The sequence below is a fragment of the Mustela putorius genome, unplaced genomic scaffold (assembly GCF_011764305.1).
Source record: "Mustela putorius furo isolate JIRA1106 unplaced genomic scaffold, ASM1176430v1.1 tig00003896_pilon_pilon_pilon, whole genome shotgun sequence".
In the NCBI taxonomy this organism is placed as follows: domain Eukaryota; kingdom Metazoa; phylum Chordata; class Mammalia; order Carnivora; family Mustelidae; genus Mustela; species Mustela putorius.
The window spans coordinates 13,783,164-13,854,195 of record NW_025422045.1 but is presented as its reverse complement, the minus strand read 5'-3'; the positions used below and the strand labels follow the sequence as shown (position 1 = coordinate 13,854,195).

At 43.0% G+C, this 71,032-nt stretch overlaps 4 protein-coding genes and 8 non-coding genes across 12 annotated transcripts; 3 read left to right on the top strand and 9 right to left on the bottom strand.

Annotated features, from left to right (window-relative positions):
* Positions 1–1,777: 1,777 nt before the first annotated feature.
* On the bottom strand, positions 1,778–6,338 carry RNASE9 (ribonuclease A family member 9 (inactive)). The gene is given in 3 exon segments (XM_045067424.1): positions 1,778–1,851; positions 5,778–6,092; positions 6,095–6,338. Coding segments are annotated over 3 exon segments (633 nt in total).
* Positions 6,339–23,690: 17,352 nt separating this feature from the next.
* On the bottom strand, positions 23,691–24,290 carry RNASE11 (ribonuclease A family member 11 (inactive)). The gene has a single exon (XM_004781450.1). The coding sequence runs from the start codon at positions 24,288–24,290 to the stop codon at positions 23,691–23,693; it is 600 nt and encodes a 199-aa protein (XP_004781507.1).
* A 4,532-nt stretch (positions 24,291–28,822) lies between these two features.
* On the bottom strand, positions 28,823–29,260 carry RNASE12 (ribonuclease A family member 12 (inactive)). Its single transcript, XM_004781449.1, has one exon. The coding sequence runs from the start codon at positions 29,258–29,260 to the stop codon at positions 28,823–28,825; it is 438 nt and encodes a 145-aa protein (XP_004781506.1).
* Positions 29,261–46,555: 17,295 nt separating this feature from the next.
* On the bottom strand, positions 46,556–46,627 carry TRNAP-AGG. Its single transcript has one exon. It is a non-coding gene; the product is annotated as a tRNA-Pro (tRNA).
* A 902-nt stretch (positions 46,628–47,529) lies between these two features.
* On the top strand, positions 47,530–47,611 carry TRNAL-AAG. Its single transcript has one exon. It is a non-coding gene; the product is annotated as a tRNA-Leu (tRNA).
* Positions 47,612–49,807: 2,196 nt separating this feature from the next.
* On the bottom strand, positions 49,808–49,879 carry TRNAP-AGG. Its single transcript has one exon. It is a non-coding gene; the product is annotated as a tRNA-Pro (tRNA).
* Positions 49,880–50,201: 322 nt separating this feature from the next.
* TRNAT-UGU lies at positions 50,202–50,274 on the bottom strand. Its single transcript has one exon. It is a non-coding gene; the product is annotated as a tRNA-Thr (tRNA).
* Positions 50,275–56,447: 6,173 nt separating this feature from the next.
* On the top strand, positions 56,448–56,529 carry TRNAL-UAG. The gene has a single exon. It is a non-coding gene; the product is annotated as a tRNA-Leu (tRNA).
* A 2,908-nt stretch (positions 56,530–59,437) lies between these two features.
* On the bottom strand, positions 59,438–59,528 carry TRNAY-GUA. Its single transcript is given in 2 exon segments — positions 59,438–59,473; positions 59,492–59,528. It is a non-coding gene; the product is annotated as a tRNA-Tyr (tRNA).
* A 647-nt stretch (positions 59,529–60,175) lies between these two features.
* TRNAT-UGU lies at positions 60,176–60,248 on the bottom strand. The gene has a single exon. It is a non-coding gene; the product is annotated as a tRNA-Thr (tRNA).
* A 1,623-nt stretch (positions 60,249–61,871) lies between these two features.
* Positions 61,872–61,943, top strand: TRNAP-UGG. Its single transcript has one exon. It is a non-coding gene; the product is annotated as a tRNA-Pro (tRNA).
* Positions 61,944–69,692: 7,749 nt separating this feature from the next.
* LOC101673010 (olfactory receptor 6S1) lies at positions 69,693–70,688 on the bottom strand. The gene has a single exon (XM_004781474.1). It carries the CDS (start codon positions 70,686–70,688, stop codon positions 69,693–69,695), a length of 996 nt encoding a protein of 331 aa, XP_004781531.1.
* Positions 70,689–71,032: the final 344 nt, after the last annotated feature.

The window sequence follows — 71,032 nt, the reverse complement described above, 5'->3', positions numbered from 1 at the left end:
AGGTTTTACAAAAGACTCTGGTTCATGAAAGACAATTGAAAATCACTGGACCAAACTTTTGCAGTTAGGTTTTAGCTATCACTTCAGGTTGACACTCTGGGTCACGGATTCTGTATTTCTGTTACAGGTTGGCTGAAATAAGATTCTGCATGAGGAGTCAACACTCTATTCCTCAATTATAATCCTACCTAGAGATGCTCATACTTGGAGGCTTCAGTAGGAGTCATTAGTACATTCCCTGGATTCCTATAGAGGTCTGGAGTTGGTCAAGGCAGATGTTTAAAGACTGAATAATAGTAACAGTGATGTTTAATTGCATTGAGAAAAACATTTCCTTAGGTCAGATCAGATGTTTTACAGGCTAATAACTGCTTCCCAATATACATTTTTCTATTCTTCCTTTTAGCACTAAACCACAGTCTCCAGAGTCCTGGCCTTCAGTGTGTCTTTGGCACTAAGTTCTGGCCAGTGTGATGTGAGTTGAAGAAATGGGAGCAAATTCCTTGCCATGTTCCCTGTAGAGAAAGCTGGCTCCCCTCTATCCTTTTTGCATTCCATACCCTGGAGTACAGAGGTGTGGTGAGCTGTCTGCAGCCAGCTGGACAAAGACAGCACTTAGAGCTGGAGAAATGGCAGAGCGATCATGTGGAAAGAACCCTGGTCCTTCAGTGATCACGTAGAACATAGCCATCTTCCCGTCCTGGACAGATTGCCTCCCCTGGGTTGTTACAGAAAGGAGAGGTAAACATTGATCTGTTTGAGGTACTGTGTTTTAGGACTTTTGGTTGTATCAGATTCCTCTGTACCATAATTATGACAGAAGCCTACAGGACCAGTAGTCTCAGATCTTTACTGACTTGCTGAATTCCTGTCACTATACCTTTCTCCAAAATGCTGCAGTCAGAATGTCAACAAATGAGACACTAACAGACTTTCACTGTCCCTTTTTCTAAATGTGCAACCTCACATCTTTTGTTGGTAGTAGGTTATGGCAACTCTATATCTTACGGAGTGTTCAGCACCTCCTAGGATCAATGAGGGAACATGTGCCTTTAGAACTGAGGCCTAGCTGTGTCTCCCTCTGCCTTTCCTATTCCTATTCCTTCCCCCACATCCTCAGCATATAAATATGCAGAAGGTATGAAGACACAGACATTGGATAGCACTGACTGATGACTTCCCATGGGCTAACAATGCTCCTTAAATTGCCCTTTACTGACATTAGTTTTATTCCTGGTATAGAGGCCTCTTCATGTCCAAGCCTCATTTTCATCTTCTCTCTCTATTCCCAATAGGGAAAAAAATAATTCTTTCTCTTACTTCTCTTTTCTCCTTGAAATCTCTCCCTCTTATATTCTTAACGTCTATCCCTTTCTTAGAAGTGATCCCTCTCTCCATGCTGGGCATAGAGCCTGGTTGATGCTCTCTATTTCTATCTTTCTCTCCTTCCCCCTCTGCACCCTCCCACCTAAAAAAAAAAGTGATCCCTCTATTTTGATACTAAACAAATATGATATTTTGATCATATTTGTTTCACAAGCTTCTAGTCCAATAGTCATAACCTATTTTGCTTCATGAAATCCTCAAAACCTGCTTTTCTTCCCTCTGCTCTGGTAATATTATTAGAGCATATACTGAAGTAGTAAATTGCTGTACTTACTTGTAATGAATATATCTTAATAAGAGGAGGAAGGTAATCTTCAATAACTGAATAATGTCAAATATTGACATTTTGTAATATGTCGGGGACCGCCTCCGGCCAGGAAAGTCCCCACCATTACAAGATGGCGCTTGGCTCACTGCCAGCAAAATACACTGCAAGTATACAACGAACTTTCTGGTGAAGCCCACCTAAAGGAGGACATAGTCATTGGCTGTTTCAAATTTAATCAGCATAGTAACAAGACTCTCATTGGTTCTCCCCATTGTTTGGCCCCTTATTGATCACCCTGCTGCATATAAGCTAAGGAAGTTGACGAAATAAAAGGGGGAATGAAGCATTAACACCGAACCAGGCTTCTTGTCGTCCTTGCGGGTTGAGGGCGACAGTAATAAGGGTTAAGTCAGCGCATATGTATATATATGCTCATTAGCACCATGAATGCCCTCGTTCTCTTGGAGTTTATATTCTAGTGGTTGGAAGACATAGTCTCAGAGTCCCATCTCATGGAAAAGGTATTCCTGAATTCAAAATCTCATTTGGATAAAGTATCTTTTATTTCTTGTGTTGATAGACTAGAGTCACTATCCAGCAGCTCTATGTCACTGGAGGTATTTCCTTAGATCTCTTAAGAAGAACTTGATAATATTTACTAGCTTTTGTAATCTTCTAACCATGAAAACTAGGGTAGAATATTTATATATTCTGCTACATATCATATATTCAATGCAAGTCATAGAATGTACCAAATGGAATGAGAAGTATGAATTCAATTTTGCTCAAAAATATGCAGGGGCAAATGAATAGGGTTCAACCTGGCATCATTAGTTTTCTTTAATAAAGAACAGCACAGGGATAGATGCAAGCTTCAGTTCTATACTCCCCTCTCATGTCATTTCATAATGTTGTGCTAGGACAGAAGGGATGGAACAAGGGTGCCTGGGTGGTTCAGTGGGTTAAGCCTCTGCCTTCAGCTCAGGTCATGATCTCAGGGCTCTGGGGTCGAGCCCTACATCGGGCTCTCTACTCAGTGGGGAGCCTGCTTCCCTCTCTCTCTGACTGCCTCTCTGCCTACTTGTGATCTCTCTCTTTCTCTGTCAAATAAACAAATAAAATCTTAAAACAAAACAAAACAAAAAAGGGATGGAGCAACTATGCTCTCTTCTTGCTGTACTATACTCTTCTGTTCTTATTCAATGACATAATGTCCATCACACATTTTTCTCTTTTTAAAAAAAAATTTATTTTTATTTATTTGACAGAGAGAGAAATAGAGAGAGAGAGAGAGTGTGTGTGTGTGTGTGTGTGTGTGTGTGAGCACAAGGACGGGGAGCCACAGAGGGAGAGTGAGAAAGAGGCTCCTACCATGCAGGGAGACCGAGGGACTGTGACATGAGCCAAAGGCAGATGCCCAACCAACTGAGCCACCTGGGTGCCCCACCATCATACATTTTGAAGGAGAATACCAATTGGGTTTATTCTGGTTAGGAGACAACACCATTTCTAGTTTTCCCCCTTACTCTTACGAATGCGGCTGCCCACATTCCTTCGCTGAATAATTAAAATTTTAAATGAAGGTTGTATCACCACTTCACACCAATTAGAATTGTTATTTAAAACAAAAAAAAAAGCTCACAAGTTTTGGTGAGGATTGGATAAACTGAAGCCGCAGCACATGGCCATTAGAATGTAAAACAGTGTAGCTGCTATGGAAAAGAATGACTGTATGACCCAGCAATTTCACTTCTGGGCATAGACCAAAAAGAATAGAAGGTGAAGACTCAGACAGGTCTTTGTACATCCTTGCTTATAACAGCATTGTTCGCAATAGCCCAAAAGTAGGAGCAACCCAAGTGAGTGTCCATCAAACACGATGTAGTATATATACATTCAATGGAATATTATCCAGCCTTAAAAAGGAAGGAAACTTTGACATATGCTATAACATGGATGAACCTTGAAGACATGCTAAGTGGAATAAGCCAGTCACAAAAGGACAGACACTGACTGTATAGTTCTATTCACATGCGGTATCTAGAGTAGTCAAATTCATGAGACAGAAGGTAAAATGGTGGTTACTGGGGAAGAAGGGCGGGGTAAATGGGGGAGTTATTGTTCAATGCACACAGTGTTTCATTTTGCAAGGTGAAAAATTTCTGGAGACAGCCACTGGGATGGTTGCACAAGAGCATGAATGCATTAATTGCTACTGAAGTGTACACTTAAAAATGGCTACAGTAGTAAATTTTATGCCATATCTATATCTATCTATATCTATCTATCTATCTATCTATATCTTAACACAATTAAAAAAATTACTGTTGCATCATCATTACTGGGATTCCAATTCCAACATAAAGAATAAATTGTGTGATGAAAAAAAAACTGTATAAATAATCCTTCTAGTTCCTTGATTCAAGTTTTCAATGTGTATGGATCAGACCACTTATCTGGAGAGAAAGAGATAATCTTATGATTATTTCATGCCTTATGTACTATATCATACTCTTACAAATATATTATGTGTTGTATAATCCCGAGAAAGGTGAGATGAGTGGACCAGATGAGAGGGCCCATAGCACATATCCAGGCTAGCCTTTGTGCAGAACTTCTTTGCTTCATGTATAGAAGGTTGACTCTTAGAGCATGTCATAAGATTTTTAAAGTTTGATGGGATCCTCATTCATGCAGACATTACAATTAAAAGCCCCAGGCTCCCACATGAAGAGTAGTTTCATTTTCTGGTGTTCTTTTCTTAGTCACTGAAATGGGTTCTGGCAGTCCTTGGCCCTAGGCCCTTAATTTACATCAAATGATTGATAAAGTAGGCTCTTAGCTCTGAGTCTGAAGACAAGAATAAGGGCAGGGGAGGAAATGAGCAGATAGGATTTCAGTGCAATGTGCAAAAGTAATAGACACTCTCCCTACCATCTCCCTTCACTACGCCTTATCCCATCTTCTGTAAGTTACTGAGACTCATAATTAAAGGATATTATGGAATTTCACAGACAAAAAGAGAGAAATTATTACTTTTACTAGACAGACAGATTTCTCTTATCATACAGACTCCCCAGCCTTTTTTGGAAGTGGCATATTCTCAGATGCAGCCACATCTACTGGCAAGTGAGGAAAGGAATCATAAAGAAAGGTAACTGTGCCAGAAACTGAGGAATTGTTTGGAGTTTTGTGAACAGTGATGGCTAATCCAAAGCAAAGATGTGGGAATCTACAGACACAGCATTGGGCAATTGAAAAGTACTTTGGGGAGCTTGCTATCCTGAATATTTAGGTATTTATCCTGAGATGTCCCCTATTAGAATCTACATCTTCATGTTCTCATTGTATTTCATTGAATGGAAAGAACAGAACAAGTGAAATGTCTACAAATATAGTACTGGAAAGTTGAATTGCACAACTTCTCGAGGAGCTTTGAGCTCTTTTCTTTTCAAATCATGTTACAGAGAAAGGTCATTCCAAATCCAGAAACCCCTCATAATCATGCTGGAGACACTTCAGTAGGTCAATGCACTTTGTTAGTTCTACTGAACTAGAGAGTCACATGAATACGACTCAGGAGCATACTTCAGACAACCATTTCCTGTTCCTCTTGGAGCTGGCTCTCCTTTCACTGCAGGCATTTGTCCTCATAACACACTCAAAATGTGCTAAATTACTTGACCTGTTTGAAACCACATCTCCAGGAGTCATCGGTGAACTGAGCCCACATTGCCTTTGCATGGTTAAAAGAAGGGAAGAAGACAGATGATGAACATGAATGGACTCAAACGACCGTTCTCAATTTTAACTTGCAAGGATCGGGATGGAGCAGGTGATATCCTCCTATCATGACTTTTTAAAGAATACTATTTTAGAATGGCCACTCGGGGGGCACCTGGGTGGCTCAGTGGATTAAAAGCCTCTGCCTTTGGCTCAGGTCATGATTTCAGGGTCCTGGGATCGAGCCCCACATCAGGCTCTCTGCTCAGCGGGGAGCCTGCTTCCTCCTCTCTCTCTGCCTGCCTCTCTGCCTACTTGTGATCTCTCTCTGTCAAACAAATAAAATGAAAAAAAAAAAAAAAGAATGGACACTCGGCTTCATTGTGGAAGATGCTACTACCCTGCGTATCATCATCTAAAACCATAATATTACTTATATGAGCAGGAACAATTTTTTGAATATCATTTTGTCATTGGCAAGTGATAAGGACATGGCCCTGCCTATAAGAAGAGTCATATTCACAGTCTGTCATTCTAGCTCCTCTTGTTAAATTACAGTACACTCTTACTAGGTGCCTGCTCCTGTGACATTTCTTAACTCCATTCTTACAAGGCACAAATACGTTGCTACGGATCTTTTGCAAGTCCTCATGTGCTATTCAAAGGAAGAAATATTCTCTGACACAACAGAACTTGTCATGGACATTTTCATCTTCATTCCATCAGTACCGTACTTAGAATCAGTTAGTGGTTTTTCAGGATCGATAATCATCTGTCTTTGGAAAGCTTCTTTGGTCAGAGGTCTGGGAGGTCCTGAACTGTGCATTTCCACCAAGTAACCTTCAAACCATTCTATGTCTTCCTCTGACTCCTCGAGTTGGAAACGCCAACTTTTAAATTGCAGGGGCTGCTGCAGCAGGAGCAGCAGAGCCAGGGTACACACAGTGATCAGAATCTGCATGTTCTCTGGTGGGCTAGGAGAGAGAAAGAGATGGGTGCCACCCCCGCACTCTGCCTGCTTCTGTTTTCCAGCAAAATGCCTTCATTTCTCTCTCCACCCTGTGTGCCTATTCTGCAATTATGGTAACCTCACCATCAGAGATCTCAGTCCTCGCTTTCCTGCCTCTCTGTGGGTCCCCTTGTCTGCTTACCCCTGGGACTTTAAATACACATGAGCAAGTGCCTTTGCTACACAAATGTGTAAACTGAGATGAAATACATTTTTAAATTGTGCTATTTTAGGGGCTCCTGGGTGGCTCAGTTGGTTAAGCATTTGATTCTTGATTTCTGCTCGAGTCATGATCTCAGGGTCGCGGGATTGAGCCCTACGTCGGGCTCCCTGCTGAGCATGGAGCCTGCTTAAGATTCTCTCTCTCCCTCTCCCCACTCCTCCTCCCACTCTCACACTCTCTCTTAAAAAAAAAAAAATTGTCCTACTTTAAAAAGAAATGAAAATATCTAATTTGGTACATACTCACAAAGCATGTTGTCACTAAGCTTCATGGTCATGATGTTAAATAATTTAAAACTTTCCTTGCAAGAACCAGAGCAGCAGTAACATGTGTCATAGGAATTATGTCCCATTGATGGACATCAGGGCATATAGTCGTCCCTTTAGTGCAAAATGTCATCTTTCACAGAGAGCTCCTGGGCCCAGCTATCATTTTCCACTTCTATTCCAAATCACTAATTGATTAGTAATTATATAGTAATTAGATCATTATTCAATTATTATATATTATATATGTTATATAATCTAATTATTATATAATTGCTAATTACTAGTAATTATATTCCCACTTCTATTCCAAACCACTAATTAATTAGTGATTAGTGATTATATAGTAATCTATTATTATCACTAATCACTAGTAATTAATTAGTGATTAGATTTCCACTTCTATTCCAAATCACTAATAATAAACTAATAAATTAGTTAATCACGAATTCTCCAAGGAGGCTTTCCTCCCAGAGAAAGACAAGTACCTTAGGTGTGCTGGATAGCAGGCTTCCAGTCCTTCCTCAGCCTGTGGTCTCTTTACCTCGCTCAGTCTTTTTCTTGTCCATGCTTCAGAGAAGGGATGTTTCTGGGTCTGTGCTGGAGAAATCCTAATATGGGGGGCATTGGCTTCCTCTAAGAATACAGGAGTTTGGAGTGGGAAGGGAGAAAAACAGGTCAGAGCAGCTGACATACATACATTCTTGGGTTCACCCCAAAATAAAAGAAAAATAATAAATAATCGTGGCTGGCATAATGAGCAAGCATGTGCCAAGCCCTATGCTAAGTACTAAATACATATGGCCATCTTCATCATCCAAATAACCTTTGATAAACATGTTTTCCTTGAGTATTTTTTGTTTTGCATTGTAATGAGCATCTCTTTGTGAAAGGAGGTTGCTTAAAATCTTAGGCTGGCCCCAGCAGAACCCTGATTCAAGCCCAGGTCACTAATCTTGCTGAATATCCATATCTCTGTTCTTCACTGCTCTTCTGTGGCCTTTATCAGTCTAGTTTCCCTTCCTGAGACCTACATGTACCTCCTTCTCCACACTGTCTTTGTAACTATCGGAAGACACTAACAGAAACAGAGATCACAAAAGTGGCCAGAACCAGAATTGTCTTGGAACCATTAGAGTGCTGTGAGAAATTGGCCGCCATGGCATGAAGCCTAACTGTGTTGTTGCAGAAGTGGTGTCCTGGGTTTCCTCACTCCACTGTGCCCTTGGCCTCTGTAAGGCAACCTGAGGGATTCTCTAATACTTGTAACCTGGAGACCCAGACTGACGTGGAGATGCAGACTGAGAACCTCTGATTCCAGGGTGGGTGCAACCTGTGTGTATATGAATAGAATTAAGTCAGAGAAGAGAGGGGTTGAAGAAAGGCAGATGTTGGGGGCACTCGTGAGCCAGTGGAGAGAACAGGAAGAGTGAAGGCAAGAGAGCAGCGAGTTAGACTGGAAGTTGGTGCTGTGAGAGTGGGCAGTCTGGTGTGTGACCATATTCAGAAACCCTTCCTCCCATCCCTGCTTGCACACTCTCATCAGGCTCCCCCAGGGCCTCTCTTCAGGAGAGTGAGCCCATTGTGACAGTCCAGGAGCTCAGCACACATTCCCACAAAGGAGAACCTAGAGCCTCTGCGATGTTGTGGACTGGAAAGAACAGGACGGCAGGTGCATGGACAGCAGGGCTCAGGGTCCTGCTGAAGACATGCTTCTGAAACTCAGGTGTAAGAAAAATGTGAACTTCTTTAAATCTAACATGTCTGCACCAAAATCCCAGCTCTTAAGGGTAGCAGTGAAACTTACCTCTGTCAGTATTTTCAGTGTCTTCTGCCTTTCTTAATTAAGAAAAGTCAAAGTATCTGAATCTGTCCTGGTAAAACAGAAAGTTCTTTTTTGGGATGTGGATGTTGAGTGGCAATATCACAGTTTCTCTTGCTATTACAAATTGTCTTAATATGGAACCTAGTGTTGTTGTTACCTCACCTTCTAGATAACATTCTTGAAATTTAACACAAAAGCCACTAACATCCCTTGGAACTATCAAGACCCCAAAGTATGACTATTTCTTGTGTTATGAAGAACTTCTCTTTCATCAGAGTACTATTTATCATGTGTATGGGAGAAAACCACCTGAGGCTGAGGAAATAACTAAAAGAATCAGAGGAGATAGTGCCTTAACCCCACTAGCCAGGCTGGAAAAAGTCGAAATTCGCGGGGCAGTAGATAGAGTACTCAGAAAGGTCTTGCCTCAGTAGTGGGGAATAATTATCCCTAGACCATGACTGCTCTACACCCACGTAACAAATCAAATGGATCAATGTGGTTGCAAATAGCTTATGTGTATTCCAGAAAAAAGTTCAACACGATTTATGGGAATACAAAAATATCCTTACGAGGTAAACCAACAACGTAAAATTCACAGCATCTGGCATCCAATCAAAAATTACTAAGCATGAGGGGCACCTGGGTGGCTCAGTCGGTTAAGCGTCTGACTTTGGCTTTGGTCATGATCTCAGGGTCCTGGGTTTGAGCCCTATATTGGGCTCCCCACTCAGCAGGGAGTCTGCTTGTCTCTCTCCCTCTGCCTCTCCCCCTGCTTGTGCTATCTCTCTCTCAAATAATTAATATCTTTTTTAAAAAAATGACTAATCATGAGTGGAAGCAGGCAAGCACAAACCATAATGAGGACAATAATCATTCAATTGAATGTGACCCCCAATGGGCACAGAATAAAGACATTAAAACTATCATTATAACTGTACTTCTTATATGCAAAAAATTAAGTAGGTTCATGGACAATAGAAAAAAAATCAAACTTTAAAGATGAAAACTAGGGGCACCTGGGTGGCTCAGTGGGTTAAGCCTCTGCCTTCAGCTCAGGTCATGATCTCAGGGTCCTGAGATCGAGTCCCACATTGGGCTCTCTGCTCCGCAGGGGGCCTGCTTCCTCCTCTCTCTCTCTCTCTCTGCTTGCCTCTCTGCCCACTTGTGACCTCTCCCTGTCAAATAAATAAAATCTTTTAAAAAAAAGATGAAAACTAAAATGTGTGAGATGAAAAATAATCCAGATGGAATTAATGGCAGGTTAGATATTGCAGAAGAAAGTTTAGTGAATTTGAAGGGTCTAAGAATGATCCAAGTGAACAAGAAAACAAAACAAAACAAAGTGAAAAGAGCATCAGCAAGCTGTGGAATGAGTTCAAGTGACCTTAGCATACCAGTTAAAAGCTCATGATAGACCAGATTTAAAAAAAAAAAACAAGTTTCAACATATACCATCTACAAAAATTACACTTCATATGAAGATTCAAATAGGTTAACCGTAAAGGATGTCGAAACGTGTCCCATAGCACTGCTTGTCCGAACAAAGCTGGAGTGCTAGAGCAACATCAGACAAAGTAGATTTCAAAGCAAAAAATATTACCAAGGCTAAAGGGGGTCACTTCTGAATGATGAGAGGATCAATTAAACAACAAGACATAACGGTTCTCAATTTTTATGGCTCTAAAAATAGGGCTTCAAATTACACAAAGCAAATACAGGAAGAATTATAAGGAGAAGTGAACAAACAAATGTTCATAATTTGTTTGAACAAATATAATTATATTTGAGCTTAATTATAATTAAGCTATAATTATAGTTTGAGCTCAAGCTCGAGCTTAATTATAATTATAATTATAGTTTGAGCTTTAATTATAGTTATAGTTATAACTGTAACTATATATAGTTATATATATAGTTATATAATAACTATTATAGTTATTATAATATAGTTTGAGCTATATTATAGCTTGAGCTTTCAATATATAATTGAAATTATATAAATTTATATATAAATTAATTTATATAATTTAATTATATAAGTAGATTATATAATTTAATCATATAAATTAATTATATAGTTATTATATATAGTATATAAAATAATTTTTGGGATCCTATAATATATATTATATATATAATAATGTATGGGATCCTATTATATATATAATATATATAATAACTATAGTTTATTATAATAATTATAATAAATTGTTATAATAATTTAATATAACCATTAAATTATTATATTAAACTATTATATAATTTAATAATAATTACATTATATTATATAATAATATAATTATAATAATTATAATATATAATAATATAATTATTATATTATAGTTTGAGCTTTCAAATTATAATATAATTTGAAATTATATTATAATTATAGTTTGAGCTTTCAATATCCACTTCTCAGTAACTACTAGATTAAGTAGGCAGGAAATCAGCAAGAATATTGAAGACTTGAATGACATTAACAACCAATTTGCTCCAATTGACATTTATAGAATACTCTGTACAACAAAAGCAGAATACACACTTGTTCAAGTGCCTGCAGAACATTGACTAGGATACACCAAATTTTCTGCCACAAAACAAGTCTTAATAAACTCAAAAGGATTTAAGTTAAACAAGATACAGTCTCTGACACTGAAACGAAAATAGAAATGAGTAAGAGAAAGACCTCTCAAAAATCTCAAAACATTTGGGAACTAAATAAACTAATTCTAAATAACCCATGGAACAAACATGAAATCAGAATGGAAAGTAGAAAATATTTGATCTGAATACTGTTGTGAACAATAACACAGCATAGCAAAATTTATGGGATCCTATTAAAGCAGTATTGAAGAGAAAACTGATCAACACTACATATCCATAATAAATGCAATACATCTATCTATCTATCTACTATACACACAACATAGATGAATCTCAAAATAATTAAATTGAGTTAAAGAAGCCAAACAAAACATCCTACATAGGGTATGATTTCATTTCTATAAAACTCTAGAAAACAGAAATGAATCTGTAATGAAAAGAAAACAGATCAATGGTTACTGGGAGATGGAGGGTGGGGACAGGTGAGAGGAAGGAATAACTGAAGGACATGAAATTTGGTAAATGTTGGATATGATTTAAAGGGCATAGACATATGTCAAAGCTTAGGAAATTAGACAATTTAAATAAATTCTGTTTATCATATGTTAATTACATCTCAATAAAGCTGCTTTGAAAATTAAAATATAAAGTCATATAACAAGTCTTAGTGATGATTGACTGATTATCTGCCACACCTTTAGAATTTTGTTATCAGGGAGGAAAAAAACAAAGACTTGGGCAGAGGTTGGGGCCTTGGAACAGGGATCGCCATATAAACACAAGAATTGTAGGGAGTTTGGGGAATTTGGGGGCTGGTCAAAGAAAAAGATTTGGCCACAGTGTAGCAGGAGCACACAACAAATTTTATTTGGGTGCTTCTTGGTGGGTTTGCATGTGGGTGAAAGTCCCTCCCAGCAGGAGAACTCCCAGAGACTACAATGTGGAGGTGAGGCATCATCCTGAAGTGAGTGGGGAGCGAGAAAACTCCCAGCATAGAGGGAATTAAGAAGGAGGCTTACATGTCTAAAAGATGGCACTCAGCAGAACTCAGGGGAATCTCTATGTCAAGCAGCTCCAAAGGGCAACAGCAGCTTGTGAGTTTTTTGTTTGTTTTATAGCTAAAATGTTTATTTACCATGCGCCTTACAGATGTTGGACATAGTTTTCTTTTTTTTTTTTTTAAGATTTTTATTTATTTATTTGAGAGAGAGACAGATCACAAGTAGGCATAGAGGCAGGCAGAGAGCGAGAGATGGAAGCAGGCTCCCTGCCGAGCAGAGAGCCCAATACCGACCTTGATCCCAGGACCCTGAGATCATTACCTGAGCCAAAGGCAGAGGCTTTAACCCACTGAGCCACCCAGGTGTCCCATGTTAGACATAGTTTTATGGGGTATGCAAAGCATACATGTTCTAACAGGCAAAAAATATACTCACTAAGGATAGATTTAAAACAGTTGGATGGGTAAAAATCTGAGCTTGACACTGGTGATCTTTTGAGCCTATGTGTCCCACTTGCTATAAAGAAGTAAACATAGGGCTGATATACAGGGACTATCTTTGGTTCATTTATATAACATGAACCCTCCTCAGAGTGCACTAGAAAAAAAATCCACAGGCCACCCCTGAACTTAGAATCCAGCCCTTACATCTCTCCATTTGAGGGTCATGAATCCTGGGTCAAGAATTGCTTGGGGTATCTGGGTGGCTCAGTGGGTTAAAGCCTCTGCCTTCAGCTGAGGCCATGATCCCAGTGTTCTGGGATCAAGCCCTGCATCGGTCTTCCTGCATTGGGCTCTCTGCTCAGCAGGGAGCTTGCTTCCTTCCCTCTCTCTGCCTGCCTCTCTGCCTACTTGTGATCTCTCTGTCGAATAAATAAAATCTTAAAAAAAAAAAAAAAGAATTACACTACCCTCAAAGAACATTCTCCTTTCTTTCCACTTTCAAGGAAATGGACTTTCTTCTTTTAGTCCTGGCTATGACTTTCTTCATTGGACCTAACACACGAATCTCTGGGAAACTAGCACATTTTCCACTACTGTTCATTACTGATCACTTTCGTTACCTGGTCTGTAATATAAAAGGTGTTAACAACCCATGAGCCATATGTACAAAAACCTTCTTTAGTGATGGAAAAGAGAAAAATGCATGATATTGTTTTTGCCTCTTGGAAAATGACAGAAAAAAAAACCCAACCTCATTGTATCTTAATAAATTATCCCGCCATGCACATAATAGGAAAGATGGTTATATCTGTAATATGTATAGAAAATTTGGACACCTGGGTGGCTCAGTTGGTTAAGTGTCTAATTCAGGCTTGGGTCATGATCCCAGAGTCTTGGGATCAAGTCCCTCATTGGGCTCCCTACTTGTGAGGGAGCCTGCTTCTCCTTCTGCCTGCCGATCCCCCTGTTTGTGCTCTCTCTCTTTGACAAATAAAATGAATAAAATCTTTTAAAAAATATGTGTAGAAAATTACTTCTTATTGATTAAAAAAAAAAGCAGCCACCCAATAGAAAATAGTGTTTGTAAATGACCAAATATCATCTGAAAAGAATCTTGACTTGAGTAGACATGAACAGATTTATATTTTGATCATAAAATTGTGCTTGCACACCAGAGAATGGCTGGGCAGGCATGAGGTTGTGTCAGAAAAAATCGATGGGAAGTGACTGGGAATATCTTAGACAAAAATTGGGCAGAACAGAACGAAGATAAATGATAGGCTTTAAAATTACTTAGGACATTAAAAAAATCACAGGACTTGCTATTAGGATGAATAAACTGTAAGGGCCTATTTAGCCAGAGTGACTCCATCTTGGTTAAAAGCCATTTTGTTGCTTATGCAGTAAAACTTAAACTGACCCTGCTGCCTGCCCACAGAGAAACTTACTTAGAAGCAAGTCTGGGAAACCAGTAAAATATGGTCAGCTAGTTCCTGATAACAGAGCCCAGAATACAAGGACGAATCAGGCCGGGTCGAGATATCCAATCAGTAAAAAGCACACATATTGTCTCCCTAACCACCAAAGAATGTAAACCCCGCCTTTTGGGCGCCAAACTTGAGCGCCATTCTGACCAGAGTAATAGGTTAGTTCAAACAGCTATTAAAGGGTAAATTGGGGGCACCTGGGTGGCTCAGTGGGTTAAAGCCTCTGCCTTCAGCTCAGGTCATGATCCCGGGGTCCTGGGATTGAGCCCTGCATCAGGATCTCTGCTCAGCATGGAGCCTGCTTCCCTTCCTCTCTCTCTGCCTGCCTCTCTGCCTACTTGTGGTCTCTGTCTGTCAAATAAATAAATTAAAAAAAATTTTTTAAAGGGTAAATTGTAATTCAATTGGCCACCTGCGTGTGGCCTACATGACTATGCAATGTTCCAATCTCATTGGCCACCTATGTGTGGCCAGGCTTTTGCTCCATAAAAGTTAGTCTATGAGGCTGGAAGGGGTCACTCTCTTGGAAGACGGCCCTGGCCGATCAGTCTGACTTCTAACACTTGGCATAAAATAAAGCTTTAAATAACTTTCACTTTGTCTAAGTCTCGGGTTTTTTTTGTTTTTTTTTAATATTTTATTTGTTTATTTGACAGAGAGCTAGAGAGAGAGCACAAGTAAGTAGAGCGGCAGGGAGAGGGGGAGAGAGAGAAGCAGGCTCTCTGCTGATCAGGGAGCCCGATGCGGAGCTCCATGCCAGGATCCTGGAATCATGACCCAAGCCGAAAGCAGCCGCTTAACCAACTGAGCCACCTGGGCACCCCAAGTCTCATTTCGTTTAATAACGGACCTAACATAAATCAGGAAAGTGCGTCAAGGATAAATTCTTTGGGTTTTTCCTTAGTAGTTTTATTGAAGTACAGTTTACATAACATAAAATTCATTCATTTAAAATGCACAATTCCCCCTCAACTCTATGGTCAATTAATCTTTGACAAAACTGGAAAAAATATACAGTGGAAAAAAGACAGTCTCTTCAATAAATGGTGCTGGGAAAACTGGACAGCTATAAGTAGAAGAATGAAACTCAACCATTCTCTTACACCGTACACAAAGATCAACTCAAAATGGATAAAAGACCTCAACGTGAGACAGGAATCCATCAGAATCCTAGAGGAGAACATAGGCAGTAATCTCTTCGATATCAACCACAGCAACTTCTTTCAAGATATGTCTCCAAAGGCAAAGGAAACAAAAGCGAAAATAAACTTTTGGGACTTCATCAAAATCAAAAGCTTCTGCACAGCAAAGGAAACAGTCAAAAAAACAAAGAGGCAACCCACAGAATGGGAGAAGATATTTGCAAATGACAGTACAGACAAAAGGTTGATATCCAGGATCTATAATGAACTCCTCAAACTCAATACACACGAAACAGGCAAACATATCAAAAAATGGGCAGAAGATATTTACAGACTTCTCCAATGAAGACATACAAATGGCTATCAGACACATCAAAAAATGTTCATCATCACTAGCCCTCAGGGAGATTCAAATTAAAACCACATTGAGATATCACCTTACACCAGTTAGAATGGCCAAAATTAACAAAACAGGAAACAACATGTGTTGGAGAGGATGTGGAGAAAGGGGAACCCTCCTACACTGTTGGTGGGAATGCAAGTTGGTGCAGCCTCTTTGGAGAACAGTGTGGAGATTCCTCAAGAAATTAGAAATAGAACTTCCTTATGACCCTGCAATTGCACTCCTAGGTATTTACCCCAAAGATACAGATGTCGTGAAAAGAAGGGCCATCTGTACCCCAATGTTTATAGCAGCAATGGCCATGGTCGCCAAACTATGGAAAGAACCAAGATGCCCTTCGACGGACGAATGGATAAGGAAGATGTGGTCCATATACACTATGGAGTATTATGCCTCCATCAGAAAGGATGAATACCCAACTTCTGTAGCAACATGGACGGGACTGGAAGAGATAATGCTGAGTGAAATCAGTCAAGGAGAGAGAGTCAACTATCATATGGTTTCACTTATTTGTGGAGCATAACAAATAGCATGGAGGACAAGGGGTGTTAGAGAGAAGAAGGGAGTTGGGGTAAATTGGAAGGGGAGGTGAATCATGAGAGACAATGGACTCTGAAAAACAATCTGAGGGGTTTGAAGTGGCAGGGGGGTGGTTGGGGTACCAGGTGGTGGGTATTATAGAGGGCACGGATTGCATGGAGCACTGGGTGTGGTGAAAAAATAATGAATACTGTTTTTCTGAAAATAAATAAATTAATTTAATTTTTTTAAAAAAAGCACAATTCCGCAATTTTTAGTAAATTTAGGGTTGTGTGATTGTTGCATAATCCAGTTTTAGGACAGTTCCATGACCCTTAAAAGATCCCTCAAATGTCCTTGCCATCACTCCCCATTCTCCCACCACCCCTTGGCAAGGTCTCATCTATTTTGTGTCTGTACTTGTGGTGGTTTAAATACTTAACAATTTTTTAACTGTATGATGATGCAAAAGTGATACACATTCAGCAGAAACTGTGCTTTGACTTTTGAATTTGGTCCTTCTCTTGGGCTCGCTAGGGACGCATGGTACCACACTCTCATGCTGGGCAGCCACAGATCATGAGGGTAAACATCTGATACACTTACAACCATTCTGTACCCATACAAGCATTCTGTTTTCCCTTTCAGTACATTATTCAAAAATTTCATAAGATATTCAACACTTTGTTATAAAATAGGCTTTGTGTCAGATGATTTTGCCCAACTGTAAGCTAAAGTCAATGCTCTGCAATTATCCTGTTCCAGTCACATTGTCTTCTTCTGTCGTAATCAAATGGCCACACTCCCCCTCTTATGGGAGCATGTACAGTTGCACACAGGACCAACACAGATAATCCACATGTCAAGCTCCTTAACTTAGTTGTATCTGCAAAGCCTCATCTGCCGAATAACATCTGCCAGTTCTAGGGATTAGGACCTGGACATCTCTGGGAACCGTTATTCAGGCAACCACAATTCTGTAGGGAAAACAGCATCTGCATTATTTATTCTATTACTCAAAGGATCCAGTGCCCATCTGTTTACAGTGATCTTCCCACCTTCTCCTTATGTGTTTGTTTCCATTCCTAGTACCTTTTTCTTCTTCTGTTCAAATCTTAGCTATTTGAACAGATCATCCATCAAGTTCAAGATTTTATTCTTTTATAGGTACCTACACTAATCACTCCAGATGAAAGAGATATATGTATGTCTCTCTCTCTCTCTCTCTCTTAAGCTATTCTTCAATTGTCCTGCATCCAATATCTTGGGGAGTGAGGATACATTTATTTATTTTTTTCCCTCACAGTAGCTGGTACAATGCCTTACATATGGAAGTTTCTCAATTGCTTCCTTGTAAACATCTTCTGCTCATTAACTGCTCTAACTACTCTGCGCCCTTAACAGGCCATGTCACTGTAATATCATTACAGTTCTCTCCACACAAGGTCCAAATGCTTATCCAACCATTCTGAGCCTAAACAAAGATGCCTTTCAACCTTTTTTTTTTTTTTTTTTTTAGATTTTATTCATTTATTTAGAGAGAGAGTGAGCTCAAGCAGGGGAGAGGGAGAGAGAGAATTCCAAGCAGACTCCACACTGAGCATGGAGCCCGATTTGGGACTCAATCTCACGACCCTGGGATTATGACCTGAGCCGAAAATTGAGTCAGACACTTAACTGCTGAGCCAGCCAGGTTCTCCACCTTTCAACTTTTATAATTTACGGACAGGTGACTGCCTGATGTGAGAAATAAAATTACAAAGTGATTAAAAAAAAGATGAACATAATTTTTGAACTGTGATAAAAACAAATTTACATCAGTACAATTTGCTACCCATTGAGCGACGTTCATAGCCACAATCATATTGTCTGGTCATGAAGCACAGAAGGAAGCAGTTCATTAAAATTGTTACAACAATGAGCATGACATTCATAGAGACAGCCGAGCAATTCCAGAGTTTTCTAAAGGAAAACAAGGGGGAGGTCAGCAGACTAGGGAGCAGACTAGCAGAGGCACCCACAAAAGGGCTTGATGTGTACCCAGGGGGAGTCCAGGAATTCATGCTGTTCTTGTCCTTTTCCACCTGGGCAACTCAGAGCCATGTGTTCCAGGAGCCTGCATTGACAGGTGCTAAAACCATGGCAGATTGAATAGTGGCCCCTAAGTAAGGCCTGATCAGTGAGTCTGAGTGCAAGACCAGAGAAGAACACTAAAGTCAAGTCATGCAAAGCCTGAAAGGAAAAGAGAAAGCAGAGACCACTATAGGGTGCCGAAGGGAGACGTGTGTTGGGGGCACAATCTGGGCAAGAGAAGAGAACACAGACTTTGGATGAGGAAGGCATAGAAGGGGAAAGGTGTCAGAAGGGGAACAGGAAGAGTGGTCACTCTTCCTGTGGGCATGTCTCAAGGGTCCATCCTTCCAGCCTTGTTCCCATGTCCCTAGTCTCCCTGATTTTTTCTCTGAGGGGCCCTGTGACCTGTGGCCAGGAGGGATGTTTAATGGGTTGGGTCTGAGAGCTCAGCTCATGTTCCCAGAAAGGAGAACATGGAATTCTTAGAACAGCCTGAGCTCGGGAGAGCGAGGGGAGCAAACCAAGCGGCATAGCCCGGAGCTTTCATGCCTCGGGCTCTGCCAGGGGAGGTCCTATTCTTTGACCATATACAGGACAGGCCCCAGGGCCTACTCAGGCTCCCAGTGAGATCCCAAACTCAAAGTCATAAGGGCCAGAATTGACTGAGTTGAGTCTCTTACCTAGAGGATGTATGAGAGGAGGAGGGAGTATCATCAGTTAAGTAATCAAATGTGCAGAGAACCTGAAAACTAGAATGGGTCTTAGTTCAAGTTGTTCTTCAGACAGAGAGCAAGTGTACTAATGTGTTCTCCCAGGAGGAGTGCACAAGAATGTCCCCTTTCCTGTACCTATACCACCTATGTTATTATTTTAAATCTTATTCCTGCTAATTGGGCAGGTAAAAAATATCACATTGTTTTTATTTATATTGCCATTAGTAGAAAGAGGGGAAATCTCCAAATGTTTAATGACTACTTATTTCTCCTTTTGTTAATTGTTAATTTTCTGTCTGTGTTCCTGGCTTATTTTTCTGTAGGCGTATTTATCTTTATCTTATTAAACAGACAGCTCTCTTTATATATGAAAGACATCACCCCTTTGTCAGCCATATATATATTGCAAATGCTTTTCTTCAGTTGTGTTTAACACAGTGCACCAATCTAATCATAATAAAAATAGAAATGATAATTCTCAAACCATTCCTATGAGGTGGGTTTTTTACTCAGGAGCATTTCACCATTATCTTTCTGTATAGTTACGGGCAAGTTTGCTTTCTCCTAGGATTAAAAAAGCGTGGCCTATGGAATCAGACCATCCTTCTTTGTTCTGGGCGGGGGGCCACTTACTGTGTGTGTGAGACTTTGTACATTATCTAAAGTCTTCGTGCTTCAGTTTCTTTTTCACTGAAGTGGGATGATAGTAACCTATCTTGTGGAGGTTTCCTGAGAATACAAAAGCACCTGACCCTTTAGAAGCACTCAATTGTTATTAATTACTATTATTACCTATGAATCATCCCTGGGGTAATTTTCATATGTGATCTTGAAAAATTTTAACATATTAATAAACAGGAAGGTGTAGGGCTTTAAAACAGCCATCTTCTCCACAATCTGCCAGTTCTCTGTTTGCTGGAGTGAAAAGAATGTGTTTCATGTGTGTGATCCTTCTTCTAACATGTGGGCAACTCTTGCATTTTGGGAAACAGGAGTCGCCATTAAAGTGCAGATGTGTTTGCTCCCAGGTGTATCCCATGGCCAGGGAGCTTCAGGACAGCAAAATACTGTCTTGGTAGTTCTGGGACACTGTATATGAAGTAGATGATCTTTTGAGTTAAATTGACTTGTTTTGCCCTGGTGCTGTCCTCAAAAGCTCTGAATGCCTAAGCAACCTTAAGCAACCTTTTTTTTTTTCCTCTCATTGGGACTAGAATTAGAATGTTTTGTACCTGGAAACATAGTTCATCTAATCTGTTGGTGTCCAAACTTCGAACCACATCAGCAAACCTAACACTTGTAAAAATCCCACATGTTCTAGTCCTATCTCTGAGCTTTTGAACCCAAATCTCCTGGACTGGGGCCCAGGGATTTAATAAAAACAGCTATTTAATAATAGCTCCAAAAGCTAGTAAATTTTTAGGGTAGGGCTTGGCTAACAGAACAAAATCTCAACATACAGTGCACTTAAAAATATACATATTTATTTTTCTCTCATATAGTAGTCCCAAATTAAGCAGTCCAAATTGGCAAGATAACTCTGCCTCACACAGGTGTTCAGGCACACGCTTTCCTTCCCTTTTGCTGTTCAGCCCAAGCCTAGAATGCTATTATCATCTGAGTGATTGCAGTTGAGTCACACACATTTCATTCTGGGATCTAGCTGTTGGGAAGAGAAAAAAATCACAGAGGAGACCAGTCCAGTGTCACAAGACCGGGATGTCGAAGTGGCATGCATCATGGCAGCTCAGAGAGCCCAGGAAGAGAAGTCTCACTAGGAAGCTCCGTGTCTCACCGGACCCCTTCCACTTGAGAGCAAAGAGGATGGTTGGGGGTGGGCAACCTGAAATGATTCAGATGCATACCCAAGTCTAAGAACCCAGATCCAATCCTGCCTCTGCATTGTGTAGATAAGGAAACTGAATCCTAGTCATGTGGAATGACTCGGGGTTGGGGGAGCACGATGGGTCAGTAAAGCATATGAGGACTTACCTGTGATGTCAGGAAGGCTCTTCTTACTTCAGTACCATCCTGGGCCCTTGGAGCCAGGGACTTGTTTTGCATTAGAATTGTTCGTTAAAGAGAATTTAGTGCACTTTATGTCAGAAAAGCAGAGGGAATGGTTAGAAGCCAGAAGGGCACTTCTCTTATGCTAAGTAACCTCCTTAGTATCCCTTTCTCAAACCTCTCTATCACTACATCCCCAGGGTCCTCTCTCTATCTGACTCTCCCTTCCATGGGTCTTGTGATTAGATCTGTCTCCTTTATTCCCTCATTTCATCCTTTCTAATGTTTCTTTACCACTACAGGGAGATGACACGTATCCACTCTCAGGTAACTTTCTAGCGAGTGTAAGAGATATTTGTTGGGCCCTCCCTAGCCAGGTGGGCTTGTGTGATTGAGCAGAGTGAGGGGATAGAATAAGAAAGGACCCTCTGCTGCTGGGCTGGTGTATTAGGACCAGCCCAGCAGCAGAGCGAAGACAAGGATACAAGTTGTGTGGGCTGTGAAGACAACAGCCTTAAAGCAACAGAGCCAGGCAGTGCTGGGTTAGGCTAGGTGAGATGAGAATGGGGCATTAACAGCTTTGAAAGCCAGCCTGAGAAATTTAGGTATAAAGCTACAAGAAAAAAAAAGCCCTCTAGCCCTCTATGGTTTGGAAGGAGAGACGGGACATTATGAAGACTTAATGCTTTAAAATCTGAACTCCGTTGCCTATTGTCATCATGAATGATCTTAGGATACCCACTATGCCAAAGAGGTGACAGTCTTCAAGGGTAGGAAATGATAATACTCAGGAGCCTTGATTCCCAATGGCGCCCCCATATTTGATATCTTTCAGACTTCATAATATGATGATTAGCAAGATCCTGGGAGCTCCTGATTCCTTTGCAGAAGTGGAGAGGTTTGGTCTTAATTAAGACTCTTTAGAGGATGTTCCTGGTCTAGAAAGAGGTATCTTCTCTGGGTCTTTGCTCTTCTCTCCTGGTGAAGGAAGAAATCTGTACTAAATTCTGAATGAGGCTGTATTTACTTTTTTCTTACCCATTACCCAAAAACTCTGCCAGAGATTGAATTGTTGTTGTCTCTGGGGCTGACATGTTCATCACCTAGAGCTAGACTCTATAGTAAGACTCTACTGTAGGAAAGAAGTTATTCAGATTTGAACCAAGTTTGAAACAAAAGGAGACCCATTGGACTTCTCTGCTAACCATAGCACCTACATTCCATGTCTGGTTTAGGAGTGGTAACACCAGCCTTGCTACATAATCTTATTCCTGGAATGGAACCCAGTGACCACATCTACCTTCCAGGGCCCTGGGTTCTCCCCCTGCAGAGAAGAAAACTTTGAGCCCCAAGCATTTCCTTCTATCACCTTCTCCTCTGGCTGCCAAGAGAAAAGGGAGTGCCAACTACCCACCTATTTAGCCAAGCCCATAGTGACTGTTAACTTAAGCACCAACACACTGACAAGGAAAACCCAGCTAAAAGATACACAAATATCTGCCCTTAATGCCTCATCCTGGTTGATTGCCAGAGTTCTGCAGTTTTAATGCAATGAGGATTCTGCACAAAATTTGAACAACATTAGGAAAACTGACATCTAAAGAGTGATGTACAGTAAGAAAAGTGTTTCAATGATGTAACATTTATTTACAAGCCTTTATTTGAAATCAGGACATAAAAAAGAGTTGTCTTGGGGTGGAGGGAGGATGTAAGATGAGGGAGCCAGAACATGTAGGCACACCATTAATGAACGAGATCATTGCCCATACTTTATGTAGAGTGTTGAACCATAAAAACTTATAAATACATAATTGGTAATAAAAAAAAATCCAATATGGCATCATAAACAAGATTGAAGACTAAGCCTGCCCAGCACTTGGCTCAGATATCTCATTTGCCATCTTTCTACCTGCTCTATTCCTCCGGGGCTTGCCATCCCTCAGGAAATTATGGCTATGCTGAGTAAAAATGGCAGTACGATCTTTATTACTCCATCTCTAGCAACCTGGGGTATGGATAATGGAGGAACAGAGATTGCACAGGGCCAGACCTGTTGACTGAGGGCAAGAGCTAATCAAAAAAGCAGCTTTTTCCTCTGGCATCTTCTGGAGGATCGGGAGACACCTGGTGACATGGCCGGGTGCTCAAGTTTGTGTGTATCAATGTACACATTTATTTGAAAAGAAACAGTGATAATAATATCCCTGATGCTCATTCACTATTTCTCTGAATAGTCTCAGTGGCAGTACCATTAACTTTCAATTACCAATATTGGTTTGGGGCCTTTTCTCCTCAGTTTTGTCAAGCTGGGTGGACCCTACTTCTTGGCTTTATAGCTATGCTAGGATGGAATTCAGTTTAGTTCAGAGAAACTGTAAGAGATAAAAGAAAGAGAGTATCTGTACTCCAGGATCAGTTATAAATTTTAATCAAATTCTCCACAATTTGGGATTTTTTCACTTTCCAGTTAGTATAGATAACCAAGAGTTTACTACAGAGATGAAAGGGTAGATACAGATAATAGAAGTAAATAAACACAATGAAAATAAGTATGTCCTTCTTTAGATGGACTCTGGTCTCAAAGCTCCATAGGATTTACAACTTAGAGCCACTAACTAACCAGCTCATCAGAGAATGACCTGTCAGCACTGCCAAGATTTTCTTTAATGAGGTATCACTCTGGTATTGGCATCTGGGGAATTGTTTGCCCATGGTGAGTTGGCACATAGTGGTGTCCAGGTCTGGGTTCCTAGAGCAGCTTGTGCCAAGATTCTGTCCATACTTGCAGCTGGAGGCTTTGGGGGCTCCATGAATCACTTCCATGGAACCATGGATGAAGTTGTAGCTTAACCTGCATGACTCATTAGCTTCTGAAACTTTTCTCCAGGCCACCAAGTCATTGCAGTACTCTTTGTCATTACCTGGACTGTCTCCTTTGGCGAAGGTATAATGTAATCTTCCGAAGGTCAACAAAGAGGAAGACAAGATACCCCTGGACAAACTGAGGCTGGTATTTTTATAGAACAGAGTCAAGTTCATTAATACCTCAAGAGTCTGTTTTTCTTGGTCCCTGTTTGCCAAGTCATACTTCATCTCTCCCCTTGAAGATTCCTCTTTAATTATCTCCATTATGCTTTCTGAAGCTCCTGTGAGAACCAAACCTAGGCTGAGTAGCAGCAGAGAGAAGGTCTCCATCTCAGATCTAGGATAATCTCTTCTGTAATAGAAATTTTAAAAAAGTAAAAGATGAAAATAAGCAGAATATTAATGAGATCATTCTCTTTTCCTTATGGCAGTTAGTTCAGGGTTGACTCCGACATACAAGCTTGGGCTCCTTCAAAGGAAGGATGATGGCATGAAAAGGTAATCAGTTGTGGAATTTGCAGACCCAGCTTCAAATCTCTGCCTAACCACTCATAAACAATTTACTCTGCCTCTTTTAACCTCAGTTTCCCCCATGTGATAAAAGGAAAGGTGAGACTTATATAAGGGAATGTGTTTAAAGTGCCCCAAACCAAGTAGTTAGCTCTCTCCCTTTTTCCGGTGTCTATAATCTCACTGGAAGGGTTTGTAACCCATATTGTGGCTCAATAATCTCACCCAACACATTCCTTACTACTGCCAGGTCTCCTACAGCCTCACACGGTACCTGACGCATGCCAGCCATTTAAAAACATCGCTCATTTCTTTTCCCACCCAACCTCATCATGGAATTCCTCTTTACCAGTTCCTTTGGTAAGTGGGTCCTACAGAGAAAGAATCCAGCTTGCTACAGGACCATGAAGTGAAACTGTATTTGTTTCCTGAAAGTTTCTGCTATTGGTCTAGCTGAGGGAAGGAGGGGCAAGAAAGGGTAGCTAGAATGGCATGAGACAGAAGGAGGAGACAAGAATGCTCTGAGAACTTCATAAATAAGCCTTTGGCCACCAGAATCCCTGTGAAATGGGCAGCATCACTGTTCCTTCTTCTGTGGAAACTTCCCTGTTTATCGTTTAACCCAGTGATTTGTTTTTAGTTTTTTTGAAACCCTATAGCATAGATTATATCACACTTCATTTTATATGTTCTTATTTTTTTTAGAGGTTTTTTTTTTTTTTTAATTTGATGGAGATCACAAGTTGGCAGAGAGGCAGGCAGAGACAGAGGGAAGCAGGCTCCTCGCTGAGGAGAGAGCCCGATGCTGGATTCGATCCCAGGACCCTGGGATCATGACCTGAGCTGAAGGCAGAGGCTTTAACCCACTGAGCCACCCCAGCGCCCCACATTTTATATGTTCTTATGTTCTTTTAAATTTATTTACTTCATTTTATATGTTCTTTTTAAAATTTTCACGTTAGTTGATATATGTAATTCTTTTTTCCTTTTTAAGTATGAAAATTCCTTGAGCCTGGAACTTAGTTTCTGCATCTTTTTATTCTGTACAGAATCAAACACCAAACTGCAAAAATGCTTGTTTCTCAACATTTGTTAACAACATAACATGGCTTGACAAATGCAGAAAATCCTTTACTTAAGATCAGTTTTGGGAAATTCATAATGAAAATCTCAGAAAGAATGGTTATTCAGGGTGAGAATTCTTTCTCTTGCTCTAGAAAGCATTTCTTTCATTACCACGTCTAAGAGCCTCTATTTCCTTGTATCCCTGCATTATCACTCTTAACCTCCTAACCACTTCTCCTTGCCCCTCCAATTCCCTGGATATACTACTTTTCTAAAAAGAGCACTTGAAATTACTATTTCAAAAACCTTAAAATATTCACATTGCCTGCTGGAGGTATTCTAACCCCCTGAGGCCACCTAGTCAAGGCTCTTCTTGATCTAATCTCAACCTGCTTCTCAGGGCTCTCTCCCATTATTTTGGTACACAAAGCTGTCCTAGTCAAATCAGCGTGACCCACCCTTCTCTGAATACGCCCTATTCTGTCTCTCCATTTTTGGTCCTTTCTTGGAAGCCTACTCTTTTCTGCCTCTTGAAATCCTTCAAAGCCCAATTAAGTCATATTCTTTCTTTAACACATTTTTCACTAATTAAGTCTACCAAATCCGTTGTTCACTTCCCTGGTCTTCTTATCACTCATTTCTTTCTTTTATTATTATTGAAGTATAGTTGACAGGCAATATTGTTAGTTTCAGATGTGCAACATATTGATTCTATAATTCTATATAATCATTCACTTCTTATGCCACTCATTTGACATGAACACAAATGGACTTGTATTTTTTTATATTTAATTTTAAAATGTTCTGGGTGTGAAATTAGAGCAAAGACCCAGTACTAAGAATATATGAGCCTTAATAATTGGGGTTGATTAGATTATTGAGAGATGATCAGGAATTAATGGATGTATTCATGTGTGTGGCTTGAGCATAGACTTGCTGCAAGTTGAAGGGAGTAGAGAAGAAGCATTTAGATTTTTTTCCTAAATATCTTCTACTGTCAACATCAGTAGTGAGATGATAATAGAAAAACAGAAAGACAATGAGGAGAAAAATGAAAAGGAAGAACAGTGCAGAGATTCTGCACTGAACTATTTTTCTGAAACATTTTTTCAAGTGCATAGAATTCATAGCTACCTGGGTTTGATTTGGACTACTACGTGTCCATTAAAAACAAAAACAAAAACAAAAACATTCTTGAACTACAAATGTCTAAGACATTGCAATTCATTTGAATTGGGTCTTGATCCCTATTGAATGAAAATATTCTGAGAATAAATTCCACTGGAGAGTCTCATTTACTCACACCTTGGTGGGAATGCATTTATCTGCAAGTTATTGTTTCTACTTAGAAGGAGGGAGGTTGAGGGAGGAAGGAAAGAAAAAGAGACAATAAAAAAGAGACAATAAAGCCTAGTGAGAGGTCCAGGAAAAGGAATCAGAATTCAGAACATAGAAATAGAGACTTTAAAGACTCATTTCAGCTACTTCAAAATTTTGCCCAAGAAATGATGGGGCTATAGGTCATATGCTAGGGACCACTTGATCCTGTTCAGCTTCTTTGGTGACATCCAAACGTCCATGAAGACAGCAATGACAGTGGGACTTCCCTGGAGAAATGGGTCTTGAGCAAGCCTTGCCTACTTACAAGGATGCAAAGTGTCCTTTACTTGCAACTGTAAATGTCCTCTCTCTGTGAACTGAATCAATCAGTTAGAACTTGATGCTTGCAAAAGACAGAGTTAACAACTAGCATAGGTGTACCTCCTTTTCTGATCTGACCTTGAACTAAGTCCATATAAATAATGCAATAGTTGAAGTCTCTCGACTGAAAAGATAAGAACAGAAAGGGCCCTCTAAATCTTGTGCATTGCCTGTGTCCGCTCTAGGTCACTGTGTTTCTGACTCTCACAGGATGGAAATATCATAGCTCAGAATCAATGACCCCATAATCTGGCGCTTAGCTGCCAGTTACCCCTTGTTTCTCGCTACTCCTCTGTACTAACCCTCCCCTCCAACAAGGAGAGATGGAATTGTGGAGTAACAGGCCTGGAAACCTCAAAGACTAGCTAGTCCAAGCCCCTCACTTCCCAGGTGTGGGGACTCATGCTCAGAGAAGAACAGGACTTAATCAAATCCCCGGAATAAGGAGCCTCTCCTTCTTTTCATTCTCTCCCCTCGCCTTCTAATTCTAAAGATGCCCTGCCCACAGCTGGATGTGATAGAGCTAAACAACCAACTCAGCTGTAAGATCTAAAAAGGGAAACAAGTTAGGAGTCTGGATGCAAGTTCTCTGTTTCTTCCAGGGATGCAAGAGGAGGGGCACAGAGCTCTGAGAGTCTCAATCCCGTCCTAGAAATTCTGATTTGCTACTCTCCAGTCTTTAAGGGATATGGTTTCTGACCAGTCAGGCAATCCTTCCGATCGATCTCCCTTTCCCTTTCTTTCAAGGCACAGAGGCAGCTGCTGAATGGAAACAGGTGCAGTTTGAATTATATGTGCCATCTTTAGAGAAGTCCCTAACTGACTACTCCAAGTGCCTCAACACCTAGGATCAAGTGTGGGAGTACAACGTGATGAGAGGAGACACTCAACTCCAGGTACAAAACTTAAGGAGGCTACCAAAAAGCCCCGTAATCAAGATACATAACATTTTAATGCAATAGTTAAAAATCTTAATTTAATGCAAAATAACATGTGATCAAGAATCTGACCCTGTACTGGCACATTTCACTAACACCCTAACTCCAACCCCGTCAGACTGGATCTTGACTTAAAACTTAGATATTTTATTCACCAGAGATTTCTGCATGATTTCTTAAATGTGTGTATCTAGATTATTGGGATTTTGGGTGCCCCTTAAATTTTGAACCTAGCTAGTCCAAGCCCCTCACTTCCCAGGTGTGGGGACTCATGCTCAGAGAAGAACAGGACTTAATCAAATCCCCAGAATAATTCTCTCCCCTTGCCTTCTAATTCTAAAGATGCCTTGCTCTAATCTCAGTTCTGCCTCAGATTCACTTTTGGCTCTCAACAAATGACCCAAAGAAACGGGACAAGAAATTAAAACACATGCAGAGTTTATGATTTAATTCAGTAGAGTTTTTTTTTTTTATTATTATTAAAGCAGAATAAAAAGATTCCAGCTCAGCAATAAGGGAAGGATAAATGAATTACTAACAGCTACCCAGTTCACTCAAGGCATTACCCCAAGTCCACAGTTCAGGTGTGCCTTGAGGACAGCAAGTACCCCTGAGAGAGAAGAGAGGATCCCAGGTGCTGCTCTCAACTTACTCAACATACCTCTGGAGACTAACTGGCCCCATGTCATCACAAGTGACCATGATGAACCCCTTTATGGAGGATACACTGTACCTGCAGGCAGGATATCTAGTGCCTCCAATGAGCCCACACACAGTCATTTTGAACTTGGTCATGCTCTGGTAACATAAAATGGAAGAATGGTTCTGACAAATCCTCTTCTTGGAAGAGGTGCAGACCTTATTGATATTTCTAGGCCTCTCGTGGATGAAAACGTGCTCCTTCTTGCAGGTGTTGTCAGGTCCCCTGATGACTCTTTGCAAGACCATGTGGTTGCAGTACCGTATGGGAATGTCACTCTGAGGGTAGTCTACATGCAGCTGCTCCATGGTTGGCCCCTCTCCTTTCTCATTCAGCTCATTCTCCCAGAACAGAAGCAGCAGAAAAATGACCACCATTAGGATCATCAGAGGTAAGAGTCCCTTCACATCTTCTGCTCTAACTCCTATAGAGTAAGAAGAGATAGGACATAACCAAGGGTAATCAGATTCCTCAAGCCCCAGCCCATGATTTTCTCCCCCACACTTGAGATATTTTACTTCCTTCTCTCTGCTAATTGAAAACTCATGTGAGGAACACCTGGTTGGCTCTGTCAGTTAAGCATCTGCCTTCAGCTCAGGTCATAATCCCAGGGCCTGGGGATCAAGCCCTGCACTGCAGTGGGGTCCCTGCTCTGTGGGAAGCCTGCTTCTCCCTTTCCTGTTCCCCCTGCTTGTGCGCTCTCTCTCTCTGTCAAATAACTAGCCAAATAAACAAATAAAATCTTTAAAAATGATAAATAAATTCTCAAGTGACCCTGCAAACTCAAAAGCCCTTCTGGACTATTTCAGCTCTCCAAGTCTGGCACTGAACTGTTCTCTGATCAGTCTGTTGTGTTGTATTTGTTTTGCTTCTGCAAGCTCCTTGAGAGCTGCTGTTTCTCTTGAATCCATCAGAGTGCTTACCACAGAGCCAAACATATAGAAGGATGCTCAGAAGTACCCATGCCTGATTGTTTTTTTCCTATTGCCAAGTGACTTCCTCTCCCATAATTGTATCAACACTAATTCTATCCAATTCCACATGTTTTTCAGCACTGCCTACCAATCTGTTCTTCCCAGTTCTTCCCGATCTCTCCTACTAGGCTAGTTCCTCTCACCTGTTGTTTTTGCTGTAGCTCTCACTGGTAACATATTCTTGTGATCATGGATCTGAGAAAGTCCTAGCTGTTCCTTGACAATAATGGGTAGGCAGCCAGTTGGGTGTGGGGAGGGCCAGACTATAAAGAGGGAGGAGCCTGGGGGGAGTGTGCTTGGGTGCCACTGGAAAGGACAACAAGTTACCTTCAGAGGGAGAGTTGACTAAGGAAGGTCCTAAATGTGTCCTCATTAAATAAGCGTGAACTTTCCCAAATGTTTATTAAGATCCTGATGTGTGTCAGACAGAGAATCCTCTGTTTTCCAGATTTTCAGTCAGTCCTTACTACAAACCCCTATTACCCTCATTCATTACCCCGATTTCATTAAAGAAGAGATGAATTGCAGAGAGCTTGAGGCAGAGAGGGAGATGGCGAGAGTAGCAAGAGTCTCACCCTCTCAACACTTCACACTTGAACACCAAGTTCTAGCAAGTGTCATTCCCATGAGGTGTCCAGGATAGGACAGAAACAACTCCCTGATGTTAACATTAGTCCTGATAAAGCCCTGGGCTGCTGGGGGTGGGGGTGGCAATGGTTCCTAAACCCTGCTGAACATTGGAATCCCCTGTGCAATTCTCAATGCCACCTTGAGGCATTCTACTTTAATTGATGTTGGGTGTGACCTGAGTTTGAGATTAGTAAAAGCTCCCCGAGTGATTCTAATATGGAGCAAAATTTGGGAATCACTCGCCTATGGTATTCTTGGCAAACTGACATGGGGAACGAGCAGACGAGGGTTTGGTGAAAGACAGAGTCATAAGGCATTGAGAAAATAGAAGACTTTTTATTGCTATCATCTCCTGGTCATTTGATATAGAAATGGGAAAATGGACTTGTTTTTACTACTTCTTGCCCTGAAATGATTTCTCTCTAGGAGAGACAACAACATAGTCTCTCCTGTGCACATTGGTGTCTTTCTAACTGGTAAAAAGAAAAGGATTTGGGGGTGGAAAATACTGGAAAAGGCTTCAAAGAATGGGATCTCTTTCTGTATGACAAAAGCATAATTCCAGAGCATGAAAATGAACAACGAGGAGGTTATTATTTACTTTCCCCAAATGTACATAATGAGCATCATTTCAGAATTCAAACTGTCCTGTTCGGGGTGTGGGTTGCCCAGTGCCACCAAGACATAAATGCATTAATTAATTGTTTCTAGTGATCAAATTTTGATTCACACACTATTCGCAGAAACATTTCCACTGTATAAAGAGAAATATATATACATATTGTAACATGTTCAATATATCCTGCTGAGACTTCCAAGTAGTTGAATTACAGATGGTATGTTAAATTTACAAACCCGAAGGCAACATTTATCACAAAATTTATCCTCATCTGAGGCAGCTGAATCTGTCTGTACATTTCAGAAAATTACCCTGTAGAAATTGAACTGAGACTGGGTTCAATTGTTCAATAGTGTTGGCACCCTGAGAGAAAATACTTGTAATGTCTAAAACCAATTAAGAGTTAAAATCTAGGGGGCACCTGGGTGACTCAGTGGGTTTAGCCTCTGCCTTTGGCTCAGGTCATGATCTCAGGGTCCTGGGATCCAGCCCCGCATCAGGCTTTCTGCTCGGCAAGGAGCCTGCTTCCCCCACCCACCTCCCCGTCTGCCTCTCCGCTTACTTGTGACTACTCTCTCTGTCAAATAAATAAATAAAGTCGTTAAAAAAAAAAAAAAAAGAGTTAACATCTAGATATAATGGACTCACTCGTGTCATCAGTAAAAAGGAAACTTCAAGGGCATCTGCATAGCTCACGGAGTTAAGCCTAAGGTCGTGATCTCAGGGGCCTGAGATCAAGCCCCACAACAGGCTCCCTACTCAGCAGGGAGTCTGTTTCTCCCTCTCCCTCTGCCTGCTACTCCCCCTACTTGTATTTGCTTTCTCTCTATCAAATAAATAAATAAGATCTTAAAAAAAAATTAACAGAGAAGGAAAAAAAACTCAAAAACAACGAAAAGCCAATTTGAGAAGAGAAAGCCAAAATTGAACGATGCTCAACTTCATTAGTAATCAAATTAATGGAAATTAAGCTAACCAATAGATATCAGTTCATAAACATCAGATCGCCAAAAATGAGAAATCTTACATCAAGTGCTGGTAAAAATGTTAGTGGCCATGAAAATCGGTGTGGTGATGCTGGAAAATAATTTGGAAGTATTTGGTGAAATGAAGAATGGGTATACCCTGAGCCCTTGTGAGTTCTTCCAGATGGAGCACATGGAAGGATATTCATTCCAGGTGGCCAAACAGGACTGGAAGCAACTTAAGTGTCCCCCAGTAAAGAAGCACTGGATACATAAAATAAAATAGTATGAAGCAGTTTCAAATAATGCACTAGATTTACAAATAGCAACATGGATAGAACTCAAAAACATGGTGCTGTGTAAAAAATAGTAAGAAACAGAATGAAAATTCTTTCCAGTTTATTTAAATTTAAAACATACATGTTCCAAAATATGACAACGAATTTCCCAAGGTTTCACAATATCTAAGTAGGATGGAAGAACATGGATTAAATACTCTAGCATAGGTGCCTAGGAGGGTGCGAGGAATCGAAGCAGGCACAAGGAATAAGAGAGGAAATAATAAAATTGAATAAAACAAAAGAGAAGCCTAGCATGGGCTGTAAATGGACTAGGACATACCCAATTCCGTGTGTCTGAAAAGGAGGAGGGAGAGAGGAAAGAAGGAAAGATGGAGGGCAGGGGGCAAGAGGAGGAGGAGAGGAGGAGCAGGAGGAGGAAGAAAAAGAAAGGAAGGAGTTGTGGGGGGGGCGGTGAGATGAGGAGGGGGAGGAGGAGTGGGGGAAGAGAGGGAGGAAGATGAAAAAGATTAAGAAGAAAGGAAGGAGGGGCGCCTGGGGGGCTCAGGGCAGGATCCCAGGGTCCTGGGAACAAGGCCCACATTGGGCTCCCTGCTCAGTGGGAAGCCTGCTTCTTCTCCTTTTCCCACTCCCTCTGCTTGTGTTCCCTCTCTCTCTGTGTCTCTGTGTCTTAGTTATAAATAAATAAAATCTTAAAAAAAAAAAAAAGAGGAAAGGAAAAGAGAAATGGGCTCTGTTTTTAGATGCCTGCCCTTGTCCTAAAACTCTTCTCCATACCCTGACCACCCCCCACTTTGTTGAACCTTAGGACAATGCACAGGGCACTAGAGGAGCCACATAGCTGTTGGAAACTAAAATTCATGTCAGGCTGTAAAACATCATTATTACTCGTTTCATCACATGAATAAGCTGCCTTGCAGAGTGGCCAGGGAACTCCCCTGCTCCAGCCTCCTGTGACAGCAGGCAGCCATCTCCATCTCCGAGCGACAGCAGAGGAAGGGAACACATACGCTGGGTGCCTCCAGCTGTCCTGTGTTGAGGCCCCCACACGGAGAGGACGCGTGGCTAGGGAGAAATGCTCCGAGAGCTCCCAGGTTTGGCTCTGCTACAGGAAGCTGCAGAGGTTGTTCATGTCCTGCGGATGCGCTTGGACACCCTTGCAAGGCCTCTGCAGTCACCTGATGCTGTGCTCAACTTAAGGCAATGTAGCAGATGATATTTTCCAAACATGGCCACAAAATTAAGAGGTAGCATCTGGGTGCTTTTCTGAGAACCTGGGTGGGCCTCTGTGCCTGCTCCCACTAAGGTAGTATAGTGCAAAGGGTCCTGTGTGACTTTTGAGACTAGGTCATCTAGCTTCTGTCTGGCTGTGGCTCTCTTGGGACATTTGCTCCAGGTGCCTTCAGCGCCCGTGTATGAAGTCTAGCAATGTTGAGGCTACCACCTGGAGATGCCACTTGGGTAGAAAGAGATGCCCAGGTTGCCACACCCGTTCCAGTTCCCTGATGCTTGAGTCTTCTCAGCCCAGATGCCAGACTGTGGAATGGAAAAACCTATGCAATCAACCAACTCTGGCCGTCACGTGAATAAAAAACAGGCAAGACCTCAAAGAAGAACTGTCCAGCTGAGCTCAGTCAGCCTCCAGATTCAGGATCCACCTAATTGTTCCTATTTTCCGTCACTGTTTTAAGGTGATTGTGAAGCAGCAGTAGATCAGCAGAGCACAGGACTCACCACTTTGCTAAATCTCCCAAAGCAAATCCAATCCCACAAAGGTTAAGGAAGTAATAGATACCACTGAAGTATTCCTGGATATGGAGTATAGGTTCTCACACAAACAGTAAAGCAAAATTAGTTTTATTTATTTTTTAAAAATTTTGTTTATTTATTTCAGAGAGAGAGGGGGAGAGCACAAGCAGGGGTGGGGGGGGGGACAGGCAGAGGGAGAGGGAGATGCAGACTCTCCGCTGAGCCAGGAGCCTGATGCAGGGCTCAATCCCAGGACCCTGAGATGCTTGCCGGACTGAGTCACCCAGGCACCCTGCAGAGATAGTTTTAAAATCTCCATCTGATGTGAAACTCCTTAAAGTTTCTTTCCAACTCTCCAACTCTCTCCATCCCTGCTCAGAGAGCCTCCCCTGCTTTATGGACTAGCTCACAAGGTCTCCCGGATTCCACCAGCCCCCCATGCCCTCTACCTTCCCATCAATCACCTTGTGACCAAATAAAGACCCTTCCTGATCATTCAGTCACTTAAAAAAAAAATCAGTGAAGTCCTATAAGTAAATATTTTGCTACCTAGTGGCTATGAATCTTACTCTACAAACATGGGCAAGAAATTTACATTTCTTAACTGCTTCTGTGTCAAATTGAAATCAATTCTAAGTCTTCTAGCCTACTAAACTAGGGAGAAATTCAACTTACGCCATCATTAAGTTTCCTCTTCCTCCCTAGCTAGGGGTCCCTGAGAATCTGGAAGGCTTGCCATTCTTACTGCTTCCCACTATGGGACCTGTATTGGCCAACAGCACCAACCAAAGGAAAATCATTCTTACTGGTTTCCCTTCTATGTACTCTCCCTATGTGCAGAAACTTTAGAAGAATACTTTCAAATGACCTAATTTATTATAATTAGCATATTTATTGGTAGAATATACATTTTGATCTTAAATGCTCTTAATAGGAAGAGCCCTCACCATATTCCAAGTATCTTTCTTGATATCCTTTAATATTTTTGTTGGCTTCTGTATAAATTCCCAGGCTATCCATATATTCTAATACACAACTGGTTTTGAAAAACAACAAAAAAAGCAAATCTAAAGGAGTTATCCTGACATCTTTCCCCGATGGCAGCTAATGACAGGAAACATGAAGTGACAGTAGTCTGAATGAGATGGAAGTTTATTTCCCATATAAAAGAGAGCCCGGGGTAGTTAGTCCAGGATTGCAATGTGCTCCAAGGTCCTCGACTTCAATCCCAGCACCTGGCTTCTCTGTCCTGGTGCAGATGGCTGCTCTAGCTCTAGTCGGCATGTCTGCATTCCACCACCAGGGGGAAGCAAGGCACAAAAGGGCCATGGCACTGCCTTCTAGGGGCACAGTTTCCCACAATATAGCCCCTTAACGTCTCACTGGCAACAACCTGGTCACGTGGTCACATCCAACTGCAAGGGACAGTGGCAAACGCTGGGTGTATTCTGGGTGAGCACGTGCCTGGCTCAAATTCTGGTGTCCTATGACCAAGGAAGAAGGGGGGAGTAAACACTGGGGGACAACCAGCGGCACTTCTGCTTGCCTTCAGGCAAACACTGTTCTGGAAAATGTTAATGAGTGCGCTTCAAGGAAAGAAGTGTCCTTGATCAAAAGTTTCAAAAATACTGTTTAGTAAGAGTCAAAAGATTCACAAAGCATGAGATTCTGAGATTCTGAGAAGCTAATCTTATTTTATTCAGAATTTTACAAACTGATTTGAGCATGGAGCTTCATCTGACTATTACTGGTTAACACTATTAACATCCAAAGGATCATCAGTTTGGGAAATGATGCAAGGGAGTAGGAGCCATAGATGGCATCTGAGTCTGAACCCAGGAAGCAATAAACAAAGGGAAACTAACTTAAATAATCCCAGTTTGTTAGATTTGGGGGATTGTCCTTTCTTTAATATTCACATAAAAATAATCCAAGGTACTGTTACGCTGAAAAGAAATAATAAAAAAAAAAGTTAATAAAAAAATAATAATCCAAGGGCACCCAGATGGTTCATTCGGTTGAACGTCCAACTCTTGATTTTTGCTCAGGTCATGATCTTAGGGTTGTAAGATTGAGCCCCATGTGGGGCTCTGCCCTGGATGTGGAGCCTGCTTGAGATTCTCTCTCGCCCTCTCCCTCTGCCCCTCCCCAACTCTTAAAAAAAAAAAAAAAATCCAAACGCATCCCTCACTGCTACTAGAATTTTAGTCCCCTTCCCAAAATGTTTTAGAAGCTCTCCAGAGGAGTGCTTTTTAAATTTCTTGTCCAAAACTGATCTTCCAGACTTGCTTGCTCTTAATCCCTGGACTCTCATAAGTGCTTCTCCCCATGGGGCTACAGCCTCTGACCTGCTTCACCATCCTCCCAAAGCCTGGATACGGCCCCCGTCCTGTACTCTCTAAAGCCCATGAAACACAAAGATATGGTGTTGAGAGGGAAAAAAACGTTATGTTTTGTTTTGTTTTTTAAGATTTTATTTATTTATTTGACAGAGAACACAAGTAAGCAGAGTGGCCTTTACTGAGCAGGAAGTCTGATGTGGGGCTTGATTCCAGGACTCTGGAATCATGACCTGAGCCAAAGGCAGCTGCTTAACCAACTGAGCCACCCAGGTTCCCCAAGAGAAAAATCTTAACAATAACTCACATGGACAGCTTCTAGCAGCCATCAGCAGGCCTTCACTAGAACTCCTTTTGAACGTCCCTTTCCTTGGTCATTCTGATATGAGGTTTGCTTATTCCCCTTATTATCCCCCGCTTTATATCTCCTCTTCCTCCAGTCCTGGGGCTCCGGCCCTCTACAGTGGTGACCACAGTGTAACAGCCCCCGCCCCCCCCCCCCACCGGGAGGATGCAGGGCACAGTGATCATGCCACAAGGGGGAGCTAAGGGCACTCTTCTTGGAGATGGAATGTTCTAAGTGCTTCACCTAAAGCTGAGGAAGCATGAATTGCCCCTATCAAAGAAGGGGAAAGGACTGAGTTTGCAGAGTGTATTGGGGAAGGGTTAATAACCTCACCATCTGGCACCTGTGTGGCTCAGTCATTAAGCATCTGCCTTCAGTTCAGGTCATGATCCTAGGGGCCTGGGATCAAGCCCTGCATCAGGCTCTCTGCTCAGCAGGGAGCCTGCTTCTCCCTCTCCCATTCCCTTTGTTTGTGTTCCCTCTCTTGCTGTATCACTGTCAAATAAATAAACAAAATCTATACTAAAAAAAAAAAAAAAATGGGGGCCTCACACTGACCCTTAACCACCACCCTTGGTCTGCCTGGCTCTCACAGATTAAAAAAATAGATATGCATATATGTGGTAGAGGGAGATGGCTTCTAACTGAAATGCTTCAGAGTTTCTTGGCTACTAATTAAAAATACCTGGGCCTTACCCCAGACCTACTGAATCAGTCTCGGGAGGTGAGGCCCTGGAATCTGCTTTTGTAATCAGGAGGCCATCTCGGGTGATTCTAATGCACACAGGTGTTTAGGGTCACCACAATAGATGAGCTCCGAACTGTAAACAGCATAATTTCTAAAGAGTTGGACCCATCTCACAATTTTTATTTATCATATTGTAATATGATACCCAGACCAGACAAAGGGTATGAGCTTGCCTCATGTCACATGACTAAGAAGTTCCTTGGACTGTCTCTCTCCCTGGACAGGGGGAGGACCTGCCCCCCAACCGCACCCCCTTTGGAGGAGGGAGGACTGGTCTGTATTCCTTAGTTGTGGTGCTCAGTTACCTGTGTTCTTTCAGCAAGTCTGGGAGCCATTTCATAGGGGATCATGGAGATGAACTGGGTGGTGTGAGTTCCACGGAAAGGAGGTTCCAAAGCCAGGCAGGAGGGCGGGAGAAGTGCCAGCGTGCCCATGGGCTGGCAGCAGGGCCCCGCAGGGGCAGGGAGTCACAGTGGGCAGCTGGAAAGCTGGGGATGGGTTGCATTTAGGAAGGTCAGTTAGGACAGAAGGGGCTCTCCTACCCCACCATTTTCTAACCCTCTTTGTGCCCACTTCTCTATCACCCAGATGCCCCTTCCTGAAGACTAAAAGTTTGGAAGTACTTCTAAATTGGGAACTGATTTCTTTCCTTTCTGTTAATTTCCACTAAGGAACCCTCCTAAACCATTTTCACTTCCTACCCTGGTGTGGAGAACAGCCAGATGATAGCTAGCTTGCTGATTGGCTTTTTTTCTTTCTTTCTTTTTCTTTTTTCTTTTTTTTTTTTTTTAGAGATTTATCCACTTATTTGAGAGAGAGAGAATGACCACTGGCAAGGGGCAGAGGGAGAGAGAGAGAGAGAAAAACAGACTCCCTGCTTAGTAGGAAGCCTGATGCAAGGCTCAGTCCTAGGACCCAGAGATCATGACCTGAGCCAAAGAAGGCAGATGCCTAAACGAATGAGCCACGCAGGTGGCCCAGTTTGTTTGTTTGGTTTTTAAAGATTTTATGTATTTTATTAGGGGGGTGGGGAGGGGGAGAGGGAGATAATCTTTGTACCAATCCCAGAGCTGGACAGGGGCTCAGTCTCATGACCCTGAGATCATGACCTGAGCAGAAACCAACAGTCAGTGAGTGAGTGAGTTAACCAATGCTTTACCGGCTGAGCTACCCAGGCACCCCGATAGGTTTCTTTCTAACCTTGGAATTGAGCCTCGCTTGTGAGGAAATCTATGCTGGCTCCCATAAACCCTCAGGCAGCCAAAGTAAGCCCTGTATCAGGAAATATCTCTAAGTGCAGTGCAAAGGGCATGGGGCCTTACCATCTCCTCCAGGAATCTTTTTTTATGTTAACCACCTCCATCTCCTCCACACTTCCTGTATGTAATTTAGGCTGAGTGATTGCTCTGTGGGGCTGTGAAGGGTTTATTTGGCCTTCTTTCCCACATGCTGTGGGCTTCTGGAGATTCAGAACAATGAACCTGTTTGTTCTAGCACAGTACTGCCCAGCATGTCACAAGCAGTCAAAAAGTGTCTCCTGGGGCACCTGGGTGGCTCAGTTGTTGGGTGTCTGCCTTCAGTTCAGGTCATGACCCCAGGGTCCTGGGATCAAGCCCTGCATCAGGCTCCCTGCTCAGCGGGAAGCCTGCTTTTCTCCCTCTCCCACTCCCCCTGCTTGTGTTTCCTCTCCTGCTGTCTCTCTTCTACCAAATAAATAAATAAAAAGTCTTTGGGGAAAAAAGGTGTGGTGTGTAAAAGAAAATTCCTAAGATGGAGTCAGGCATGTGAAGGGGCCAGAAAATGGAGCCCAAAGCCCTTGGGGAAGGAAGCTGGAAGCATGTCCTCACCCAGATGGAATCAAACCTCAGTGCAAACAACATCCTGGAAAATGGCCACACAACCTGGCCACAAGGCTGCAAACACTCATTTTGCAGCCATTGCTTGTGATTGTCCAATCTCATTCTAACAGCTCAGCATTAATGCAGCTATCGCCAATCACATTTTAGGCAAAACAACTCTTGTAAATTCTCTTTCCTCTTTAAGTACCCTAACCTCCTTTGTCTCTGCAGAGCACACTTTTTGTCCTCTTGGTGCCTTCCAGATGGCCATCCCTAAGACCCCGAATACACGCACATTTATTCCACAGCTTGCCATTCTGTCTGGTGTTGGTCAACAGACGAAAAAGGGAAAGACTTCGGATCCTCTTCTCCCTCTGCCACGAACTAGCTGTGTAATCTTGGGAAAGTCGTGTCACCTCTGAGTCTGAGTTCCATCATTCTCAAATGGAAGTAGGAGAAACGAATAAAGGAAGACTTCGACTCCATAAGGTTCCCTTCCTGCTGTCACAAAGTGAGTTTCTGAGCTAAACTTAAATGACCCCGAGAGCTGTTCTCTTCAGATGACAGTTTTCTGGCTACTACTTTTGTTTCCACCCTCCCCCTGCCCCCACACACAGAGGGAGTAGAGATGTGGTCTCTGCCTCCCAGCCTGGAGTCAGGGTGAGCAGTGGGCAAACGGGGGGGCTGGCTCTTGGCCACCAGGTTCAGAAGTGAGGAGATAGAGCTCTGATTAAGAAATGTGGTAAACGTGGAGTAACCCTATGAAATGGTTTAGGAAATTGACATTTTGGTCAAAGGTACACACACCTCCCCAAATCAAAACACTTACTATTATATTACCCAATGGGGGTCATGAAACATGAAGCACCCCTACTCTTAAGGGTTCACTGGCTACCTTTGGCAACCGCTGAGCAGTTCCCTAGACAAGCTGTTACCTGCAGGATTCAGGTGATACCTTTCTTCCTTTTTTTTTTTTTTTGATTTTATTTATTTATTTGACAGAGAGAGATAACAAGTAGGCAGAGAGGCAGGCAGAGAGAGAGGAGGAAGCAGGCTCCCTGCTGAGCAGAGAGCCCGATGCGGGACTCGATCCCAGGACCCTGAGACCATGACCCGAGCAGAAGGCAGCGGCCTAAAACACTGAGCCACCCAGGCACCCCCAGGTGATACCTTTCTAAGCCTCTGGGCCAGCTGCCAACTGCCCTCCCAGTAGGTTTCTCCAGGTGAAAGAATCAGACTAAGAGCTTGTGTGTGTGCAAGAACAAGCTGCTCCTGACTTGGGCAGGCTGTGTTCACAATCACATCACAGGCTGTCAATCTCAGCCTCACAGTGAAAAGTCCCAAGTTGTGGACAGGGGAGATCCTGTTCTCCCTTGGGGTCAAAGGAAGACTTTTTTGTTTTGTTTTGTTATGTGTATCCCTGAAATGACTGCAACCAGGCCATGGCCCAGGGGAGGTCATGTTGAGTGGAGGTTGCCTAAGCCTGCCTTTTTTTTTTTCTTTTCACCGTAACAGTACTCATTGTTTTTGCACCACACCCAGTACTCCATGCAATCCGTGCCCTCTCTAATATCCACCACCTGGTTCCCCCAACCTCCCACCCCCTGCCCCTTCAAAACCCTCAGATTGTTTTCCAGAGTCCATAGTCTCTCATGGTTCACCTCCCCTTCCAATTTCCCTCAACTCCCTTCTCCTCTCCATCTCCCCTTGCCCTCCATGCTATTTGTTATGCTCCATAAATAAGCCTGCCTTTCTAACAGCTGCTCGGTAGCTGCCTGCCCCCCCCCATTCAGATTTCCACTTCTGAGAAGGCTTTGATCTTAGCATATCTGGCTTCTCATGTGTGTCCTCAGGTCAAGCCCCCAGCAGTTTCCTTTGAATGCTCATTGGGGGAGGATCATTAACCGAGCCTTCCCCATGCACCTCCAAGGACATCCAGATCTTTCATATACTCCCAAGCTCTGCTCTCCTCTCCCCGCCAGTTCCAGCTCCCCTGAAATTCAGATAAGATTCCCTGAAAGAACAATTGTCCCCTGGCCCCACATAATCACTGAGGCCCTCAAGAATCAGATTCATTCAAAAAAACAAATGAATAAACTAGCTCCTTTCTCAGAAGCACCCAACTAGGACTGAAGGAGGCTCCGGAGTCCTGTAAGCTAGATTCCTGTCTTGACACTGGCTCTGCCATTACCTAGCTCTGTGGCCTGGAGCTTAATTTCGTGGTTCTCACCAACCTCTTTTAGTGGTGGTGGCTGGGAAGTGGAACGCATGAGGCCAAAACAACTGATAATTTTTAGAGTTGGTGAAAGCCATCCAGCTGTAACATTTCCTGATGCAGGGCTCTGTGCTTATTAGAAGCTGAGTCAGGGCTCCCCATGGTTTTTTGTCAACGTTATTATACCATGGTAATCTTTTTAAACCATTTTTTAAAAGATTTTATTTATTTATTTGACAGACAGAGATCACAAGTAGGGAGAGAGGCAGGCAGAGAGAGAGAGGAGGAAGCAGGCTCCAGGGAGCCTGATGTGGGGTTCGATCCCAGAACCCTGGGATCATGACCTAAGTGGAAGGCAGAGGCTTTAACCCACTGAGCCACCCAGCCACCCTGACCATGGTAATCTTTTTAAAACACACATTTAGTTCTGGGCCTGTGCTATCTACCCCCATCCCCACCAAAAATGTGTCAATGGCTTTTTGTAAGTCTTAAAATAATGACCTCTGCCTACCAACCTTGTATAGAGAACCTCACCTCAAACCATTCTCTCTGTGTCTCTCTGTCTCTCTCTATCCCTCCATACAGTCCTCCTTTCAGTTCTCTAAACTCACCAAGCTTTCTTCCAGCTCAAGATTCTTAACATCTAGTTCTCTCATTTTGGAATGTTCCTGACTCCACTCCCCATCCCCATTCTGCCTGGTGGAATCCCACGGGTTAAATCGTGTGGGTCCCTCCTTTCTTCACCCCAGAGTAAGTGAACAGCTTCTGTTTCGTTTGCCTACCACTCTGTATTTTTTTTCTTCGTGGGCTTTATCACTAGTACAATAAGTTAATTGTATTTCCTGATTTTTAAAATTATCTGCTTATTTCATTAGGGTAGAAGCCTCATCTGTCTGGTTCCATGCACAGTGCCTGGAATACTATAGATGTTTGACAAATGTTTGCTCAATAAATGTTTAGTAAATGTTGATTGACTGGAAGAAGGCATGAGTGAATGACCTGAAGATTTTGGTGTTTTTGTTTGTTTGTTTTAGATTTTATTTATTTATTTGACAGGCAGAGATCACAAGTAGGCAGAGAGGGAGGGAGGAAGCAGGCTCCCTGCTGAGCAGAGAGCCTGATGTGGGGCTTGATTCCAGGACCTGGGATCATGACACAAGCCAAAGGCAGAGGCTTTAACCCACTGAGCTACTCAGGTGCCCCAAGATTTTGTGTGTGTGTGTTTTTTTTTTTTTTTTTAATGATAGTATCAGAGAGCTATTCTTTATTCTTTGTAAGACTTGGTCATCTTTTGTGATACATTGGGTAGAACCCTGTACCGCCATACGGACATAAGATCAGAAAGATCAATTGTCGGGGACTGCCTCCACCCGGGAAAGTCCCCGCCATTACAAGATGGCGCTTGGCTCACTGCTAGCAAAATACGCTGCAAGTATACAGTGAACTTTCTGGTGAAGCCCGCCTAAAGGAGGACATAGTTATTGGCTGTATCAAATTTAATCAGCATAGTAACAGGACTCTCATTGGCTCTCCCCATTGCTTGGCCCCTTATTGGTCACCCTGCTGTATATAAGCTAAGGAAGTTGATTAAATAAACGGAAATGAAGCATTAACGCCATACCAGGCTCATTGTCGTCCTTGCTGGCTGAGGGCGACAATCAATGAAAGGAAAGAAAAATGTTGGTTCATCTCTGCTACTCAAGGCTCAAATCTAAGGTTCCCTCTCAGAACAACTCACTTCAGCTGTTAAAGACCAACTCCGGAGTTTTGCTAGCGGCGCTGGCTCAATTTTTTCCTCTCCCTCCAGATCCAAGGGATCCTATCCACCTTAATAAGTAATTCAGCTTAGGGACACATGGGTGGCTCAGTTGGTTAGGTCTCCAACTCTTGGTCTCAGCTCAGGTCCCTATCTCAGGGTTGTGAATTCAAGCCCCTCTTTGGCTGCACCCAGTGTGGAGCCTACTTAAAAAATATGCTTCAGTTTAACTGCATAAGCACCATCTCCCTGGATGATAGCACAGCTCTCTTCCCTGTAAGTTCCACCTTTATATCATGCACACAGGAGGATCAGCAGAAAGGTCGTGGGGTGCCCAGAAATTAACTTTTTATCTATAGTCTCTCCTTTAAGACCCTAAAGGGACAATCCATGACAGTACTTGTTTTGTCCACAACGGGGCAGATTCCAGCTTGCATTCATAGCTCCAGAGAGCAGACACTGCCTGTTTATGCAAGTTTCCTGACCAGCAGAAGTTCCCACTCTCTCTTCAATAAATCCTCCCAGCATGCCAACAATATTTCCTTAGGACTCATATTCACAGTGATCCCTCATCACAAAGCCTGATCAAATGAGGCTATGAAGTCCTGTTGGTTGTACAATTCTTTCCCTAACCTTAGTCTTCCTCTTCCTCTCTAGTGTCTCTATTGTGGACATCTGTTCTTCATCTTATCAGATCAATTATTTTAAGACCCTGCTCTGTGCAACCTTACAGTATGACCCCCAAACACCATCTGGTTCAGAATCGGCTGAAAGTGATCAAAGCCTAAAGCAGCCCTGTTTTTAAGCAACTCTGCCTGGATGCAACAGCAATCAATGGCACTGATACCCAATTTACAGCTCCCGAGAGCCTACTTTGTGCCTTCCTGTATGTCTGGCTGGAAGAGTCTTTCCAGGCTTCTTTAAAACATACTGTGGCCCAAAAGGAGAGCTGCCACAGAATATTTTCCAAGCATGCCCCCACTCTCAGACTTTCCCAAAGATGGCACATTCCCCACACTGCAGGAGCCCTCTCTCCATTCAAGCCCCCAGTACTCCGGGTGCTATGGGATCAGGCATTCTTTATCAACCTGTATAACTTTGTGATTTAAAGCAATTCATACAATGCATCAACCAAATATTTCTCAAGTATCTACTAGGTGCTAAAAACTGTTCCAGCCTCTGAAATGTCAGCAGTTATAAAAACCCTGTTCTCATGGAGCTTCCATTCTGGTGATGGGAGAGGGAGAATTAAGAAAAGCAACAGCAGCAGCAGCAAAAGTCGGGTGGTGGTATGTGCAAAGAGGAAACTCAGAGTGGAGAAAGGTGGACAGAGAGCAAAGGGGGGTGGCTAGCTCATGTAGGTGGTCAGAAAAGTCCTTCCTGGTACGTAGTAACATCTGTGCAGGGGTCTTAAACACAGTGAGGAACTGAGCCATGGTGGCAGGAGGGAGACAGGATTAAAGACAGAGAAAAGGACACATGCAAAGGCCCTGAGGTGGGAATTTCTGTGGCATACTAGGGGTTAATGTCATTGGAATGCAGCCACCTGGAAGAACTAAGTAGTAGGAGATAAGGTCAGCAAAGTGAGGGGAGTCCAAGAAGCAGCAAAATCACAGAGATTTTTTTAAAGCCATGACAAAGAGCTTTGATTTTATGCTGAATGAAATGGAGACCCACAGAGAGTTTTAAGCAGTGACCAGCTCTGACCTAGGTTTCAATGAGATTGTTCTGTCTGTCCTGTTAGAAAGAGCGTGAAGGGGCACAAGGGCCAGCCAGAGAGACCTGCAAGGGGCCACTGCAGCAGCACAGGTGAGAGATGGTGGCGGCTTGGGCTATAGTGGGGGTGGAATCAGTTAAGTGTTTGGATTCTGGAAAGATTTTTTTTTTAGTATTTTCCACTTTATTATAGGAAGTAACTCACCTCAGAAATGCAGTGAAAAGCCTGCACCTAAAGTAAACTCAGCAAATGTACTGACAGAAATGACAAGATACAAAAAGGAGTTGTTGAAAACTGGAAGAATTCGGATTAGACCAAAATAAAATCATTGTTTTACATATATTTTTACTAAGAAAAACTTGGGGTTTGGTATTAGGATGTCATTTTCTTATATGCTGACTGGATTCTGGAAAGATTGTAACCGTACAGCCAACATCATATGGTAAAGGATTGAATGTGGATTATTGAGAGAAAGGATTAATGGATGATTCCAAGATTGTTTAGCGGGTTTTCCAAATATTGAAGAGGTACCAGAAGTTAAAGACTCAGCAGCATAGCTAAGAGTGAGGTGAAAAATACCTCTGGTTTCTAGCTAATTCATCAGGTGAGTCAGGGCATATGTGACTGAAATAGGAGGATGTGATCCATGACTAATTACCCAGCAGGTAGATAGTGGTGGGAAGGTGTGATGTTAGGATCTAGTCCTTTCTGTAAGGATTGAAAGCCACACATAGTTTGAGGTCCCCCTCAAACCACATACACTGACCCATGGGGTGGCCTCTTCTCTTTTGGAGTTTCCTGCTCTTAGCGATCTGTTTCTATGGCCTGGGTGAGTAAGGAGGGTCACAGAGGAACTAAGTTTGACACATGGTTGCACCCAGAACTAAACTTATCCAGATGCCATGTCAAGGGCCTACCCTCACAAAATCCAGTTTAATTGGAATGATTGAAAAGCTCCACAGGTGAGTCCAATATGCCGGCAGGCCTGAGCGTCATCGTTAGAAGGTCATCCCACAGTGCTATAGCATCCGAGACTCCGCCACCCCCACAGGCACGAGGTCCCCGGAATGTTAGGCCTGAAGGAGGGAGGGATCCTAGGTTTTAGGTGATGAGACACCTTGCTGCATTTGCTGACCTTTGGAGGTCCCAGCACCCAAAGAAGGTCCCCGTGATTGCAGTGAGGAAAAGTGAGGGTTATGCAAAATGATTGATATAAAATAGGCCTGGCCCAGTCCCGAATGAACGATTTTTGGATAACGACAAAAAACTGCAGAAGAGAAATTATGATCGACTTTAGAAACAGTGATTTTCTAAAAGAAATGCTATATAAATTACTTATAATAACATCTGGCTTTTATCCTGATTTAACAACACAAAGATTAAGTGTATAAATCTGAACTAGTGGAGCATACGTCGGTGCCTGTTCAGTAACATTAACCATAGAAGGTGCTCCCTGAAGCCTGATGGTGACAAGAGGAGAAAAACAGGGCTCGTCCGGGATTTGAACCCGGGACCTCTCGCACCCTAAGCGAGAATCATACCCCTAGACCAACGAGCCACCCACGACTACCCCTCAATTTCTAAAGTTTAGTAAAGAAAATTTTAGCCACGTCCACAGATGGCTAGGAAAAAAAGAAAAAAAAAAAATCTTTTGCAACTGTGGGCTTGGGGTGACGCCTAGTGGATGAACCAATCACTGCAGGCTCCCTCGCCCCAATGCCGGAAGGCGGGCTCGTAGAATACTGATTTTTCTCAGGGAAAACCCAGGCATCAACGAGAATAATTTCCACACATTTTCGCTGCGGGAGTAGTGGGAGGCCATCGCCTCAGGGACGGTCAGGGGCTACGGGGTGACCCCGGGGGCATGGGGAAGGGAGGACGCGCCCCGCCCGGAGGGCTGTCCGCGGCCCTCGGGAGAGCGGGGCGATGGGGAGGCTCCTCCCGGCGTCGGCGCACTGCTGACGGCTCCTGGGTTCGACCAGGCTCGGGCGTCTCCGGCCCGGCTATAGGTTCCACGGAACGTCTCCGGAAAGCTTCCGCGGCTCCCCGCGGCGCCTCCCCGCGCGTCCGGGCGCCCAGCCGCCGGCCGGCGCCAGACTCGGCGTGGCTGGCGGAGCTAGAGCTCCCGCCGCGTGACGGCCTCCGTGAGGGGCCCCGCCAGACCGAGGAGGGTCCCGACTCTCCCGGCTGAGCAGCCTGTGCCCGGCCCGGGGCAGGCACCCCGAACACCTAGACCTCACCGGGGTTGTTTTGTCTCAGGACAGGACGTGCGGTAAGGCCCTTTCCATCAGTCTCGAATACTGCGGCTTGGAAAGAGAGAGAAAGTCACACAAAGCAGGAAGGAATGCAAAAAAAGAGATAGAAAACCCCGGACAAACTCCAAATAGATGGACCGCAGAGGGGGAGGGAGCGGGGAAGAGAAGAAGGATAGAGAACGTGCTTCAGCCTGTCGCTACGGCAGGTAGCGTGGCCGAGCGGTCTAAGGCGCTGGATTAAGGCTCCAGTCTCTTCGGGGGCGTGGGTTCGAATCCCACCGCTGCCATCCGTTGTTTTCTTTCTTTCTTTTTTTTTAACCCGTTTGTGACAGCGATGATTGCATTGAGGTAGCCATGTTAGAGCAGTGAATGTCTTCGGGCTCCTTTCGCGCCCGGCCTCCAACCGCTTTCTCTAGTTGGTAGGACTGTAGGTATGCACTGTTTTGCAATTTCTCATATATTTTTTTTAGTCTTTCAAATCTCAGAGTTCTTATTAAAGAGCATAATGCCATCGCATTAACGATGCTTTGAACCCATGGTTTCCCGGAGGTAAAGTGCTAGTCCTTTAATATCATCAACCTATAACCTTTGCTTTGCCTTTCTTCACTCAACCAAAGAGCGAAGTTTGATCTCTTGTCTTGTTATTGACACTGTTGAACCGTTGAGGAGTACCAAAGACATGAACAAAACATAATGCCTGCGCACAAGGGAAGCCCACTGACCAGACTGGAAGAGTAACTCAGTCTTGACACACTGTAAGACATCCTCAAGCAAAAGACAGATGCCCTCTGAGGAAGGCAAGGCAGTCATTGGGGAGAGTCCTAAGGGGCCAGCACTGCTCTTAGAATACCAGAGTTCCACTTCTCACATTACTAGCTGTGTGGCCTTGGGCAGGTGGCTTATGTTCTCTGTGCCTCAACTTCCTGACATGTAAAATGGAGATAATAACACTGCTTACCTCACAGAAGTTTCATGAAAATTATTTCATACACCTAAGGTGCTTAGCACAGAGTCTGGCGGTCAAAAAATGTTAAGTATTTTCAGGCGGTCAAAAAATGTTAAGTATTTTCATAACTTAAATACACATTTTGCCACATTTGAGACTACAGGACCTACCCTTTCTTTTCTCCCATCTGGGTTGAAATTCCACTACAGATTAGATGAGATTGTCTACAGAAAGCCCCAGAGAACAAATAAATCTATATGAAAGTTCTCATTATTTATCAATACAGACATTTGTAATTCTTGTGCAGATAAGCAATTTGGTAGTATCTCTCTGAGAAGAAGCCTGAATTGGGTACAGGGGCCCAAGTGGAGAGACGATCAAGTTAGGTTTTCCATTTTTAATATAAGCCCATAGTCATGGTTCCTATCCTTTGGGAAGATTTTAATATGAATCTACAAAAGCCAGAAATAAATGCTATTTAATTGTGGCAGGTATGTCTAGGAAAATGGCAACGCTCATTCATTCATTCATTCACACATTAATCACCCACTACTTACCATACACAGTGCTAAGTGCTTAGGGAACAGCTGCAAGCATAATAAAATCTTTGGCCTTCTGGAGCTTATATCCTAATAGGGGGGAAAGAGAAGAAAAAAAGAAGCAAATGTGCATAATCACGTCAAATGCTGATAAGTGCTGTAAAGAAAAAAATAATGTAGGGAATAGTGTCAATTGGAGGCTATTCTGGAAAGGGTGATCAAGGAGGTTGTCTCTAAAGAGGTGACATTTGAGTACAGGAGGAATTAGTGAGAAAGTTATACAAATATCTGAGGAAATAATATCCCAAGAAGAGGAAACAGCAAGTGAAAGGTCCAGAACAGGAAATAAGGGCCATGTAATTGAGAAACAGTCAGAAGGCCAGTGTAGCCAGAACAGAATGAGTGAGAAGGAGGGAGGGTGGGAGGAAGGGAGGAAAGAGAAAGGGAAGGAGGGAGGAAGGAAAAGAGGAAGGGAAGAAGGAGAAAGGGAGGGAGGGAGGGATGGAGGGAGGAAGGAAAAGGAAAAAGACACTGCTATGTGACCACACCTAAAAATTCTTTTAAAGGGTAACGCATCAAAATATTCATAAAACCGTGACAATGTCAGTATGCATCAGCCCCAGTTCCTTCGCAGGAAAGAAAACAGCTCCGTATATTTGGCACTATATAAAGTTTCCAAGAAATTTCCTATACAGTATTTTGTGACTGACAGAGATCCCGGGAATCGGGCTGGGGACAGGAAATTGTTACCATTCCCATTTCGCGACGGAGGCAGTGCTGGCAGAGGGATCTGATCTCCGACCTGCCCGCCCGCCAGTCCGCCAGGGAGAGCGAGGAAACAGCTCGTCAGACAGAGATCAAAGGCTAGCTTGCGGCTGTGTCTGTTTCGCTATTTCCCATTGGCCAGGGAGCCTTCGGTTGCAACTTTCTAAAGCAGAATAGGGAGAGCAAAATGCTGTGGCGTAAATACTCTGAACACGGGAATCGAGGCAAAAACAGGGCTCGTCCGGGATTTGAACCCGGGACCTCTCGCACCCTAAGCGAGAATCATACCCCTAGACCAACGAGCCACCCTGTAGGCGTCTTTTAACTCTGCCTCAAGGCTCATTCCCGGCGCTAGGCGTTTCCAGAAAAACTGTCATCGAGTGCCTTCTGTTGGAAGGAATGCGTGCTTGCTTTCTCAGAAAACCTAAGTCTCAAGCTACAGGAGTCCTTATCAGCTGCTATGATGCATCCAGAACCCGAGAGCAAATCAGGGAATGCCTGAACGCCTCCTCAGGCCAAAGGCAGGGCCTGGGAGAATCTGCGGCCTTCGTAACCCACCCTTCGACAGACCTTCCGGCTTAACTCTTGATTGACTCTGGAACAAGATTTGGAGGAAAAAAGGACCACAGGCCCCAGCGAGATTTGAACTCGCGACCCCTGGTTTACAAGACCAGTGCTCTAACCCCTGAGCTATGGAGCCTTCCCCTGGCCTGGGTTTTTCTACCACTCATCTTGTACAAGCACTCAGAAAAGCCAGCATCCTGGAGTATTAAATCGAACTTTTTGACGGGAGTGAAAAGATCTTCTCCCACAAAGTTAGATTTTCTTCATGTTCTGCCAACTCTTCTAAAAGACTCAGTTTTGAGTACAGCCACCACCAGGCCGTCGTAGCGTCTCTCATCTTGATACTTTCCTGAGACATTGCCTCCTGTGCCTCTGGTGTCCAGAAAAGATGCAGATTTAAGAATTGCAGATATTTGGGTGCCTGGGAGACCCACCTGAGAAGTAAGAGGCACATAGAGAGGGTGTCTGATGGGCAGATTAGATAATGCACTCCTTTCACTTAATATTGTGGTAAAATCTGGGGAAGGTGAAAAGAGATTTACCACAGTTTTGTCCTTTCTGATTTCAGAGCCCCAAACCTTAACTTTGTATTTTGGAATTAATGCCTCCTTCACAAAAGTTGAGGTGTAGGAGCAAGTAGGGAAAAGACATATTGGGGAGAAAGAGTTTAATCCTTCCTTAAAGACATATACAGATTTATATACATCTTTGGTATAAAAGAAAACCTTGAAAACCTTGTTTATATAAGCTAGTAAACAGGAACTAAAAATTAAGATCTTGTACTTTTTTTATTATTGCAAATACAATAATAGATGAGAACATTGGAAAAAAGCTCTCGTTCATGCAACCCCAAGGAGTGAACCAATTCTGTTTAGTAAGATTTAGACCCTCTGCCCACACACCTGCTCTTGTACCCACTATTTTTTAATGTTTTCATTTGTCCATGATCATGAAGTTTGTCAGAAATCTGTAAGCCTGTGATTCATTGTATTAGAGTAGGCAGATAGTTAGGTTCTAACAGAATACTTGGGAGGTCCTCGAGGATGAAGTCATGGACAGCTGTCAAAGTCAGAGGCCTGTCCCGGCAGCAATCCATAAGCAGCAGGACCAAACCATCCAGTCCCAAGATGGCAGATGCCAAGACAAGAAACCCCTGACCCAGTTGCAAAGAAGAAGTGGGAAACCCTGCTTTTGGCCCCCAACAAATGAATTTCCCACTCCCTAGTTAGCAACTGCAGGTAAAAGATAGGAACCCAAACCCCAGGGATGCAGTACTCTCTCTTGAGCTCACCTGTTCTCATATCTTAAGAGTGTATTTTTTGCCTTAATAAACTTTCCTGGGTGTGCTTCTTGCTCATCTGCTGTGTTGCATTTCTGTCCTTGATTTATTTCTCATGACAAAACCAAGAACCTCCCACTACTCCTTGGTTCTGGCTGGGTTGAGGCCCCAGGGCCCCGGATGTCCACAGTGTAGATGCCCCTTTCAGGCAGCAGGCTTGAGCAATAGAAACCTGATCAAGACAAAAGGGCCAGTGATAACCCCCTGGTTAAATACAGACAGGCACATCAGGTGACCCATGTCAACATATCCATAAGCCCTAATTGACCAATGGGCTACTTAAAACCAGGCACACTTGCCAAAAAGGGAAAATTCCATACCTTCCCCATATCTTCTCACCTCCTCCCACTCCTTTTAAAAAATTTTATTTATTTACTTGAGAGAGTGAGAGAAAGACAGAGCAGGAGAGGGGGGAGGACCAGAGGGAGAAGCAGACACCCTGCTAAGTGGGGAGCCTGATGTGGGGCTCAATCCCAGAACCCCAGGACCATGACCTGAGCCGAAGGCAGACGCCTAACTTACTGAACCACCCAGGCTCCCCTTTCCCTTTATATACAGTCCTTCCCTGCTGCCTCCTTGCAGACAGTCTCCTTTGCTCTCCTGCCTCCAGCTCCCTTGAGGTGTATTCAATAAATTTTTCTAACTCCTTTGTTCTGCTTCAGGTGAATTCTTTCACCTGAAGCACCATTGGCTTCCATCAGATCATGGCCCCACATGTGGGCCCCCACACACAACATCTAGTAGGGAGAGATACCACACGCAGTTCACCTGGTTACTGTGTTCACAGTGGTTACTGTGTCCTGTAATTCTCACGGTGTCAATGTAAAATGTGATGCCGCTGAACTTACAGATTTTTAAGAAAGAGAAATCTCTAGATAGGCAAAATTGGGCATTTATGGCAGATATTCTTGGTTCAGGGACAAGTCGTGGAGAGGCCTCACAAGGTCCTAAGATAAGACGAACATATCCAGCTGTTTAGGGCCAAGAGGTGATAGGATCTTCTGTGGCTTAACAACAGTTGCTTCTCCCAGTGCTCCCGTGGTGCCCAAACTTCAGTCCTTCTCTCTCTCCTTGTCTGCAAGAGAACTGCAAGTCTTTGATCTGACTGCTCTGCTCTGGAGAATCCAGAACTGGTTTTTGTAAACCGTTTGCCCACACAAAGCATTTTATTGGTGGAAACCTCCAAGGTAATCAGCATGGTCATCCCTTTGGACCTAAAGACAGGTGTCGTAATTCTTAAGAAAATGGCAGGGTGCTTGATTGTTTCTCTGGGGCAGAAAAATCAAACCAAAACAAATGTGGACTCATAGGAGGTGTTGATGTGTGCAGTCACTGAGTATGCAGTGTAGTGGTTAGAAAACACCTGGGTCAGTTACTTAGCCTTGCAGAGAGGAAGTATCCTTGTTTTGGAGATGAGGATTCGTTAATATCCTCATTGTTATTACCATCTTTATTATTGTCCATTTATTCAGAGACACCAGCCTAGGGCAAAATTGCTAACCCTTCAAAACTGTCTCCCCAACAGCCTTCTCCTCCAGCCCCTGCTTGCTGTTTCTCCTCCTCTTACTCTCCTGTTGCATTCTTGGCTCCTCTTACCTTTTTCTAGACTCTGTTTCCTCATCCTCATCCTGCCACAACTCGGCAAGCTCACTTCTATTCCCTGTATAGACTGATTTCTTCCATATAACCCATACACTGCTTGTCACACATCTAAAAGGAATTTAAAATGCTCAAAGGAACATTCCAAGAGGAGAAGCCAGGGTGACAACCACGGGCCTGATGTTGTTTTTTGTCTCTTGTTCACAGAGATCATCTTCAGAGGCAGGCTCCTCACTCTTCTCACAGTATAAATAAACTTTTCCCTAACAGACCCTATCTACATACAGTCTATTTCCTACCCCTGAAGTTTGTCTCAGGATCTCGCATCTACCTCTCTCATTCTTCCAGCCACGCACTGCCCTCAGCTCACTTGGGTTGGTCTGACTTAGGACCCCATTCCACTAGTCCCTTCCTGAAAACAACATCAAAAAGGCATGTTCCAGAGTGCTCTGGACAATTAGAAATTCTTGACTTCTAACTTGACCCCTACTAGCGATCCTAGGGTTGTTCTTAATCATTTGCCTCTTTATTTGTCTCTGTTTCTTCCATTTTCCCTCAACTCTTTGTTTTGCAAAATTTTAACTCTAGTGTGGAAATAAATGAAGTGTGGAACTAAATGACAACAAGAACAGGCTATTTATTCAGACATTCTAATGTGGAGCTAAATGACAACAAGAACAGGCTATTTATTCAGAGCTTGCTATTGCAAGGACGTCAGCTGTCACCACTTGAGTTTCGGCAGACACTCAAAGGCACACAGAGAAGTGGGAAAGTTTTATAGTGGAAAAAAGGAAGGTTTCAGGTGGGCCTTGACTGAAGGCTGTTGGCATGGGGAAGCTGTAGACAATAAATCTAGAAGCAGGGTATCCCTCTCTGATTGGTTAGGGGTCCAACATAGGATCCATTTCTTCAAGGGTATAGACCAAGGCTCCTCTCTCCACTGAAGGATCCAGGGAGTTCAAGGTAGGCACAAACATGCAGCATCCCATGATGTAACGGAGCTCTGCTGTAATGACCAGGTTTTTTCCTGTTGACTGGTTCTTTTTCGGGACTGATCAAGAAGGGCTCAGTTCACTTCCATCTTACGAGAATCTCTGTTGTTGTTGTTGTTTTAGTTTAAACCTTGTTACACAAACTGTGGCTTATTCAAATGTGTATGTGCCCTAACATACACAAACACAAGTATGCCTGTGTAATCACATCTGAAGATCTCATCAGAAGTGTCAATAAGACTTTCCCAAGACCTATCCATAGACCCTGAGTTTCTTGTCTGGCTCAGTAGGAGGCATAATATTTCAACTGACATTTTAATTTTTAAAACTTGTTTTAATAATTATTTTAAGTAGACTCCTTGCCCCACCTGGGGCTTGAATTCACCAGCCTGAGATCAAGGGTGCTCCACCCACAAACCAGCCAGGCTCCCTCAACCGATATTTTAAATATTTGTTCTCTCCCTTCCCATTTCTGCCCCACTTCTTTCAAATCATAAAAAGCCCCAGGTTCTTTTCTCCCTTTTGGACTGATGCTTCCTTATCTTACTGAGGTGGTTACACACAACTTCTGGGTTCTCTCCAAGTTGAGATTAACACCAGTCTTCCCACATCAGTCTTTCAAAAGTGGCAAAGACTTCTGTGTAGTGCTGAAGGCAGACAGCTCACACTGGCTTTCTTCTGAGGATTCTGAAACACAAAGTGAAATTTCTTAGAAGTCTACCCTTCAGCCAAAAGGGCTAGCTACGGGTATTTGAATCCCTCTGCCTCCAGTGTGTAGGACCCAGAAGCCACACCTTCGACCACCCCGGTAGACAGGATGGTGTCCATGACCTTCACTGCTAACAACTTCCAAGCCTGTGCCTGGCTCCTGGCTCTGGGAGCTTCTGGAGAGAAAAAGAACTTGGTTGGAGCCTAAGGGTGGACACCCATGTCTGCCCGGGGAGCTCAGAGTGCTCATGAACTAGAACTAGAGAGGGGGAAAGCAGGAGGCAAAAAGGCAGCACTTACTATATTGTCAGCAAGGAGGGGTCGGGTGCTATAGGGGTGGAGGTGGCAGGGTGGAGGGGGTAAGGCCCAGCAGGCAGCGAGCCTGGCGGGGGGGATGGGATGCTGATGGGACGCCCAGGAAGACTCCGCCTCCAATCCCGGTCAGTCCAGGCCCTTTCCGTCGCGCAACTCAACCTTCTCTTGGCCCCAATTCTCCGCCTAGGTCTACAGCCACCAGACGCTCCCTGCGCCCTATTTCCAAGCAGCTTTTCTGGAACGTCTTTTCTGTTCGTCGCCCCCTCCCATAGCAGGGAGGACAGGAGCTAGCAGGACCTTCGCTCCGTGAAGATCCAGGGAAGAACAACTTTTTCTCTTTCCGCGCACACCCAGCGTACCACACCCTCCCCCCCCCCACTCCTGCCACCAGGCCACGAGGACTTGGGGGAAAGACCTCAGAGAGCCCTCAGGCAAGGAGAAGCAGGAGGTGGGAGAGCTGGGAGACGGGCCCTTGAAGATCGGAAACGTAGACTCCTGGGAGAATTTCTGGCTCCAGAGACCCAGAAGTGGCCAACCAGAAATAGCAAAAATATGAATAGAGTTAAGACAGCATCCAGGGCTTTGGGCAGAGTAGAGTTCATGGACAGGTAGGAGATCACACTTTGGGTCTGGACAATGCAGGTATCACTCATGAAACTTCTTCCTAGCTTTCCCTCCTCTCCTCTCAAAAGAAAGCGCATGGCGCTAGCGGCTTCTGGACCCAAGGGAAGCCCGGAACCCACCCTTTTCTAGGTTGGGGACGCTCCTGGAATGAAACCTCCCTTGCCCGGGAGGGGGGTCATTTTGGTCCCTATCTAAGAGAAACGGTTCGGGTAGGACAGCGCACGGTGGTTACTGACTACGATGGCCCCAACTAGACCCAGTCTCTCCATTCTGACTGAACCTGGAGGAGGAGGCGACCAGGGAGTTCCCCGGGAACGCGGTGGCAGGCTGGCCTCCTGCTGGATCTGAACTCCGACCTCATTCGCGCTGAGACTCAGCCACAGACTAATGACTCAACAGCAAGGAGTTCTTTATTCAATCTTATTTAATTACCTGTAATAAGTCGCCGGCGGGATTTTTATTTTTTCTGCGTCTTATTGCCTGGGTTAAAGAAAAGGTAGAGATCTCTCAAGGACGTTCCCGCTGATAATCGCTGACTACCTTGTGCTCACTTTCCAGGCGGGTGAGGATACGATGATTCCTCCTTTCCTGTATTTAATCAGATCTGTAGGGATGAATGAAAACGCTGCGGAGAACCCTACTAACCATGAAGGAAAAGATTGGAATTTTGAGCCCGCAGGCTGGGATGGGTAAATAACTTAGAGATGGGGCGGGGGGAGCTTCGCGACAGTTGGTAGCGTGGCCGAGCGGTCTAAGGCGCTGGATTTAGGCTCCAGTCTCCTCGGAGGCGTGGGTTCGAATCCCACCGCTGCCATTGCTGCATTTTAATCTAGCCACAAATCCCTAAACTCTGTTCTTTGTTAGAAGGAAGTTCGAAGACTATGTACCAGTATCTGTTTGAAATTCCTCTGTTCTTTGTTAGAAGGAAGTTCGAAGACTATGTACCAGTATCTGTTTGAAATTCCTCTTCCCCTTCGGAAAGTTCCTAGCTGACATTGATTTCTCTATTTGAACGTCAGACTACCTTGGTTTACTGCTTCAGATTCTCCTGCTCTTCTGATACTCCCTCCCAGGCTTAGTATTTGCACTGGGCTTTCCAAAAACACTGCTTTTGTGTTCCCTCAATCGGTAACGTTTTTGGTCTTCCTCTTCTAAAATCCACACTCACACTGATTTGTTCTTATGAGGTGGCTTAGTCATCATCTGGTCAGGAAGACTTCCCAGAAATTGCCCTCCCTGCCCCCCCATCAGTCCACCACTGATATTCATTTAAGAGCTGCAGCTCTATACTCTGAGAAACAACCTGCACAGACTCTATTTTGGTTCTAATTCCATTACTTTTGTAATTGAATATGATGAATTAGAAACCCAATATTTCCCAGCCTTCAAGCTCTCACTCAGGCATCATTGCTCCATGGGGTGGTGTTGGGCAGGTAAATAGCTGTTTTGAATTTGACTTTGCAGGTAGGTTTGTAAACTGATTCTTGACTGACTCCTTACATAGGGCCCAGGGAGTGTGTGCTGTGAATGGTGTTGGCTTAGCCACTCCCCAGTTCCTTCCAAATGAATCTATTTATCTTGGAGACTGTCCAGGTCTCTAAACCACTCAACTGCAATATCTGTGCAGAACCTGACTCCGAGCATGAAAGAGGAGATGATGTACTCAGGGACTGCTTGGTGGTGTCCTCTTAGAAGGGTTACCCCACTGCAATTTTCAGCCATTTACAGCCCCTGTTCCTTACAGTCCTACTCCTGCATTTGAGCAGGCAGCTCCCCTGGAGAAGGTAGAGGAACTTCCTAGGAGTGTCATGAGGAATGAGTAAAATAAAGGGAGGAGGGAACTAAGACTCTGCAAGAAACAAGGTCTTGGGTTTTTTCACATCACTTTTTGATTGTGCCTTCCTTTTTATGACTTTTCCCCTCATCATTCAAAATCCTCTTCCATGTTCTCCCAGGCCCCTTCATTTCCCTTCAATGACTCCTCTTTGATGTTCCCTTCCTTTTCACCCACCTCTCACCAAGAAAATCAGGGGCACCTACGGTTTTCACAAAAGAGACCATATTTTTCTCAGAAATGGAGAGATTTCTCTTAGCCATGTGACGATACAGTGACAAGTCAGCCGTCTTATATAAGCAGGGCTTTGTCAGACGCCAACTCTGTCAGCATCTAGATCTTGGACTTCCCAGTCTCCAGAACTGTGAGCAATACATTTTTGGTGTAAGCTGCAATGATATTTTTGTTAGAGCATCCTGAACTGACCAAGACTAGAAGTTTTAGGTTCACAGCAAAATTGGGTAAGAAAATACAGAGTTCCTACCTACCTTCTCTCCTCCCTACCCACCGCATAGCCTCCTTACCATCAAGACCTGCTGCACTAGTGAGATACATTTGTTACGATGAATGAACCAACAAGTATATATCATTATCAACTCAAGTCCACAGTTTACATGAGGATTTACTCTTTGTACTATGTACTTTATGGATTTTGACAACTGTATAATTACATATATCCACCATTACACTCTAGCATCATACAGAATAGTTTCACGGCCCTAAAAATTGTGCTTTGCCAATGCATCCCTCCCTGCCTTTAACCATTTGCAACCACTGATCTATTTACTGTCTCCATAATTTTGCATCTTTCAGATATGTAGACTTTTCAGATTGGCTTCTTGCACTTAGTAATATGCATTTAAAGTTTCTCCCTGTTATTTCATGGCTTGATGTCTCATTTTTTCTTAGTGCTGAATAAATATTCCATTTGTATCAATGTGCCACAGTTTATTGTGGTTTTTGTGGACATACCTTTCAACTCATTGAGGTAGTTATCTAGGAACATGATTCCTGGGTTACATGATAGGAGTGTGTTTAGTTTTGTAAGAAACTGCTAAAATGTCTTCCACAGTGGCACAGAGTATGTTTCACCTTCATTTTGTAAAGGTAAAACACTTTTTAAAAATTAATTTAATGTATACACGTGGTATATTTTGAAAGAAAAAATAAAAATATAAAGAATACAGATCACCTACAAATAAGTATATTTTACCGTATTTCCTTTTTTCATGTATAAATGATAAATGTATAGAAGTAGGATAGAATACTTGGCCAAACACTATCTTTTTTAAGGTTCCTGATTTATAATGCTCAGTGCCCTCCAGAAACAACATTCTACAAAGAATGTCCTTCTCACTACACCCCAGTCAGTATTAAATATTAATCAACATTTTCTAATCCGGTGATGAAACAATATCCTCTCGTTTAAATCAGTATTTCTCCCTTATTAATGAATGAACAGCTCCATATGTATATTTAGACTTTTGCATTGCTTATTCTCTATTGTGTATTTATCCTTTCCAAGGGCGGATTTTCCTTAACCTCTGATTTCTCTAGCATACATTATTCACGCTTATGAAAAAGTGTAGGTGTCTGGTGAGGCCGAGGGATGTTACCCCGCTATTTAATCAACTTAAACTGGCCCTAAAGTTTAGGAGGTAACATTCAAATCTAATACGAAAGCCATTAGTTTACATTTGCCAGTAAACCGAGTAAACTGAAGCAACATCTACCGCATGATCGCAAAGAAGGTGTGTGAAGTTTCTTGGCAGGCGGAAAGCTGCTCTCTTGTTGCCTGAAATTAGAATCTAAATGTTCAGGTCATCCGATTGGGAGGATAAAACGTTCAGGAAATTGAGTAGGAGACGTCGTTAAAATGTAATGCGCCTCCTTCGAGCCGGAATCGAACCAGCGACCTAAGGATGACCGCAACTGATTCCCTCTACAGTCCTCCGCTCTACCAACTGAGCTACCGAAGGGCGCGGCACCGCTTTCTTAGCACAGATTTTTGTGGCTATAGTAAACAGCTGGTGAGACGTCTGGCTCCTTTGTATTTGCGATTCAGACTAAAATTGAAGCCCACCAAGTCCCCAGAGAGTCTTATCGATAACCAGTCGAATCCGGGGAGTAACCTGGGGCGTCAGACGCGGACTCTGAGTCTGAGAAAGTGATCATGGAAGCAGGGTAGAAGCCCGATGGGGGCGTATCCGCCCAGCTTCTGGACTACGCCGCGGAATTAACTCGAGAACCGGTGGCTGCAGAGGCACGGGAGAAATCCGGCGCCCGCCGGCACTTGGGAAGTGCGCAAGACTTCGCGCGAACGGTGTCATGGCTGTCAATAGGCCTACGTTGCCCTGTTCCGCAAACAGGGAGGTGTCGACTCCTGCCACCCTCATTCTGTCTTCCAGCAGAGACTTGAGTAATCTGGTTCCTCTCCTGCTTATTGGAAGGTAGACACCCTACTTTTCCCTCAGGATCACGGGAGCCCAGATTCTATGATCTTCTATCCTGCATCTCCAGGATCCTATTTCCCCAGAAAGATCACACAGTGCTTTTTTCCCCTCCAAGTCTGTTTCAGTAAGTGGACAAAAATGGAGAATAATGTGGGAAAATAACCAACCCTCACAGGCTCCAGCGAGATTTGAACTCGCGACCCCTGGTTTACAAGACCAGTGCTCTAACCCCTGAGCTATGGAGCCACCTCACAGGCTCTGTTTTTTTTCAGCATTGAATCCCTTGTTTTAAAAACTGTGGCCAACTGGCCCTTATGTCTGAAGTTTAACAGACAATTCAGACTCAAAAGGAATTTGTTTTTAAGAAAGTACCCTCAAACAACCGAGTGACAAAGAACCGTGTTCTTGACTAGGCCTAAACTAGGATGTAAGCACCATGGTTCATGCTCCTCAGCCTCAGTCCTGACAAGTCCCTGAACTCGGGCCACAGCACGGCCCGGAGTGGAGGGAGGCCTGGGGTCAAGTGGAGTGGTGTGAGGGTGTCTTACAGAAGAGAAGGGATGGAAGACATGGCAGCAGCCTCATTGTCTCCAATCTGCTTGGATTCATAAAATGAACCTCTCCAGGTCTTGTAGATTATGATTGGGGTGGTTTTATGCTTGTTTTCTTTTCTTTTCTTTCTTCTTCTTTTTTTTTTTACAGGGAGGCGACTTTCTCTAAGCCCAGTTCATACCCTTCCCACCCTCAGAATTTGGCAGCTGAGAGGGTGAGGACACCAAGGCATCCGGACCTCCCTGCCCGGCTTCCCAGCCTATGGGCTGAATCAAGCTTGGCCACAGTCCACCTGGGTCTGAGATCCTCCAGGTCTCCTGAAGCTGACCTTGGCTAATCCTTTCCTCGGTCCTTTAACACTCTCTGTTAACAACTTGGAGGGCGCGAGGCAACTCCTCTCTGGGCCCTCAAGCTCTTGTAAATGCCCAACTTGAAGTCCAGAACAAATAGAAAGTGGCCACTTGTGGGAGGGTTGGGAAGGGAACGCGCCTCTTCTCCTTTTCTCTCCTCTGGTAGGCGGCCCAGGAGTCTGGTGCCTGGTTCAGGAAATCCCATAGCCGTTTACCGAGTCTGTACCCTGTGCCAGGAACATGTTAGCCGCAAGAGCAGACAATGTGACCAAGGCAGACAAGTCAGAGCCCAAGAACTTCGTTCCCCAAGCAGAAAGCCTTGCAGAGTAAGGACTAAGCCTTCCCTTCCCTCTCCACCCACCACCTTCTGGGTGATAGAGAAGCGGGGGTCCAGCCTTCTTTAAAAGAGGGTATAGGAAGCGGGCAATTCTTCCCCGAGGTCACCTTCGGCCGGCCCATGAAGGGTACCTTAAATCCAGACCTAAAGCACAAAGTTTATTAAATAAGTCTGGAAGGAAACAGCCAACGCATGCATGCAAGTGTTGAAAGAGAGAGGGAGAGCAGAGCGGGCTAAGACAGTGGTTCTAGGATTTGACCCCCATAGAGGCCATAGTGTCCAGGTCTTCCACTGGTCCTGGAGGTAACCTTCGCCTTTTAGTGAGGTGGGTGGTTCTTATTGTTCCTTTATCCTTACACCCCTGGGTGCCTGCAATGGTTCTGGTCCCAACCATCTAAGCAGCCAGACCCCACCTCAGAAGGGTCACAGACAGACTCACAGTTCAGCCTGAGCTTCTGCATGAGCATTCCTACCTCCGGAACGGTGTGGGTCAGGTTCCTCCGAATGCGCATACTGATGTTTTGGGGGTCTGGAGGAAATCGATGGGCTTACGAGCAGCATCAAAAACAGTGTGAGGCAGCTAATAGGATGAATGAACATTGCAAAAGAGGAAAGCTTGCCTTCAGGGCCGGCTCGTTGGTCTAGTGGTATGATTCTCGCTTTGGGTGCGAGAGGTCCCGGGTTCAAATCCCGGACGAGCCCAGTTTTTCTGGCTTTTTTGGACACACCCCCCGTTTAGAGCCAAATAAAGCCAACGCCGCCCAAATGCACCTAGGCTGAGAACCGCTCCAGCCTGGACCTGTTCCGAGATCAGCTTCCGGACAAGTCGCACCTTCAGTGGACCAATACAGGAACAATGAAGATGCCACCGCGAGCCAAGGGCTTCTTGAGATCGGGGTGCACGGGTGTGGCTTTGACAGGCTCTTTTGTCAGGAATAGCTTGCTCCTGCGGTTCTTACCCAGGCACCTCGTGGGGAAAAAAGCTAGTGCGCTTCTCGCTAGGGCATTTCACACGGAGCAGAGTGGTACCCGGAGGTGTATTAGGATCGCAGTGTCGGACCAGAATCGTCTTCCTGAGTCCAGGGTCCGCGGCAGCGATCCTTCCGCGGTGCGGGATCTAGCCCCCGCCCCGGGAGCCCGATCCCCGTGAGGAGAGCGACTGCGCTCACTGTTCCGGACACCGTTTACCCCACAGTCACAAGTGCCTTTTCGAATAATGTAAAGTTGCGACCTGGGGACCTTTGAGCTCCAAAGGCGCAGACATCCATTCCACCCAAAGAGAGCCCAACTGAATATTTTCCAAGACTCTGACCGTATAACGTAGTGATAGTTGTCTTGCCATTTCTAGCAAGAATCTACCAGACCCTTTGGAGCTCTTTGGTTGCTTACCTGGAAAACCAGAGGTCAGCAGTGTGAGGTGTCTACCTGAAACCTTACATCGTGGTTGCAGATTCTGGTTTGTAGAAAGTAGCCCAAACCTGTGAACTGCTGGAATAATAGGCCTTCAAGTTTGTTTACCTTCCGAACCTGCTTGTACAAGGGGAACCTTTGACTGAATTTCTGATTCACTCGGTCATATTTGTCCTTACGGAGGTTCCGATCTTGGAAAGATTACGTGGCCCGGCAAGAATGGAGGGTTTGGTGATTGGTGATTGGAAGGAGGGAAAAGAGAGGGTAGAATGTGCCAGGATGCCCTGCCTATTTGGTTGTCCCGCCAGAAATGTGACATATCTAGCCTGGGCTTTTTATGTGTTGGATGTGTTTGCTACTGGGAAATGCACAGTCCTGGGGTTCAGGAGAAAGCTTCAAACGAAAGAAAGGGTTCAGGAGAAATATTCAAACAAAAGAAAGATTCAAACGAAAAACAGGTAATTGTATGTATGGTGACAAGATGGGAGCTACACTTGTGGCGAACACAACGTAATGTATAGACTTATTGAATCTCTATGTTGTACACCTGAAACTAATGGAACATTGTGTGTCAACTACAATTAAAAAACAACAACACCACACAAGATGGTGGTTAACGTTGGTTTGGAGAAGAATACACAGGAAAGAGCATGCACAGAGAAAGAATTTAAGGACAGGCCCCGTGTGTAAAAAGTTGAGAATGGAATCCAATGAGTGGAGGAACTGGAAAAGGAAGCATCATGGCAGTTACTTGTCCGGGCAGCCAGTTTGATTCCTCAGGAGCTGCTGACAGCCTTTACCAGCATTTAAAGCAGGAAATGTAAGGAAGATGACAGGGGTGGGTTGAAGAATGAGGGGAATGTGTGGACACATAGGTAAAGAATTCTTTGTAGGAGCTTGGCTGTGAAGAGGAAGACCTAGACCTTTCACATTTGGCTCAAAGTTCTCAGGGTAGTTCACGATTATTTAGTGGGTCCTTTCCCTGCCCTCAAGACAAGGCAGAGGTTTTTTGGCGTATCAAGGACTCTCAGGGGCTTTTATAACCAGCACAGATGAAAGTGGCGCCATTACTCCTCCTATTGCCATGGTAGGAGGCAGGCATACTGGCTGGGCTTACAATCAAGACAGGAAGAACTCAGCAGCATTTGAAGAAAGGCACAAAGGAGCAAATTAAAGGGAACTAGCTCATGGCCTGAGGAGGGAGGTGAGAGAAGGGAAGCCAGTTCTGAAAAGCAGAAATAGGTTTATTATCATCTTAGGTGGGAGAGAGGTGTGGGTTTCAGGACCCAATTAATGGTTATATTGTCAGAAGTTCTTAAGGGTCTGATTAAGTCTGTCTGAACAACAGACTCAAGAGTCCTGGTTGCTTGTGGTTGTTTTGTTGGTAATATAACAGCTTTTTAAACAATATTGATTATGGGAGCTGATGTGGGCCTTTAATACTCTACATTATTGGGACGCCTGGGTGGCTCAGTGAGTTAAAGCCTCTGCCTTCGACTCAGGTCATGATCCTAGAGTCCTGGGATTGAGCCCCATATCGGGCTCTCTGCTCTGAGGAGAACCTGCTTCCCCCCCGCTCTCTGTCTGCCTCTGCCTACTTGTGATCTCTGTCAAATAAATGAATAAAATCTTTAAAAAAAAATATTCTAGGGGCGCCTGGGTGGCTCAGTGGGTTAAGTTGCTGCCTTCGGCTCAGGTCATGATCTCAGGGTCCTGGGATCGAGTCCCGCATCGGGCTCTCTGCTCAGCAGGCAGCCTGCTTCCCTCTCTCTTTCTCTCTGCCTGCCTCTCCATCTGCTTGTGATCTCTCTCTCTGTCAAATAAATAAATAAATAAATAATCTTTAAAAAAAAAAAATTCTACACTATTAACAATGTGGCACCGCTGCTTTGAATCATGCAAAAGAGTCCCTGGTAAATCACTAGTGATCATGGCTGTTTGACCCTTATCTAGCCCTTATGTCATCTGTCCTTTCAAAAATCAATGCGATGAGAGTTTGCTGTGTTCCAGATTACTAGGTACTCTTCTTATTGGCAAAGAACAAACTCAGGTAGAACCCAGTCTCTGTCTTCAAGGCATTTTTCAAAATAATGGGGAAACAGGGAAAATGGTGTCAATTGCCAGAAAAAGTATATCATTTAGGATTCATAGTAGAACCAGTATAAGTTATGAAGCCTAAAATGTATTATAGGAATTATTGATACAATTCACACACTTAAAAGTACACGTGAATTTTTTTTAGAATATTTGAGGATTTGTACCACCATCAAAATCAATTTTACAGTGTTTTCATCACTTTAGAAATAGCCCTTTTACAGCATAGAAGTCACTCTTCATTTCCTCCCATCCCTCTTCTGCAGCTCAGGCAACTACTACTCTACTTTCCCGTTATATAGATTTGACTATTCTGGATATTTAATGTGAGTAGAATCATACAATACATAGTGTTTTGTGACTGGCTTCTTTCATTTAGCATTATTTTTTAAAAAGATTTTATTTATTTACTTGACAGGGAGAGAGAGAGAGAGAGAGATCACAAGTAGGCAGAGAGGCAGGCAGAGAGAGAGAGGGGGAAGCAGGCTCCCCGCTGAGCAGAGAGCCTGATGTGGGGCTCAATCCCTGATCCTGAGACCATGACCCGAGCGGAAGGCAGAGGCTTACCCACTGAGCCACCCAGACACCCAGCATTATGTTTTTAAGGTTCATCCATGTTGTAGTATTTATCAGTACCTCATTCCTTTGTGTCAAGTAATATTCTGTTGAATGGATATACCACATTTTATTCATCCATTCATCAGTTGGTGGGCATTTGAGTTGTTTCCACTTTTTGGCATTATAGTGCTGCTATGAATATGGTATACAAGTTTTTGTGAGGACACAAAATTTTTCATGTCTCCTGGGCATATACCTAGAAGTGAAATTGATGAGTCATATGTAACACTGCATTTAAGCTTTTGACCAACGACCAATTTTTCTAGAGTGGACACACTAATTTACATTCCCACTAGAAGGGCATGAGTGTTCCATTTCTTTACATCTTCATCAATACTTATAAATATCTTTTTCATTATAGCCATCTTAGTGGATACAAAGTGGTCTTTCATTGTGGTTTCATTTGATTTCCCTGATGACTAATGATGTCAAGTTTCATGTATTTATTGACTATTTATATAACTTTGTATGTCTCTTCAGATCTTTGCTATTTTTAATTGAGTTATGTTCTTTGTGTTTTTGAAAATAGATGTTTATATATATTCTGGATACAAGTCCTTTTTCAGATGTATGATTTGCAACTACTTCCTGCCATTCTGTGAGATGTCTTTTTCACGGTCTTGATAGTATCCTTTGAAGCACAAAAATTTTTAATTATGATGAAGTGCCTTGTATGTGGTTGCTTTTGTTTGTTTGTTTGTTTTTGGATTGTGAGCTATGTTCAAGAAGGCTTTATCTAAGGGAGACTTTTATTATCTGTGCTGAGGCTGTGACCCTCTTGAGAGATGTATTCATTCTGCCCATGGGTGTTATTAACTGAGCATAATGTTTATATTAATGTATTGGCTTACAGTTTCCCAGATAACACAAATATTTGTAATGTTTTTTCATAATTCTTATTTTTTATTAAGTTTTTATTTTAATTCTAAAACAGTTAACCTACAGTCTTCTATTAGTTTCATTTGTATAATACAGTGACTCAACAATTCCATACATCACACAGTTCTCATCACAACAGGTACCCTCCTTGATCTCCATCACCTATTTCACCCATCTCCCTGCCCACCTCCCCTCTGGTAACCCCAGATGACACAAGTTTTGTGTATGAAGTCAAAGAGAGCTTTAATTAAGAATTCTTAAAGAAGACTTTTTCCTAGAAGCAGACAAATTTGTTGATTGTGGCAAGGGAAATTTTTTTCTAGTCTACTGTTTCAGTGATAATAAGTGTTCTAGCTGTACGTGAGAGATTCAGTTTCAAATAGTCACTGGAGTAAGCCTAATATGCAAATGAGTACTAACACCCAAACTGTTGCTTACTTGAGTTTAGCACTTCTCTCAGGGCAGTGGCTATCATCTGCTTCTGAGTTTTTAATTCATTCAACAAATATTTCCTGGGCACATTCTATGAACCAGGCTCTGTTCGAGGTGTTTGAAATACATTCTTATTTTCAGCCTTCTCTTAATTTGTGATTTCTAAGAATAACTTTACAATTAGCTAATTAATAGCTTTATTGAAAAGAATACATCTGTAAAACAAAACAAAGTAGCTGGAAATGTGGTGAGAAAACCAAGCAAATGGAGTCCCAGGGGAAACAAAGAACAAAATGATTTTAAATAAGAGTCCAAAATCAATTATGCTGTTAACATTCAGATGAAGAATAAATAATTCCTTATGGAATAGGAACTTGTAAAATAAGATTGAAAAAATAAAATTGAGAAAAAAAGAAAATTGCACAGTGCTTCCTAGTACAATTTTTATTGTGATCACATTCAATTACCTAATATTTTCTCTTATGCTTTATTAGTAAAATATCACTTTGTCAGACCCACTTTTTAAAAATAAATTTTTAAAAATTTTTAAATAAATATATAATGTATTATTAGCCCCAGAGGTACAGGTCTGTGAATCACCAGGTTTACACACTTCACAGCACTCACCATAGCACATACCCTCCCCAATGTCCATAACCCCACCACCCTCTCCCGACCCCTCTCCCTGCAGCCACCCTCAGTTTGTTTTGTGACATTAAGAGTGTCAGATCCACTTTTAAATCTTACAATGGTCTTATTATATTTTGACCTACAGTTTTATATATATATATATATATATATATACACATATATAATCTTTATTTTATTTTTATGTTAATATAATTTTATTATGTATTTTAACATCTCTCATTTATATGGTCTATGAGTTCCTTGGTGGCAGTGACCATATATGCCTCTCTCTCCTTACCAGCTTATTTCCCTGAACATTGTACTCGATAAACTTTTATTGAATTGAGTCCCGAGTAATTTCCTACAATAAGGTAATTTTGAAAATAGATGGTTTAACGTGCTTTATTGCCAAAATATGGGAGTGGTTATTTCCAAAAATATTATAAACTGTTATATGAATTCTCCTTGGCCAATGTTGGGGATTGGCTTCAGATTTTTAGGCTCTGTGAAGATAGGGAATTTTTAAGCAATAGTTCATCTGTTCTCTGAGCAGAACTCCAAGTTCACTCCAGAAGTATTCTTTTTCCATTTTATTTTTTTTTAAGATTTTATTTATTTTATTTGACAGATAGAGATCACAAGTAGGCAGAGAGGCAGGCAGAGAGGCAGGCAGAGAGGCAGGCAGAGAGAGAGGGAGGAGGAAGCAGGCTCCCTGCTGAGCAGAGAGCCGGTTGCAGGGCTCGATCCCAGAACCCGGGCATAACGACCTGAGCCAAAGGCAGAGGCTTTACCCCACTGAGCCACCCAGGCACCCTTCTTTTTGCATTTTAAACCACATTCCTCCCATTCCTTTAGTTTTCACTCAAAAATACTTTGGGTATTGAAATGTTTCATGTGTGTGTGTATTATTAATAAAATTAGATGAAAGCATTACTATTTCTGGTGCCCACTGAAGTTTTATGGCCGTCTCTTTGCATGCTAATGCTCAGCTTCCCAGCTTTGCAGTAGTATTGAGGTTGATGTGCTGTCCATACTTGTATATATATATATATATAAGCATTGTCTCTATGTATACAAACACACTCTAACATGGGATCAATCCCCATTTAATGGATGATAACCTCTGAAAACTTCTCTAACAAGAAAATACCAGAGAGGGTAAATCAGTTTTCCTATGATCTCCAATGTCGTTTTGTAAACCTCTTTGTCATCCTTATTCCTTTGAATTATTATTTGTCTCTCGGTCTTCTCCTCTAAAATCAAAGCTGCTTGAGGTGAAGAACCATTTCTTGCTCATCTTAGCACATATCAGCACATATCAAAGATACTTCACAGAACTTTGCTAAACAAATGAAAAAAAAGTGAACAAATAAATAAGTGAATATTTGTCCAGGATGTCCAAAGACCCCACAAATAGGAATCCTTACCACCTTTCAAATATCCAGTGAAGAACATAAAACATACCACAAAGTCTGGTTCCTGGTTGGTACAACAACAGTTGGCATTCATAATTCTCTGATATTAAAGGTCCCCGACCCAATTCCAATTTTACTAAAAACAAAACAAAATTGAACACAACAGATATAAGAATGTCAAAAGTGGACTAATGAAAGGTATGCAACCAGTGAAAAAATGAGTGATGTCTTTAATTCATCCTTGTAATACAGTGAAAATTAGAAAACTACATTAAACACTACTATTCATGAACTTGCTCTTGGAACTGCTTTTGCAAAGACACTAGGGATTACTGTGGAAAAGTTAGTCCCTAATTCAATTTGCTTTACTTCTTTTCCACCTGACAGTAAATGCAATGTTTCTCATAAAGTGTATATAAATATACACAGAAAATTTGTTTATTTTTATTGATTTTGAAGGTTATAGGGAATTTTTTCTTATTATTCTTGATTTTAATAAACAACTGACAGACTCTACTGAGAACTTAAATAAATTTTTAACTTTTGGCAAGTTCAAAGACAGATCTCTTCCCAGAAAAATGCATATAAGATCAAACACATAAAATTTATTATTTTAACATTAACAGGTCTTATAAATTTTTTTTACCCTCAAATTTTATTTAAATTCTAGTTAGGCAAAAAGTTTTCTGAAACCCATCCTAGATTCCTTAGTGATCATGGGCCCTTTAGCTTAAGATCTCACAGACTGGAGGATCTTATGATGTAATGATGGCATTGGTTATGATTTATAGGTGAAATAGAATCAAGGAATTTTGCTTGAAAGAGAAAGGCAGCCTTGATGATTTTGGAGTTCTTTTGTGGTTCCAGAATTTGGTCATTTTGTTATGTCCACAATGACCACAGGAAAGCGAGAGATGATGGAGAAGACTTGGACTCAAGACTGGAGTCAAGGGACTCAAGACTCCCTTCACTTTCACTTTACTGTTTTCCTATTGAAACTCTTAACAAGTAGAAGATCCCCTAGAAAGCCTGCTCCCACCTTCCTAAACATATCCTTCAGAGCTTCCTTGACTCTCTCATTGCGTAAGGCATAGATGAATGGATTCAGCAGTGGTGTCACAAATGTTGTTACCACGGTCACTGCCCAGTTAGTATCCACAGAGCCACTCTGTGATGGTCGAACATAGAGAAAAATGGCACTTCCATAGAAGAGGGTGACTACCATCAAGTGGGAGGTACAGGTAGAGAAGGCCTTCTGACGGCCTGAAACAGAGGGGATGCGCAGGACAGCCAGAACTATGTAGCCATAGGACACAGCAGTAATCATCAATGAGGATACAATGACAAGAGAGGCCAGTACAAAGTCAGTTTCCTCCAGCTTCTTGGTGTTGGTGCATGCCAGGCGGAGCAGTGGGCCACTGTCACAGAAGAAGTGTTGCACCACAGCATCCTGTTCACAGAAGGGAAGTAAGGCCACAGCCACTGTGGGGCCAAGCACAGGAAAAAGTCCCCCCATCCAGCAGGCCAAGGCTACCCGAGAGCACACAGTGCCGTTCATGAGCAAGGGGTAGTGCAGAGGGTGACAGATGGCCAGGTAGCGATCCACAGACATGACAGCCAACAGCAGGAACTCAGAGGCCCCAAGAAAGAAGTAAAAATAGAATTGAGTAATACATGCAGCAAAGGAAATAGTGTGTTGCCTTGAGAGAAAATTGCTCAGCATCTTGGGAATGATGACGGAAGTGAGAAAGATCTCTAGGCAGGACAGGTTACCCAGAAAGAAGTACATGGGAGTCTGCAGGCGAGTATCAGCTCCTACCACCCCAACGATCAACACGTTGCCTGTTAGAGTCAGCAGATAGACAAGAAGGAAGACAGAAAACAGTTCTGCTTTTGTGTTGTTGAGATTCGGGAAACCTGCCAAGATGAACTCCGTCACACCACTGCTCTGATTCTCGCCTGGAGCCATTATCTTTCCCACCTGTGTGACAACAGGAACATGATCCAAGTGAGGACAAGTCTTCTCCAGAACAATCCCGTAACTTATTTTATTGTGATATGGCATACATATCCCCACTTTCTCCAATCCCTGTTAAGATCTGAAGAACCTGAGGTCCTCCTCTAATTACTTTTAAAGCTGGAGAAGATATTTCAGAAAGGGTAGCCAACACTTATGTATGAAAATGCCAGGAGCCTCCATTCTTAGATCCTAAATGGTGAGCCTCATTTTTATAATAATGAGATCATTGATCAGATATCTGAGTTTGACAAAAGTATCCAAAAAATGATTTCATGAAGGATATGATTCCCATT

Excerpts from the sequence above, each read along its gene's own strand:
- LOC101673010 (XM_004781474.1), bottom strand. The coding sequence starts at position 70,688 with ATGGCTCCAGGCGAGAATCAGAGCAGTGGTGTGACGGAGTTCATCTTG.
- RNASE12 (XM_004781449.1), bottom strand. The coding sequence starts at position 29,260 with ATGATCCTAATGGTGGTCATTTTTCTGCTGCTTCTGTTCTGGGAGAAT.
- RNASE11 (XM_004781450.1), bottom strand. The coding sequence starts at position 24,290 with ATGGAGACCTTCTCTCTGCTGCTACTCAGCCTAGGTTTGGTTCTCACA.